Below are 71,384 nucleotides of genomic sequence, written 5' to 3'. Positions count from 1 at the left end.
TCCTGTGGCTCTGGATAACTTGAATTTCTGGCATAGGAATGTGATGGATCCAATGATAATTGATGTGATTCTTGTTCACCAGGGGTCTAATTCCCCATCTTTGGCAGTAGGGGGATCCGTTGAGACAGTTATAGAGAGGTGGGTTGTTCAGTATGAATATCCACGAGTTGTAGCTGCTCAAACTGGTGAAAGTTCTGCTATTTACAAGAAAGCATATAAGAAGTCGATAATTCTTTTACGGGCTCTTTATTCACAAATGAGGCTACTCCCAGCATATAGGATCTTTCGGCAGCTAAGTACATCAAGTCGGACTTATAATTTTGATATCATTTACAAGGTGTCTTCATTTAGTGATCCATTCTCAAGGGCGGAGGAAGGAATGATGGAGGAACACAGTTTCCCTGCTGTAGAGGCCTACCCTGGCCGCCTTTGCATATCTGTGACATACCGCACAACGCTATCTGATTTCAACCTTGAGCCCTCAACCTCAATGACACCAAAGATTATTACAGATTATGTTGGTAGCCCCAACACTGACCCTTTAAGGTCGTTTCCCTCCTCAGGGAAGGGTGTTAGTGCTACCTCCTTTCCGTTGAGAGGAGTACAAGCTCCAGCTCCTGTGCCATTACAACGTCCACACAGCTGGACAAGTGGCTTCCACAGAGCAGCTTTTTCTGCACAGAATCAACCCTTTGTTGGATCTCCACCTGCATATTACCCATCTCCCATGCCATATGATTATCCTTCTCCACCTGCATATTATCCATCTTCCATGCCATATGATTATCCTACTCCACCTACTGATATTCATGGCAATAGAGTTCAACATTATAGAGTGCCAACCCATCAAAAGGCTATCAGTAATGATGATCATCAACTTTCACCTCCATTCTCGCCATCTCCATCCCCGTCTTCCCCATCATACATTTCTAATGCTTATCCTATGCAGACGCGTGTACGCTCAGAAACTGCCCCTGTAAGTATACCACTTCCAATGACGAGCAGAAGTTTTAGATACCTTTCTCCCAATTCTTCTGATCCAAATAGAAGTTCTCTTCCACCTTTATCTCCCAGAAGCAGAAAGACTGATCCTTCATCACAGGAGTCTCCATCTGGAATCACATACTTTAGGAAAATAGAGTCTTTAAGGTCTGCCGAGATGCAGCCTGTGACAGCAAATCATTATACTGGTCAGAAGGTAGTCCCGATTTTCCAATCCTGATACTTTTATTTATACATCTCACTCCTGAAGTTTAGTAATATTTTTGTGGTTATCTGATAAGACAAATTATTATGTGTTTCATAGGTGACCAGAGATAGCAAAGATGATTCAGGGCGGTTCTCAGGATTGTTATCTTCCAGTGGTTCACCACGTATTGGATTTTCTAGAAGCTCCAGCAGATTATCTTTCCAGGATGAATTGGATGATATTGACTTTTCATATCCCTTTGATGTTGATGATGTTGATACAGCGGATTTTCATGCCAGGTACTTCAGTTTACCTCATAACTATAGTTATACAAGTCATAAACCATCTTCTGCTTAGTATCAATGTTTTTAGGCCAGTATTCGTACTTTTCAGAGGTTTTATTTAATTTCCCCAGCCATCTTCCCTGCACCCTTCTTAATAGTTCTCCTACTGTTGGTTATAACTTATAGGATTGCAGCTTCTTGAGCTGCTTGGTTACTAGATTTTGAGGAATAATCACTCTGGAAAAAGGGTTTTGAAATTGAAGTTTGTTTGATTTTAATGGTCTGAATATAACAAATAAATTATATCACAATCTTGATTTGCATTTTATGATGGAAAGGAAATGGCTCGGTTGCATTGAGTCTGATCATCATTCACTAAGAGCAGTTATGCTTGGGTGTCTGTCTTCTCTTTTTTGTCTTAGTTGAGGATTCTATTTGGACTAGGGAAGCCTGTATTACCATCTTTAGCATGTTTCATGCTAAAGAACTTAAGTAATGGGAAGAAGGAAGGAAGAGGAAAGGGGGAAGAAGGAAGTACAAATATAGGCAAGCTTAAAGCTTACCTGATGGTTGCAATGGTGGTCTTTAACTGGTTCATAATGTTAGTGTTATCATTACATGAAATCAGAAATAAACAAGTTGAGAGAGAGAAATACCCAGCCAACACTCTTGGACCTGTTAGGTAATGTAAAGAGAAAATTGTTTTTCAAAAACCTGTGATGCAGGAGCATAACCAAAAGTTATTTCAATATCATTTTAGATTTTCAGTGGACAATTTCATATTGTAATGTAGTTATTTGCTTAGTTTGGATTAGTATCTGAGTTTGGTTAGGACTAGTTGTTTATCATTAGCATTTGTTTAGGATTATCGGATTAGTATTTGAGATTGTTTAGGATTATAGATTAGCATTTGAAATTGTTCAGGATTTGTTTAGTAGAGTTTATCCTTATCATTGTAATTCCTGGAAGCTGCATATAAAGCTTCAGATGATTTCTTTTGTATTTTCAGACTATGATTATTATTATTTAGATTATTTGCAAAATTTGCTTTGCGTTTGTTTGGTGGTGAATCCAAACGCCTTAGGTAGGAAGCCTAAGGTCAACTGTAGGACTAATCTAGGTGGGAAGCCTAGGTTGTCCTGCATCAACCTATTTTTAAGAATAAAAATTCAAAACCATTTTGTGTTGGTTTTTAATGAAAACACACCTGGAAAGTTGTAATTAAAAAATAAAAAAATTCTAAAAGAAAAACACAAAAAACACGTTTGGATGGGCAATGAAACAATCTGTTCTCTCTATTTCTTTTCTATTATGTATATCTCCATTTCTCTTTCTCTTCTCAGTTTCATCATTTATTAACATTTCTCTCTCTCTGCAGTATTATTTTGAACTTGGTTTGTTACATGTCCATTAATGTGTTGCATACAAGAATCCAGGTCTAGTTTCATTTGGTTTACTTCTGCAACATAATTATGTTCTAACTTCAGACTACCTTTTATTTGTCAAACAATGTTCAAATCGCCCTCTCTTCTTAATTTACTGTTTCCTTCCTGATATTTATTCTGGTATACCTTCGATACTTTTTTACATTGGCAACTAGCAACATCAAAAGCTTTAGTTCTTCTAAATGGACACAGTGCTATGCTCTCTCTTGTTGGATTTTGACTAAGAAGCTTTGCATTGTTAAGACACTTTCAAAAGAGATGTTGATCTTTCTTGTATACCTGCCTGTGAACCCCCGGAAGGAGGCCTCTTGTCCTCCACTAAGCTGTGAAAAAGGCAGAAAGTATTCATAGCCGTAGTAATTTAAACAAGAATAATCATCCGAATCATTCATGAACATCTCAGCAAATATGATAAGAACATTTATAGCTCCCATAGCAATAACACATTGATCTACTTGTCACTGGCCTGATCTTGGGCCTTGACTCATCTTTTGTAGACGTGGAGACCCCATAATGTACACATTACACAAAGAGCTGGGCATGTTAAGTCTTTGTTGTAGTACAGTTGAGTGAGTTTGCTTTATCCTTAGGAACTTTAAGCACACCTTGTGATGCATATGGTTTACCAAACTTCTGTTTTCTTTATTATTGACAGGAATTCTTTTTGTAAGATCCTATGAATCGATTAAAACCTTAGTTTCACACTACAACTATAATGATTTAATTGTACCTATTTCTAGTCAAAGTTGCTTTGTGGAGGAGGCTATATTTGTTGGATGAGGTTTTTGGATGAATCTGGCTTTTTAGGACTTCCCCTACTCTTAAACACATAGCACACTAAAAGTCTGTGTAAAGCCCCTGATAAGTCCACTGGTTCCTGGCTTGTGTTACTTTACATCATGCACCTGCCAGTTGCATATCTGTTCTCTGTATATTGGATTCTCAATTTGGTCCCTTGCCAACCACAACCCAGAGATTTGACATTTCTCTTTCACTTGCCAAGTGCAGGCAACAGTTTCATATTTTATATGACCATCATGCGTCTCTCAGTTGCCTAAGTATTCTGGTCTTAGTGTTCATGGGGAATGGCATTGTGCTAGAAGTGCACGCTGCTAGCCTTCCTTGTTCAGGAAGATAAAGTAAATACATCCAAAGTTGTGGACTTTCGGTTCCCCATCACCCCCCCCCCCCTCTTTTTGTAACGGTAGTTACTGCTTGGTGATTTAATCTTTCCAAATATTTCCTCCCTATTTAGTATTGTAGGTCTAAGAATAAAAGAGGTCACGATTCTTGATGGGTGACGTATGAGCTCTAATTTATCAGCTTGAGAACACATCAAGAATATATTTTTCTGGAACTAACACTGTTGTATACTTATTTAAATTAATCCATTTCAGTCATTTGTTGCTTGTACATGAGTTTGTGGTTACACAATACTCTCTTCCGGCATTTGTTGCTTGTACATGAGTTTCTGCATTCACAATTATTGTATTTTGTCTTCTTGTAATATGTATGTAATTTACTGCTTTAGTATCATTTTGTATTTACTTTGTGTAAATATTTGGGTGTACAGTCAGAATCTCGAGGGGAAAAAAGCTTCTGAGTTTACTTCACAGTCATTGCCAATTGGTAGAAAATCACAAGATGCTGCTGTTGGTGAACTTGTTCGCATGCTGAGGACAGCACCTCCTCTGCGCCAAGATCCAAGTTGTTACTCATCCCACTCAATGAAGACTGAGCTTGAAGGAGGAGTTGCTACAGCTTCTGGATTCTTTATGCCTCGGAAGGCAGTTGATGCACTTGAAGAGCTCAGGAGTTACGGAGACATGAAAGACCTTCTACTCTCTAAGAGTGGGAGGGTGATTAGCAAAGAAGAAGCTTGAGCCAGTTGTTGCTTTGATGGTTTCATCTTTGTTTATAGAAAGAAGATGGAGTTGCTGCCATTGAATACGAACAGAAGCACCGTCACAATTCATGGTTCTTCTGTTTCTACAGAATGGAAACTTCAGGATTAACAGATTATGTAAATATCATAAATGAAAATTGTAACTGGATTTTCATGACAATTACTATGCTAAAATGTTTCATGACCATTAATATATTAATGCGTATAGATAAAATTTCCTGAGCTGGTTAGCTGCAGCTAGCATATTATATCTGATTTTTAAGACTTTAGGAAGAAAAATAAAGCCTACAGTAAGGTTTTCTAAGAAACACACAAGAAAAATGTAATGACGGTAAAAACTGCTGGAAGTTCTTTGCATTCTGACGCTCCAATATTGTACAGGCTGCATGGTATTTTCTGGAACTACTTAATAGGAAACTCAATGTGTATCAGTGTACAACAACCATAACAAGGTAGAGCCTGACTGATAAACAGGTTATTAGTAATGTACTATAAAAGGCCACGGCTAAATTTCATTCCATCAATTTAATGAAATTTCCAGATTTCCCTTGATTTGATATATATTTCCAAGAAAAAAAAGCGATGAGATATTGATTTGAAGGACCTATAAAATTACACTAGACACAACGATGAAGCTCACACATTGAAGCTGTAAACTGTATTTTTAAGTTTCTATGGTTCTTGAAGTTACTTTTATATAAACTTCTTGTAATCTGCATGATTTTTGTTGTTGGTGGTTGTTTTTTCCCCCCCTGATCAAGGCACAGGGTAATACTAATACTTGTACTATAAATAGTCTAATGTGAAAACCAAGTTCACAACATTTTTTATTTTTACAATTGTTGAGGTGACTAATATGATTGGTGTAAAGAAAAAAGTTATGAAATTTGTTATGTCTGTAGCGTGGTTGCTAATGCTAATACATACTAACACCATAGTGATGCATGGGACCAAGTCTCAGTCATAAAAATCCGGAGTCCAGACCCAGCCTTAACTGCGCATGGGACCAGATAGCACCAGAACAACCTTAACCGCACTCAGTCAGTGTCTCTGTTCAAATACTTTGGAGTTGTTGTCCAGTTCTACAACAATTTATTGGAAGGAAAGCATTTGCATATCCACAGCACTAACCACCAGGATATGTACAAAAAATTCTGGCTGACCTTAACTTGAGCAAGAAGTAAGAACTAAGAATTGCAAAGTACAAATGACAACTCACAAAAAATCAGACCCATTATCTTCCCAGTACACCATACATGAACGTTAAAATGGCTAATATAAAAACAGCACTGGCTAGGATAAACCTGTCATCCACATCAGCTGTTTGCATCAACAATTTCAATGCCAATGCAGAACTAAAATTACCAAAAACATCCTGCAAATTCACAGTAGCCCTAAAGAAACCCAATCACTCGAAGCATGCTCTTTCTGGGACAGGCAGACCTGTCCTTGTGACCGTGTCCCAGAAACATCAGAAGATTTATAGGGTGTTCTCAAAAAGAAATAATTCTTTGGGTTCTATTAAAGTGCTGAAAGATAAAAGATGCACGGCAGTATTGCATATAATTTGATTTTGAAGCAATAATAGTTTTGTATGACAATCCAGGAGGTGGTATGTATATTACATTTTTAGATAACAAATAAGTTAAAAGGAAAAAACATTTTTGTTCCTGGTACTTGTATATAATGAAAAACTGTAATTAATTTTCTTGGAGTACTTTTGAACCATCATAAGAGAACAGGTGCACTGCATTCTTGTAACTAATCTCTGCAAGTTCTTCCTTGGTCATATCAAGAAAAGATGCAACATAACTGAGTACCTGAAAAGGCAGGTAAGGAATTACAATATTTGAACCTTGAGATCTAATATTTATTTTGTGAGGATACGTTACAGAAAAAACAGTACAGAGATAGCCTAGGATCAGTACTCAAATGTAGAATTATGAAAAATATTCTAAATACCCTAACAAGAAATGAGAGCATTTCCTATTACCATGAATTGTGGGAGAACCCTTGTTACTTGCCCAAAGTAGTATCATGAACCCCAAAAATGTTATCTAATTTCAACTTCACCTTTAACCATGTTTAGCACTTGTCAAAGTCTTGTATGACTACAGTATATTAATATCTTCCAAAAATACTTAACAGGTAAGCATGTACTAGGTATTATATATGATTTTTATAGGTAAATACTACTCTTGTAACCAAATAAGATTGAACCCATGATCCTTCCCCTCCATCCCCTATATATTTAATATCAAAATAACTTCTAGTGATTTCATAGAACCAAAATGCTCTTACCACTCAACTAGTTGAGGATGGCTAGGCCAATTTCCTTTTGCTATAGCGTCAGTAATTTCAAGGGCCCTCATCATCAATCATTAAGAGAGAGAGAGAGGCAATTTGCAGTTTTATGCACAACCCCCCCCCCCCCCCCCCCCCCAAAAAAAAAAACCATATCTATCCTATATCCCACAGTAAAGCAAGAGATTGCTTTCCACTCTTTCCCTCTACGTATTGGTTTTTAATTTCAAAAGTTCTTTTTATTTTTATTTTACCCTTTTAATATGCATGTATCTTCCCATCAAATTCTGGGAACAGGCCAGACCTACGCGACTCTCCATTCCACTAATTGTCAAAAAGTTTTGTAATTTTTTCTCATATGGCACTTAGTCTCTTTGAACTGCCTTTTTACACCCTTATTTATCATTCACCCTAGTTCTACCTGAGTCAAGGTGGAAAAGAGCATGCCAAAAACTAAAAATTGATTTGCTCTACTGCAAAGGAAAGGTAATTAATCAGTCAAAGATGGCATAAAGACAGATATACAAAATAAGCTAATGCATTTAATAGGAAAAAATGGGTGTGAAAGCAAGAGGCGCGCACATTCTGAATGTTTGCTGGATGATTAAATGTCTCTTTTGGCAGTGTTGATGCATCTTTTTCATCACGGGTCAGATCACTTGAAGTGCTTAATTTTCCCCCTTGCCGTTGGAGCTCTTCAGGGATGGAAGGATCTCCATCAATCAGAAACAGTGAACCTAGTTCTGACTTTGGTAGTGCATCAGGTGCATCTGTCTCCAATAAAATCCTTTCAGAAGGTACCTACAAAAGGAATTGGAATCACTAAAATTTTCTGCATTTGCCAAAAAATAAAATCAAAGCCATATAGTAATAGCAGTCAACGATATATTTGTTAACCATAGCTTTTCTTTTGATAGGTAAAAAAAGAATAGATCAACTAACCGCCTTTAACATTTTCTTTGCTTTCCGAGCTTCTAAGGACATAAGAAATCCAGAGAATGAAAAGTAAGCACCAAGCTTGGCAAATTCTGGTACCATTTCACCTGAGCCCAAGTACGAATGAAGAATAAAGCCAGCAGGAAAAGGTCCCATAGATCTGAAGATACAACAATATATAGATAGAGAGCAAGTACTTGTTAGAAGTAGAGATGTACAAGCCACAGATAGATCAAAAAATAAACGGCTTGAAGCCAGACTTTATCTGCATATGTTATGATATGATTTTGAAATTATCATGGGAGAGATGCAAAAAGAAACAATAGACCATAAAGAATCAATAAGCAGTCTTGTCAATGGGTTGGATTAAAGTCTAAATTTGATCTAATTAAATCAGATCTAATACCAATTAATCCCAAGGTCAAGATCAGATCCAAAATTGATTATAAACAGATTGAACTCGATTTTATGAGGAATCAAGTTTAATTAGGATACATAATATATATATATATATATATATATATATATAAAGAAAGAAAGAACGAAAATTTGATATATATAGAAGTAGAACTTACACACTTGTTTGAGAGATGACTTACTGTTAGCCTGTTAGAAATGTCTCTCTTTTATTTAGAAGAATTAAGCATTATACAAGCAAGGAGGATGCTATAGATAAAAATTATTTTGAAAAAAATATTCATATAGAAGATGTGGCATTTCCATATAATAAATTCAATAACTTTTTGGGTGCTTGCTTCTTTTTAATCTAGGATGCTTGTTAATGTTTATTTTTATATAACTTAATATTTAGTTTCTTTTATACGCAAAAAAAATTTGATTTTTCACTTCTCTTTAGTAAAGTACACTCTGAAGATAGAACCTACGACTTCTCAGCACCACCATGGGTGGAGTGCCATTTGGGCTACAGCTAGTTGTAACTTATTATTTAGTTTTTTAAATTTGTTTTTGAGAGTGTCTTTATATTTTTCTAAAAGTGTTTCTTTAAACATAGTACTGATAGTTGAGTTTAAGAATAAATAACAAGACATTTCTATTCAAATTCAGACTGAGGTCCAAAAATAAATAACAAAAACACTAGTTATCCAAGTTTTGAAAGTCATACCGTAATATAACACATTTGAGAAAAAGGGTGAAAAACAGGGAGTGATGCTAGTATTAAGGATACCAAACTTGAGGACTTGAGGAAAGCTAATGCACAAGACTCTGTCCAAGAAATATATAAAAGAGCCCTCTAAAGTCTAGATATATGCCTTAATTGAAAATTTGGACCTATGTCCAATGGATCCCACCTAACAAGAAAAAGTATTTTGTTTTGGCTTGACCTAATCATATATGTGATAGCGGACGGTATAAATTTAGTAACATATATGAAGGAGTGCAGTTCGTTCGATAAATTCCTACCTTTCTATCCATCTCTGAGATGTTTGATCATTCGGACCTTTCAATTTATAGATGTGGATCTCGGAATCCCTTAGATACGATGCAAATTGGATCTTGTTCTATCGTTGATCAGATATTTCTTTATGAATAATACAAATCGGAGTTCGAAGAAGAAGGGGAATGACAAGGAGTCTTCGACCCGCAACAGATAGCCTTTTACCCATTAATATTTTAGAAGATTTCACAAAACCCCTATCACTTAGTTTTCGATTTTTCAGAAATATATTAGCTGATGAATTAGTAGTTGAATAGTTGAGTGAATCAAAAATACAAAGGGGGTTCATGGCCAAGGGGAAACATCAAATGTGTTGGTTTCAAAAGAGGGAATGTCTAATGTTTTTTCACCCGGAGAATTGATTGAATTGTTGCGGGTGGAAAGAATAGGGCGCGCTTTGGAAGAAGTGATTTGTTACCAAGCTATCTTATTGGGAATAACGAAAGAGTATGCATTAGGTAGTGTAAATATTAGAGAGCAAACATCAAAATGTAAGATAGCAGCACATCATGATATTCTGCAAATAACTAAAACAAGGAGGCAAGAAATTTATCTCCCAAATCAAGCAAAATATCCAAAGGCACCATAACATATTTCATGATTTTTTCCATGCAAATATGCCTAATTGTAGCTAATATGGTTCAGTTATTTCTTCTATTCCTTCCTCATCTGAAGTTATGCAAGCATAAGAAGCGAGAAAAGATAAGATGACTGTTAACTCATTGCTATATTTGCACAAAATACAGATGAGGGAAAACAAGGCCTTGGCAAAGCTTTGGATTTTTGTATCAACTTGGCTAAGAAGGTGGGGATTAGTAGAAACATATATTGTTTCACTTAAAGGTCCAATCCTCTCACTAGAAGACAAAAAGGATAAGTATGCATCATAAAGAAGTGAGATATGAAAGCTCATGAATTTCAGCTTTTTTTTTATTCACAACTAAAAACTGAGTTTTCAGAGAGGCATGAAGGAGAATCAATATGAAGATTAGAAACAAATATTATTTCCCTTGAAGCTCCAATCCTCTCATTGGAAGAAAAATAGGAGAAGTAAGCATCATAAAGAAGCGAGATATGAAAGCTCATGAATTTCAGCTTTTTTTGATTCACAACTAAAAACTGAGTTTTCAGAGAGACATGAAGGAGAATCAATATGAAGATCAGAAACAAATATTATTTCCCTTGAAGCTCCAATCCTCTCATTGGAAGACAAATAGGAGAAGTAAGCATCATAAAGAAGCGAGATATGAAAGCTCATGAATTTTAGCTTCTTTTGATTCACAACTATATTTTAAGTTTCCGGAGAGACATGAAGGAGAATCGATATGAAGATTAGCAATAAAGCATGGGGGCAACAAACAAAGGATGAAAAAGTACAGAGAACAAAAAATAAAAATAAAAGTAAAAATTGAAAGGCAATGTCTAGATAAAAAATTTGAATGAAAATGCCTAGAAAATACAAATTTGCAAATGCAATATCCAAACCACAAATAAAAACAAATAAGAGAGCTCAGCATGAACACCCATTTCCATTCAAGAAATCACTGCGAGGCAACTAAAATGCATATTCTATTTGTATTTTAGAGATCTGACCCTGCCGTCAAGGACCGCAGAGTCTCATTAAGGCCATTAGTTAACACCATATTACTTTTCCAGTTATCCTCCCTATAATTTCTAAGTACAAAATTCAAATTATTACAAATAACATTAAGAAGCATACTTCATTATCTGAAGAAGATCGCCAAATGCACGAACGCAATGAATGGATGCTGGCCTTTTCAACTCTTTTGCAAGCTCAAGTTGTTGCCGGAACACTTCAATCTGGAATAAATAATTATGACTATAATACAGTCCAACAAGCACCTCTAAAATCAAATGTGTATCCATTAAACAGTTACGGAAAAGGGGAAAAAAATAAAAGAAAGAAGAAACAATAGCTTCTGTCAGACAACAGAGTTTGAAAAAAAAAAGGAACTGCAGACATCTCCTTGTCAGTATAACACAACATAAATGAGCATGTCTAATAACACGAGTCTGTTATATTTATGCTTGTTGCAATTCTTTTTACAGCTACGGATGGTAATAACTAATCTGTAAAGACAACAAAAAGTCAATGAAAGGCCAGAAGGGGAAGTACTTTCCCTTTTGTTTTGTTTATCATTTTGTGGTTACAGAAAGATTGGCATTTGGCATAAAATAAACTAATATTTACGTGTACTTGGGAATTTTCAAAAGGGGCACGGTTAAATGCAAATAATTTCAAGAACTTCCACAAGCAATTCTGTCCTTTGTTGATTAAAATTATAGCACTAAACATAAATACCATGAATTACAGTAAAAGTTCAATTTTTTCCAATACTAATACAAGTTTGAGCCAATAACAAAGAAAAAAAATGTCTGCTGGGAAAAGGATATTAGACATTATTCAATGGGCATCAAATAACATATCTCAAAAACCACTCTATGTACAGCATTTTTGTGAATTTTTCATGAAGGAGACTTGTAACAAATACACATGGAGAGTTCCCTATAACACCAAGTCAAAAAAGAGTACCGGACTAAACAAAACTAAATCTGCATTCCACGCGTTTAATTGACATAAGCTATAAATCTAACATGGCTTCCACTAAAAAAATTTGGATTAATTTGTCAATTATAAATGGACTGAGACTGGCCCTTTTGTTCTATTATGCCTAACATGAACACAACTCATGGAATGTGGCAAAGTGAAGAGGTCAGAAACAAACATCAGGACCCATGAAGAGAAAACAACTTACAAAATCATTAAGCAACAAAAATTTTGGGATAGCAAAACCTGAACCGTGAAATCAATCTGTTTTCCATGTGAACCTTTATCCAAACCAATCTGAAAGAAAAAAATAAAAAATAAAAAACAAATACATATTTAAAGTTAGATACTTTTACTTACACCCACAATGGTTAATGAAGAAAATTATACTTCACTACTATAAATGTATCTCCTTTTTGACCAAAAAGTTAAGAGCATTCGCTTCAGCCCATGCAAAAAATTCCATCTATTTTAGCATTAAACCTACTTTTTCTATTTTATATACTCACTTTTCAAAACACAATACATTAGATTATCTATTTTATGCTACATTACATTAAAATATCAATTTTTCTTTATTTTTTTTAATTGTTACTCTTTCCTCGCACAATAACCATCATCTACTCTCTTCCTTCAGCCTTGGGATACATAAAGAAAGAATGAAAAACTATATGCTAAGTGAATATTGCCGGTGTAAATTTACTCCGTAGCAACTTTGCAAATTTACACATTTTTAGCTTGAGTGATTTTGGGGGTTGAATATGTAAAATTGATATCTTTTTCTATTTTGCATTGATTAATGCAAATGCTCTAAGACAACAACACAACATAATCAATCAAGTAAACAACAAATTCACATGTACTAAGAAAATGGACCTCTCCAACAGCAGCAGAGGGAGTGGACTCAAGGCATTCCTTCAATGTGTTGAACCAGTTGGGAGTTCTCTCAGCAACAAACCTTCAAAAGTAGAGAAATTAACAACTTTCTTCGTTTGGGTCAAAAAAAGAAAAGAGCTTTAGCTTTGAAATGATAAAGAGATGAAGTTTTTACCATGGATGAAGCCCAAAGCATGGAATTACAGAAGGGTAGTTCTCACCCATCTGCTTCACCAAATGCCAATCTTTCTGCAACCACAATCACCATTCAGAAATGGCTAGAAAAGTTAAGGAAAGAAAGAAGGAAAAAAGGGTACCTCGGAGACTCCATTAACGGCAAAACGAACAACACCAGTGTCAAGAGCTGTAGCAATCAGCTCTGGTGCCTTGCTAATTATTCTTGGGTCTTGAAGGTGACAGTGTGCATCGAACAATTTCATCATCCTTCCAATTACGCTACTCTCTCTCTCTCTCTCTCTTTGACTCTGGGCACCAGGTACACTCTTTTTTCCTATCAAAAAAAAAAAAAAAAAAACTCTTTTTTGTATTCTCAGCACTCAGAGTTCAGACACGTGTTGTTTCTAAAAAAAGAAGAAGAGTTCTGACACGTGCATATCAAACACTGCCACATCACACGGGCCGTTCTTTTTTTTAATTTTATTTTTAAAGAATACTATTTAGATCCTAAATTTACTAAAAGCTTGTTTTTGGTCTCTAAAGACTTTTTATTTTTTTAATAATTTAAAGATAAAACAAATTTTTGATTAAGTTTAAGCACAAAAAGTATAATATTTTCAACTGTTCTAAGACAAAAAATGAGATTTTTAATAATTTAATAATAAAAAGAACTTTTTAATGTAAAATTTTTTTTATTATAAAATTTAACAATTAAAATAGTATTTTTTTTAAAAAAAAAAAGACTAATTAGATTGTAGGGACCTAGGGATTGATTAAGCAGTTTTTAAGGCCTTGTGAAATTCTGAATTCAAAACCTTTTGTCGCCGTCTTGAAGTTATCCTTAAAGAGATTATTTTTGTAATTCGATGTGTGTGGGATGGGAGATTGCATATACAAAATAGGGTTATCCACAAATCGGGTTTGGGGTCAAACTATCACTTAACTCGCTTAAGTCGAGTTAATAGATTTCTCTCCTGTTGTTAACCAAATGGTCAGTCGAAACCGTTTGTCTCGGTCCTTTGGTTTGGTGGGTTGGATTTGTTGAGTTATCGGTTTAAAGGAAAAGAACAAAAAGAGAGGGAAAATCAAGCAAAGAAAAGCTTGAAATGGAGAAAGAGAGAGAAATCAAACATAAAAGTAGCAAAAACCAAATATCTATGAGCTTGGAATGGAGAAAATGAGAGAAGATAAAGAGAGACCCAACCCATGGTAACAAACAGAAAGCGAAACTCGTCGATAAATAAGAAGTGAAACTTGTGGGCAATGGTGATGGAGGTAAAGAAGAGTCAAGCTACGGCTTGAATTTTAAAGAGAAATTCTGAGATGTGGACTAGGAATATGGGAGTCATTAATATTAGGGTCTGTTTGGATAAAACTTATTTTGCTGAAACTGAAAAGTAAAAATACTGTAGCAAAATAATTTTTAAATGTGTGAATAGTACTGTAGGACCCATTTTTAATGAAAAATTTGTTAAAAAGTGAAGTTTGTGGGTCCGTAAACAGTACACATACCCACAAACTGATGAAAAATGATTGAAAAGTTAGAAATATATGACTACTTATCATAAACAGTAGCCGTTAGTCCTCCTAAAATTGATTCAAACAATTTTTTTATAGTTAATTTTGTGGTGAATAGCTATATGAAAACTTTTTTTATAGTTAATTTGTGGTGAATAGTTACTGGCCACTGACTTGACAAAACACAAAAGCCTATTGCATCACAGAGAAACTTACCCGCAGATGATACAGTAGTTTCAGTCGGGTCGGTTACTATGGTTTTCAAACTTTTAAACCGTCAGTCGAATGAAACTTCAAGTTTTGTAGTAATTAGACCCGCATCCGACTGACTTGGGTATTTGGATTTTGGAACCGACCGTGGGGCTTCAGGTCAGGCGGGTCCTGAAGCCAAAATCTGAACAGCAAAAAAAAAAAAAAAAAAACAAAAAAAAACGGGGCCGAGGTCTGACTCTGAACAGCTAAACAAACCCAAAATCTGACAGGTGTGTTCGGAATCTATCTTCTCAGATTTTCTTGGGGCCCAGCCCACTTTTTTTGCTTTATTTTTTTCTATTACCCATAAAGAAAAAAAAGAAAAGAAAAGAAACCTATAATTCCAAGGCGCAGGGAGGAACACGTCTTCCAAGCTTGTGAGTTGGACCAATGCTGAAAGTTTTGTACTCCATGGATTTTTGTTAGCCACAAAAACAGTTGGCTTTGATCCCCAAAAAAAGCAAAGAAATTAGAAGATGACAGAACGAACAATAATAGTACACGTTACTGGGGGTAGCAGCCAACCACACGCAGAGGGCACCCGCGCCATTGAATCATAGAATCAACACTCAGCCAATCATAACACGCGTTGTGGATCTCCAACGACCCCCCATGCCCAATGGTACACGATAACGACCCTCATTCTCTCTGTATTCAAATATCATTAAGCGGCTCATATTTTCAGTTATAGTCGTTGTATCAGTATTAGGCCACCCAACCTGGCCGCTCCTTTTTCTTAGGTGCTGGCTGGGTTAGTTGGTTCTGAATTTTTTTTCTTTTTTGAAAATGGAAGTGAAGTCATGCTTTTTGTGTGAGCCCTTCACCACACCAACAACCACTTTGCCTGTAAAGAAATACTTACCACTCTTCACCGTTCGTTTCCGTCCAAATCAGAATCAAAATGCATCCGTTCACACACCAAAGAAATACCAGTTCCAACAGCTCATTCGAAACTACGGTTCCGAAATCATCATCACTGGTAGCACTACTAGCGAGCCTCCAAGTACCACAAAAAGAAGAACCATCACTCGCAAAAAAACCAAAACCAAGACCAAATCCAAAACAATCCTCGAATCACCCGCACCATTAGAGTTAGAAAATAGTGCTAAGCAAACGCAGCAACAGCGAGCAATTGCGCAGAAAGGGAAGAGCGTGCGTGGTTTGTACCAGAATGGAGATCCGCTGGGGCGAAGGGACCTTGGTAAGAGCGTAGTGAATTGGATAGGCCAAGGAATGAAAGCCATGGCGTCGGATTTCGCGTTGGCGGAGCTTCAAGGAGAGTTCATGGAGGTGAGGCAAAGAATGGAGCCTGGACTCACTTTCGTGATTCAAGCTCAGCCTTATCTCAACGCAATCCCTATGCCTGTTGGCCTCGAAGCCGTTTGCTTGAAAGCTAGCACTCACTATCCAACTCTATTCGACCATTTCCAGAGAGAGCTTCGCGATGTTCTCCAAGCGTCGCAGCGTAAATCGCTGCTGCAAAATTGGCGTGAGTCCGAGTCCTGGAAGCTTCTCAAGGAGCTTGCCAATTCAGGTGATTTGGAGTAAAAAGTTTCTCGTTTTAAATTGTTGTTGTGATTCAATTTTGGCTGAGATGTTGTGTGTGATTTTTGCAGCTCAGCATAAGGCGATAGCGAGGAAAACAGTGCAGGTGAAGAGTGTTCAAGGTGTGTTGGGGATGGAGATGGAGAAGGTTAAGGCTATACAGAGCAGGATTGATGAGTTCACGAGGCGAATGTCGGAACTACTTCGTATAGAAAGGGATTCTGAATTGGAGTTCACACAGGAGGAATTGGATGCTGTTCCTACACCGGATGATACTTTGGATTCTTCGAAGCCAATCGAGTTTTTGGTTACCCATGGCCAGGCTCAACAAGAACTCTGTGATACCCTCTGCAATTTGAGTGCAGTCAGCACATCCACAGGTCTGTTGTTATAGTTCCATATAGACACACTTCCATACACATATGTTATTTATGTATATACTTAATTGTAAGATTAAGTGATTAAATTCACTATTTTCTAATAGCTTAAGCTTTTTGAACAATCAGTCATTTATCAGTAACGAATAAAGACCCTTTTGTAATTGTGTTGAATTTTAGTCTATGATTAAATTCACTATTTTCTAATAGTTTAAGCTTTTGGAATAGTTAGTAATTTATCAGTAACGAATAAAGAGTCTATTGTAATTGGGACAATCAGTAAATTATTAAGTGTTAGTCCCACTTAATAAGACAGTTTAGGCCCACATGTGAAGATGGAGTATTATAGCTTAAACTTTTGAGAAAATCAGTAATTTATCAGTAATGAACGATGACCCTTTTGTAATTGTGTTGAATTTTAGTCTATGATTGTGAGTTTGTTATCTAAGGATGGAAATTGGGTTTTGTAAACAGGATTAGGTGGAATGCATTTGGTGTTGTTTAGGGTTGAGGGGAACCACCGGTTACCACCTACTACTCTCTCTCCTGGAGACATGGTTTGTGTGAGGGAATGTGATAGCAGGGGTGCAGGTGCAACTTCTTGTTTGCAAGGGTTTGTCAACAATCTTGGGGAGGATGGATGTAGCATCAGTGTAGCTTTAGAGTCTCGTCATGGTGATCCCACCTTCTCGAAGCTGTTTGGCAAGACTGTGCGCATTGATCGTATCCATGGATTGGCGGATACACTCACATATGAGGTACTTCACTAATGGCTCTTTTATAAATTCATCCTTTTCGTGTATTGTTGCTTATGGCATAAATCTTAAAAGCTAGCCCAAAAGCGATTTGTGTTGGAATACAAAAATTTGGCCTGAAATGGTATATGTTAGCACGAAAAATTTCACCTAGTTTTGAATTAAAAGTTCTCACTGCTTTTAGATGGCAGTGTTGAAAGTCTTGTGCAAAGTTTCCAATCTCTACTTTTAGCAGTGAAGGGAATGTTATTGAACTGGGAAGTAGTTGTCTCTTGAAGATCAGTGAAGCTATGCTTCTTGTTATGCTTGGATTCTTGAGATAATCTTTTCATTAGAACCTATCGGTAATGCTTAAATGGGAACTGAGAAAATGAAGCCTATTATGATTTAAACTTTTTTTTTTTGAAATATATGCAATAATAAACTCATTTTTCTTCCCATAAAAAATTTGTTAGTTTAAATCATTGTGCAGAAATTTCATATAATTGGCTCCTTTTTTTATACAATGTTTTCTTAGGGTAGCATTATTACTTTAAAGTGTGAGTGTGTGACAATTAGGGTTTAAATATATTAAAAATGTCACCTCAAACCTAGAAATAGTGAATGAAAAGATTCCTCTCAGGTTTTTGGTAAAACTCTCTTTCCAATGAAACAATTAGAAAAATCAACCAACATTTCATGACTTGGGGGGTATATCATTTATGTGGAATTAGATAAAGGCATAAGCATACTAAAGCAAGTGGTCTTTGACAGCTGCATCCATACCATCTACATAAACACATTGTCCAGATGGTCATCAGTATTCACAAGTGAAAAATCAACTTCTTCGTCCACCTGGAAGAAATGATAATTTCCTTGGGATCTTAGGTTACCATTTTCTTTGGTGCTTGTGCAGTCTACTTAAATATTTACTCCTTTGTTATACTATTTTTTTTGGTAGCGCAATTGTGAAGCCTTGATGCTGCTTCAAAAGAATGGTTTACAGAAGAGAAATCCTTCCATTGCTGTTGTGGCTACTCTATTTGGAGACAAGAAAGATGTTGCATGGCTGGAGGAGAATAATTTGGTAGATTGGGCTGAAGGATTGGATGAACAATCAAGGCCTGGAACTTTTGATGATTCCCAGCAAAGAACAATTGCCTTAGGTTTGAATAAGAAGCGCCCTTTATTGATAATCCAAGGCCCACCTGGTACTGGAAAGACAGGTTTGCTTAAAGAACTTATAGTACTTGCTGTTCAACAAGGTGAAAGGGTGTTTGTAACTGCACCTACAAATGCAGCTGTTGACAACATGGTTGAAAAACTATCAAATATTGGATTGGACATTGTGCGGGTTGGCAATCCAGCACGCATTTCTTCAACTGTGGCATCAAAGTCTTTGGGTGAACTTGTGAAATCTAAGCTTTCCAATTTTGTAATGGAGATTGAAAGAAAGAAGTCAGATCTAAGAAAAGACCTTAGACATTGTCTAAAGGATGATTCTTTAGCTGCTGGCATACGTCAGCTTTTAAAACAATTGGGAAAGACAGTGAAGAAGAAGGAAAAGGAGACTGTGAAGGAAGTACTATCTAGTGCTCAAGTAGTGCTTGCCACCAACACTGGAGCAGCTGATCCATTGATTAGAAGGCTGGATACCTTTGACCTGGTTGTTATAGATGAAGCTGGCCAGGCAATTGAACCATCTTGCTGGATCCCGGTGTTGCAGGGAAAGCGCTGTATTCTTGCTGGTGACCAGTGCCAGCTAGCTCCAGTGATTCTATCAAGAAAAGCCTTAGAAGGTGGTCTTGGAGTATCACTACTGGAGAGAGCTGCAACTTTGCATGATGGAGTTCTTACCACCAAGTTAACAACACAGTACCGTATGAATGATGCAATTGCCAGTTGGGCATCAAAAGAGATGTATGGTGGATCATTGAAGTCCTCCTCGACTGTCTTTTCTCATCTTCTTGTAGATTCTCCATTTGTTATGGTATCGTATTCATCTCTAATCTTTTACTTATATTTTTATATAACTCTAGGAGGTTTTTTGATTTCTGGGGTATAAGCTGCAAATTGAAATGCATCTTAAAGAAAAGAAAAAAAGGTTATTCTGTGCTTCTTCCAACTAGCCATTATTTGTTGTTGTTTTTGACCCCAGAACTGAGAGACAGGCCACAGCACTTAGGTTAAGCCATAATTCATGTTCTTTAATCTATTATGGTGCACATATTGGTTTCTCAAATGACGTACACTTTAATATTAATCATAGGTTAAGAAAGTATTATCAATAGCTTCTCTGGTAGAGACTTTGGTTTTTTCCTTGAGAATCCACCTTTCATTTATATGTTTTAGCAACCTTTGGATTTCACAACTTCTTTCTCCTTTTCTGTTAATTTTATTGATTACTGTGAAATATCTTCAGTGAACAAATTATATTAGTCTAATGGTTTTTCAATTACTTGACACCTATAATGAAATTAATAACAAAGGACATGTTAGTCAACATAAAGAATCACACATTAAATTTTCAAACCCATATCTGTCCAACTGGTTGAACCAGTAAGTAGCTTCTATATCTGATTTCTCTCTTGATTAGTGTAGATTATTGGGCTAGTCAGGCTTAAACCCACAACATTCCAGACTGAGCCTCACACTAGCCTGTTTTAAGCAATTCATACAGGTCAAAACAATCCTGGTGGCTTGAACCTCCTAGTTCTTCTTGGGATATATTAAATTGTGGATAACTGAAAATTGAACAAGACTAGATTTGTCCAGGAATGGGATATATGTGGTTACTCTTGGTTGGTCTCCCATCCCTTGAGTCCTGGACAAATACTAGTGCTTTCATCTTGTAGGAATTTTTATATATAATATACGTAATGTTTTAGATCACAATTATGATCCCATATGGACCATTATCTTCTTAAAGCCTTTGACTACATCATTGCCATAGTTATTTTTGATAGAAGGTTTTTATCTTGTCTGTTTTAGTATCATCCTTGTATCTTTTACTTTAAATGTGCCTAGAATAACTAACATTTTCTATACGTTTATGCAGCCCACCTGGATAACTCAATGTCCACTGCTGTTGCTTGATACAAGAATGCCGTATGGAAGTTTGTCAGTTGGTTGCGAAGAGCATTTAGATCCAGCTGGCACAGGCTCATTTTACAATGAAGGGGAAGCTGATATTGTTGTGCAACATGTATTTTCTTTGATTTATGCTGGTAAATATTCTTGTCAATTGGGATTAAGTGCTATATATTATTACTCTATTCTCTATGTTAACCTAAAACTCAGTTGTATGATGAACCATGCCTGTTAAAGATGAATATTTTACTGAAGCTTTGCATTTCATATGAGAATATTTTACTGAAGTGTTGCATTTCATACTAGAGTATTTTACTGAAGCTTTACTTTTCATATGAGAAGTACTCAAACTTTGCAAATTATCATTTGGAATGCACATATTATATGCATACCTTCTTATCTGATGGCTTAAAGAGAAATGAAACTAAGGCTGAAAAGGTAGGTTCAAAATTTGCTCAATTATTTGCACCATTTCAATGTGACCCTTGATGCTCATGGCTTTGGAATTTACAAGTCCTTACCTTAATTATGATCCATGTATACATTTCAATTTGACTGAGGACTCCTCTCTCTCTCTCTCTCTCTCTCTCTCTCATCCAACAATATCTGGAATCCTACTTTGAAAAAGGTGGGAGAACGGTCAGTGAGATGGAAAAAGCTTTACCTATCCAAAGGAGTAAGGGTGACCTTGATCAAGAGTACGCTATCTTCCATTCCGACCTATTTCATCTCTTTGGGTACAATGCCTACTCATATGGCCCATAAGTTGGAGAAACTGCAGAATGGTTTCCTAAGGGGAGGTATTGGTGATTCCAAAGTTTTATTTGGTGGATTGGATTGTGGTTTGCTCCCCCATCAAAGGGGAGGTTTAAGTATCAAAAAACTCAGTTCATTAATTCAATCACTTATTGGGAAGTGGTTATGGAAATTCAGACTAGAGCGGTACCATATTTGCAGGAGATTTATTTATGAAAAATATGGTGAAGGATGGGAAGGTTGCTCCACGGAGCAGATTTGGGGGTGCACATGTAGTTAGCCATTGGAAGGGTATACATGGGGGATGGGATTCTTTCTCCAAATACTTATGGTTTGAGATACGAGATGGATCTTAAGTCTGGTTCTAGACAACCATTCAGTGTGGGGACGGCTCTGTTAAGGACTTGTTCTAAACCTGTTTGCCTTGGCAGTATACAAGGAGGATTCAATCTCATTGTCCCTTGATAACCTACTTGAACAGGGGAAAAGGGGGAAGGGGGTCAACATTGGAATCTCCAATTCATCAGGCCTTGCCAAGATTGGGAGTTGAAATCGGTTGATATTTTTTTTTTTTTTTTAGATTCTTTATGCTAATTGCGTTCCTTGTTGGTCCTGATCGAGTCTTATGGTTATGGATGCCAGTAAAGAAGGAGTGTTTGAGGTTAGATCGTATAATAATAACTTTAGAGGTACTACGTGCCTTTTGTTTCCATGGAAGAGCATTTAGATGGCTAAGGTCCCATGGAAGGTGGCATTCTTTGTGTGGACTGCAACTCATGGTAAAATCGTGACAATTGATATCCTTTGTGAGAGGTATTTACTAATAGTTGATTGGTGTTGTAGGTGTAAAAGTAGCAGGAAATCTATTGATCATGTACTTCTCCATTGCTCTATGGCAACAGATATTTGGTCCTGTGTCCTCACTTTTTTTGAGTTAACTTGGGTGATACTTAAATTAGTGTTTGAATTGGTGCAGTGTTGGCAAGGTTATATTCAGCATCATAGAGCAGCTAAATTGTGACAAGCTTTGCTTTTATGTGTCATGTGGAGTTTATGGCTTGAGAGGAACTAGTGAGTCTTTGTTGGATTGGAGTGTCCTTCTTATGTAATCAAAGAGTGTGTTTTGCAGACTTTCTTTGATTGGATGCATTCCATAGGTGGTGTCCCTTCGATGTCTTTTGTTGAATTATTCTCTTTCTTTGTGAGTTCTAGTCTTTGAAAGGGCTTTGTACACATCCTTTTTTGTGTAATTCTCTTCTCCATTTTTTTGGTAATAAAATTTTCACTTAGACACACACACACACATATAGCTCACTGGTATTAAGTGCATATAGATCTATGGTGTGAAAACAAAAGATTTAATACATAAATTTTCATTGTTAACTCTAGTACTATAACCAACAACACCACTATTACCTCTACTTGATACCATGTAACCTGGTTGACTAGTCTGAAATGACACAACCAATGTACTTTAACTCATGATCATCATTCTTTGTAGAAATCTTCTATCCTGTTTGAGTATCCATCTACCATGCACTTGTAGCAGTTTACATCTGTAAGGAGCTTTCAAGTTGTTTCTGTTTTTGCCTCTTTTCAAATTTATGCCTTTCATAGCCCTATGTTCCTATCTTATTAGCTAAACTAACACCTGGATCTGCTGATACTGTTGTGGATCTCTGTATTTGTTTTGTGAAGTGTACCTAATCAAGCATTGTACTGGTTGAATCGTTTTTATGGCTCCCATATGTAATTTTTGAGTAAACAAGGACATTCATATTTATTTTAAATAATTTCTACAGGTGTTAGCCCAGCAGCTATTGCTGTTCAGTCTCCTTATGTAGCTCAGGTAAAACTCCTGAGGGACAGACTTGATGAGCTTCCGGGGGCTGCAGGTATTGAGGTGGCAACCATTGATAGCTTTCAAGGCCGGGAAGCTGATGCAGTAATTATATCAATGGTATGGTTCTTATTTTAGATCTTTAGTCACATTTATCTGCCAAATTGTTTAAACAAATGAACATTATTTTGATGCACCTTCCAGAAACCTTATACTGTATCTTCTATGAACAGATGCTGCTCAACCTGATTTTATATTTTGACTTATCATATACATAGATTGTATTGCCAAGTCAGTTTTCTGGTGTTTTAGATCGAGGAATGAATTTTAATGGTAGATAACTCCAAAGCACAATAAAACAATTGTATGTGCTCCAACAACTTATCTTCTCATTGTGCAATTTTTAGATCAACATTTAATTGTAAGAAACCCGCCCATGGAAAAACTAAAAATAGATTAAAATGCCACTAGATACTCCCTATGTCACTTTTTGTTGGTCTTGTTTGTAAAATCCAACTTTATGGAACATCATTTAATACATTGTCTTTTCAAAGTAAAACTATAAATTTCTAAAACTGCCTGTTTAATTTAAGCTAAAGCTAATGAAAAAAGGGTGTTGACTTTTCAAATAAAGTAATGAGTATGTTAGGAAAATTATCTTGATATGTTCCAGAATGTAATAGATGACCAACAAAAAGGGATAGAAGGAGTTAGGAGTATAAATAACAAGTTGGTACAATTAATCATATATCGGTTGAGAAGGTCAAGTGATTAGGGGAGTGGGCTGTAAGGTGGGTTCTTGCCCCTAACATACCTGAGTTGCAACTTGCATCTTGTTTTGGGGCTTGAATTATAGAAAGGACGGAGGCAATTTGCTGGACAGAAGTTTTTTGTATTTTTTTTGCTTGTTAAAAAGGCTGGCTTACTTGTATCAACTGGTTTTCATGGTTGAGTTTATAGAAAGGGATAAGCGTGGTGCGAAGAGGTTGCTTAAAAAGATCTCTAACTTGTATCCCATCTTCCTATATGGATAAGGCCTCATCTATAGCTTTGTATTTGGATACTTTGGATAGGACAATAAAACCACATGGTTCTTGTTTTTAAGGCTTGAGCATTGTGTAATTGAATTATATAAAGGATGGGGAGGCAAACATCTGTAAGATAGAATTCAATTTTCTCAAAGGATTCAGCTTATACTTATCAAAATGTTTTCACAGTTGGGTTTATAGGAAGGGAAAAGCGGTGGTTGGGTGCTGTTTTCAAGTAATATTGCATTTGCAATTTGTGATGGTAGTCAGGTCCACATGATATATGGTATGGATAGGTTGTTCACAATGATCTGTAACTTGTATCATATTGCTATGGATAAAGACTTCATCTATAGCTGTGTTTGGATACTTTGGGTAGGTTCAATTTATTAGAATCCTATGTTACTCGAAGCAATCCATGATTAGGAGCTAAAGCCAGCTGCTTCTCTTTCCTATATATTGTATCAACACCAGTGTACAGGTAGTGGAGGGGATAGAATGTGTTTTAGGTTGAGGTGAAATGGTTCGGTTGATGCCCCTTCTTATTAGGGTCTTGTGTGAGTCTTCTGATTGTATGGCAGGTTACAGCACCTTGAAAGTCACTTTTTTACTTTTTTTTTTTTTTTTTTTTTTTTTTTTTTTTTTTTTTTTTTTTTTTTTTTTTTCATTTTTGTTTGTTTGTTTGGACTGCAACCTTATGAATATTTTGATGGTTGGAATCTTATTAAGAGCAATATAATAACTGTGGATTGGTTTTGTTTGTTCTAAAACAGTAAGATAGTTGATCTCCCATTATGATATCATTCAATTACTAGAGATCTTTGGTCATTGGTGTTCTCTCTTTATGGATTGGTGAGGTCTCTCATGATGATAATGTCTAATGTCTTACTTTTCAAAAGGATATAATGTAAAAAGTGTATCATGTGACTTTAGTTTCATTTGATTTTTATACCATTTATAGTTTCCGATGATATTTAATTGGCATGTTTTAAAATAAGAAGAGGATAGGCATTGGCAGCATCATATACACTATGTTTAATCACAATCCATCTCATTATGTCATGCCCTTTATAATTTAGCAATATTTTGGTGACAGTAATTGCAATTCAATTGATCTACACTTGATTGTTAGATTTTTATTTAAATTATACATGGGTGTAATGGAATTTGAAAACTATGATGATAATGAATCATTGATGCATACATTAGATAACCAAGGGCCTTTAGCTGATTACTTTGATCAGTCTTCTCGTCATTAATCTTATGTAATGTGTCTTAATACCACGTGAAAGGCATGCTACGTTTCACCAATGCTCCTAAGTTGGGTCTGGTTTGTAATTGTGTAATCTCTTTATAACCTCACCTTTCAATACAATTCTCATGAACTGATGCATAGATGGTTTTACATTCAAATGACTTGCAGTTAGTGATGATCACTTCAATCTTTTAAAAGCATTGAATCTTAGTAGTACCAAAATCTATGACCAACTTTGGCTATTGAAATATTTTCATCTACTCATGTTTGTATTACCTAATGATGTATGATGCTTGTTTCCGTTCTGTATTAGGTGCGGTCAAACACTTTAGGAGCTGTTGGATTCCTTGGGGACAGTAGGCGAATGAATGTTGCCATAACTAGGGCACGCAAACATGTGGCAGTTGTGTGTGATAGCTCAACAATATGCCACAACCCCTTCCTGGCAAGGCTGTTGCGTCATATCCGCTATTTTGGTAGGGTGAAGCATGCAGAGCCTGATAGTTTTGGGGGATCTGGGCTTGGCATGAATCCAATGCTGCCCTCCATTAGTTAACACTGCACAGGAGGAACGACTACATATTTTTTCTTATTCCTTCAATTGATGATTATTTGGAAGCACAACTGTTATGAAGATGCTTGTTCTCTTTTCCTGTCAGCATCTGCTTCCACATAAATTCATGTACAGCAGGCCTTCTATTTGGTCAACAGCAAAAGCATTATAGTAATTGCATAAGTATCCTGTATCCATCGATTAGATTTGTATATAAACAACACACATTCAGAATTCCTAACTTGTATAAAATTTGAATGCATCAAAAATTAGTGAAGAGAATGGTTAGAGTCTTAAATTAATTTTTTACTCTGAAATTTGTACTGGCTCCAACAGATTACCTTGAGTGGTGGTTCTGTTGTACTAGGTTCTCCAATTGATGGCTGCTGCTGCTTCTGCCATGAGTTTTAATATTTGCCGATGATTTTTGCAATTGATTTTGTCTACTTTTTTGCTTCTGCTTTTGCCATGATTGTAATTTATGCTTCAGTTTTGGTAGTCTGTGGGTTGCTTTGTTCTTAATATTGATAGTGTATACTGTAGAGAATCATGTATTATGAATCGTGATGAGTTACACTGACATTGCTATTATAATATTACAAAAAATTCCTTTTAGTTTTTAATGAAAATGATTGAGAAGTTCAATATAGGAGATTTGATGTATGACCATGTCATCCGTGATAATAATAATAATAATACAAAGAGCAAAACATTGTAAGTTATGTGATGCTATTATTTCAACTAGTCAATGTCCCGTGCAATGTGCGGATACTTTATACTTTTATTTTGAAATAATTTATAACTATTTTTTATGGCCATATAACACTCATCTTATGATCATTTATATTATACATATCATTAAGAGGAAGAAAATAAAAAGAACCAAAATTATTATGAATATATATATTTAAGAATATGAATTCACAATTATTTAATTATTTTGGCTAATTAAAGTGTACAATATCTTTTACGTTTCTTGAAAGAGAGTGAACAACTGGGCATATAATTTGTTGAATTCAAGAGTCTTCTACATTAGAAATTAAATGAAAAAAGAAATTGAGGGGATTATTGTTTCTATCATATAAACCATTTATTTATTTATTTTTAATATATTCCACCATATAAAAGAAGATGGTGTAGAAATAATCCATTTTTGTGCAAAAATACTATTACCATAGGAAGAGGAAATAGCAAATTAACGTGGCACTTAATAATAAGAGTCTTATTAAGAAGATTGTAAAGAGAGTTTTTCAAAGTGTGTGTCCTATTTTATGATGCTAGTCCAAATTTTGGAGAATGTGGGAAAAAAGTTAAGTGGGAAAAAAGTTAAGTGGAAGGGTCACGCCTAGGTCATAATATGTAAGGTAATAAGTGGGCTTGAGCTTTTCATAAAGTTTGGTATGATTTTAATTTAATTTTAAAGTACAGCCCATCTTTTAGATAACAGTAAAAAAAAGAAGTTAATGTGATTTTTTGGATAACAATAAAAAAAATTTAATGATAAGAGATTAAAAATGCTAAATGAAATATTAGAGTGCCATATGATAAGAGCTCATGCACTCCGCATGAGGTCTTTACCTTTATATATACTAGCCGCGAACCTGCGTGTTATGCGTGATAATCATTTTTATGGTGGTTTTATTAATTTTTTTTTTTACAATTTAAACTAATTTAATAAAAAATAATTTATTTTATAATCATATTTTTATTTATTATAGAAACAATCATAAATGTATTATAAGAATAATCATAAATCATAAATATAAATTTTGTTGTACCAAAATGAAAACAACACAATTTTTCTTAGAAATTCAAAAGGCAAGTTAATGATTTTTTTTTTTTTAAATTTATAAAAGTTATTTATAACATTTTGTGAATCATTAAAAAGAATATAAAATTTGAAAATTATTCTTTTAGTTTTAAACAAACTTTCTCAAACTTTTTTTTTTTCTGACTACAGTCCAAAACACCAAAAAATGTAACTAAGAAAATTAATAAACTTAACAATGATTAATTGGACCAATTAGGAAAAACAATTTGTTGTTGATAATTTATTAAGGTTATTTTCTTTGTAGAAATTGTAATTTCATCCATTCAAAACATATTATCAAATAAACAATTATTAGCAAAATTTAAGAATTAAATTTCTATATAAGCATTGTTATAAAATAATAGTAAAAATTAAAGTAAAATTGCAAAAGCTAAAATTTGTCACTCATCTGATTATTTTAGTTTGGCTAACCTTTACTTCTAATACAATTATTAAGAGTACTTTGTCCACCACAAAGGATTAAAAAATAAACAAAAATTAATAAAGTCTCATAGTTTAACATTTAAATTGAGCACCATAAAAAATCATGATGTGTAATAGAATAAATATTAAATTACAATATTTTTATATGCTATATTTAATCCTTTATAACACAATAGGATAAAATTTAACAATCAAAGAGAACCAAAAAAATAAAAATAAATAATAAATACCAAATGTAGGTACTCAAGAATTCTTGGCTTTGACTTTGGCTTTTTGGCTTGATTGCCTTGCCTTGCCTTAAATTCTTTTGTCCCACGTTGGAAACACAACTTTCCTCTTTCTACCTTATAAGACATGAACCAATGAGAAAGAGTACCATTAGCAAGAAGAAGGCTTAATATTTTCATAAAATAAAATAAGGAAAATTCTTAAGTACACACTTTTTGCAAATGTGTAGAACATTGTATATATTTATTTAGTCTACAATGTAAGATTTATATTAACAATACAATGTAAATCTATAATTGCCAATAAAATAATTATAAAAGAAGAAAGAAGAAGATGATGATGATGAAGTAGGCAGTAAATTTTATGGTTGTGGATGATTATAATTTCCGGTGTTACATTTTATGCTTTGGTCAAAAACTTACCCTTGACCAAGTACCTCAAAGCACATTGATTCATACCCTGTTTCATGAAACCGGAGGCCTATACTATATGTGAAAAGTTACCCAAAACCTTAAAATTCTTTTAACAAACTTCCAAACTTGGTTTGAGTTGATATTGAATGTGAGATGTTCTTTGCAATTATGAAAAAAAATAAAATCTCAAGCTACCTAAACTGTCAAAGGTGTGAAAAATATCACAAGATTTTTTTTTTTTTTTTTTGCTAAATGAAAAATGTGGAATCTTGAAAGCAATACACTTTCCACGGTGATGAGTTAAATTTGCATTAAAAATGGCCTCGCCGACCCAGTACTAATGAATTAATTCAAAATTTAAACTTGATTGAGGAAGGAAGAGAATGTTGACATATCTTCTAAATACCACGCTTTTTCTCTACTATCAACATCATAAGGAAGAAAATTCCAGCAGTACCATCTAGGAGAAAAATATTTTCATAATTTCCAACAAATTTTTTTTTCTCTTTCTTGATTAGTGAACCACATGTTCGATTTAGAAAAGAATTTCAAGTTCTTCTCTTCTATCTTCTAATATTTTTAATGTGAACCAAACTTAGAGGAAGGCAGCTTAGTATGACGGCGGCTACGCTTCACCTCACCTAAAGTGATAAGCTCGGGTTTGACTCATTTGCCGTCTCTTTATATACGGTTGAGTTTGACTTCCCTTTGAGAAGAAGTGTAAACTAAAATAGTGTGAATATAGAGAAAATATATGCTATTTTATTGTCATTGCAACTGATGAATTTATTCCACTTCTTCCTATACCTAATGTCACATGTAAAATCATGACTTTTACAAGGGGAGAGAGAGAGAGAGAGAGACTAGTCGAATAAAAGGTAACGAACTTATAAATGAGATGCTCTATAACACTGTTTTCATCTATTCCTACCTGCAATCTCGCAAACCCGTTTCTGCCTCAGTTAATACTCTCACCTTGTTTCTCATTACCTTTTTGTCAAAACCATATTAATTTTCTATAAAAACAATGTTAACTTAGCTCTAACAAGGTCAGTTACACAACTTACAATGCAAAACTTGACATTTTCGACCCCCCAATTAGTGCATCGTTTGGGACAACTTTACCTTTTTGAGTCTTTGACTTTGTTCTTTCCTGTATTTTCAATCTCCAAAACCAAAACCAAGGTACCATATAAACCCAACTTTTCTTTTTCTTTAACTTATCACTCACTTTTTTTCTTACAGCAGTATATATATATATATATATATATATGCAAGCATAGCGCTGATAAGCGGTACTTATCAGGGTCAAATCTTTCCTCTCATGGCTTCTAAACACTTTGTGCTAATTCTTCTCTTGCTTATTTACCTTGTCCCCCACTTAGGAAATGGAGCAAAATATATAATCCATCGTTTAACCCACCACCACCACCACTACCACCACCATAAATGCCACAAGAACTGTCACCACCATCATGAATCTGCTCATCCCCCAAAATTTAGGTTCCCTCCCAAAAACCCCAAGCCAGTTCCACCTTCTGGACCATCAAGGCGACACAATGTATGAATATACGTTGAAGACTGATTTTTAAAGACAAACAACATGTAGAATACTAAAGTGAAGGTTCCAAGCTCAATATTGTTGGTATTGTTTCATTTCAGCTTAGTTAATTTTCTGATATTAATCATGCCAATCATGCCAAACAGACACTATTAGTATAGTGGGATACTATTATTACTATTTTTTTTTTAATAATTTGATAGTTGGAGGGGGGAAGATCTGAATGCTAGACGCGTTTCTATTAGAAACATATTTATTTATTTATTTATTTATAATAATCCTTTGGAAATATTTCAGTGCTACATCATTGTGCAAATATTTCAGTTTTTGTTTTTATAGAAGATGCAAATATTTCAGTTGATTGTATAGGAAAGGAAGAAATGAGTTTCATCTTACATTGTATTAATATATAGTTCAAACTTCAAATTTTCTTTGCCTTCGTATCTGAGTTGCACTATCAATGTACTAAAGTCCAGAGACGAAGCTATGTTAGGACTAAGGAAATTATTGTTTTGATGGACAACTATGAAGATAATTTTTCATGTTTTCCTATATTTGGTAATATAAAAAAAAAGGGTCAAAAAAATATATTTTTGGTCAATGTAAAACTCATGACTTATGTTTGAGATTGTTTTCCATTAAATTTTTTTTTTTCATAAAACAACTTTATCTCACACCATATGAAACAGAGGAGTAAAAATTCACGTTTTTAAGCTTATTTTTATGGTTGCAACCAAACATAGAAAAATGATATAATTTTTCAGAAATTTTTTTTATATAACTCATTTCTCATAAAAACATTAATGTCGAAACAAATGGAGCATAAAAACAAGTGAAAATTTTGTAATATTCAAAAAAGAGTAATAAAATTACAAGTAGCTTATACAAATTTTATAAAAACTCCACTTAAATTCATTATTTTTTTGTGGAATTAATCATGAAAAAATTTTAGTTGCTCTAATAAAATTAAATTTATGGCATCTGGCTAAATAAATTTCATTATAAATCATACAATAAAAAACCTACTTATTATGAGTACTAAAATATTGTCTAAGTAGCTTTTTGTTTTCTCAACCGAGTTTCAATAATGCATTTTTTTGTTTATGTGTTCAATTTGTTTTTTTTCCCATAATTTCTTAAGTAAAATATTTTTTTCCTTAAATTTATTGTTATTTTTTATTATTTTATAATATGTAATTTATTGATCTTTGGGATAAGAAAGAATAGTGAAATGTTACATGGCATATAAATTTAAAAGAAAATAGAGTATTTTGAGAGATTAATTAGAATGATAGTTGCCTGCAATGATTTTTTTTATATTGATGTATTACTTTTTAATTAGTGGGCCAATTTTTTTTTTTTAATATATTCGGCATCTAGTGTATTAAATAAAAATTCCAATGTTTAAGAAGTTAAAAGTTTTACTAAAACAAAAATGATCTCATAATACATGATTAAAACTAAAAATCTATACTATAAATGTCATATTAATATTCAATTTAAATCAAATTATATATATATATATATACACACACAAATAACTTTGAGAGAGAGAGAGAGAGAGATTTGAATTTTATTCAATTTCATCCTCAGAGAGGATCTCGAGCTCTGTCATCAATATTGAAGAAAAGATGTTTAAGTGACTTGGATTTGTGATTATGTATTTACATAAACTAGCTTGTAACCTCATGCATATGCATGGATACACTTAAAGATATACAATAAGATGCATAATATAATTTATATATATATATAATTTAAATATTATTGATAGTCATTTTTATATTTTGTTAACTCTTTAAAAAATTTTTGTAAGGATATTATTAGGTATAAAATGTAAATTGTTCATATTTAAAAAAAAAAAATTATTGTGATGCAATTTTTTTTTTTTTGGCGATTCATTTAATCTAGATTCTTTGGTTTTTGTACTTAATAACTCACTTGGATAAATATTTATGATATGGTCTCACATTTTATTCTAAAATTAAGAAATAAAACTCTTTAAGAATAAATAATTTAGAATACATGGCACAAAATTGAAACTCTAATTTGAGTTTCTCTCAGTTTCACCTATTATATATATATATATATATATAGATAAGATTTGACAATGGTGAGTGATCATAATTAATTTTAATAGACGAGGGAGATGAAAATATTAGTTCCATATTAGGATGATAATGTTGTTAGTGTGGATATCACATAAAAAATTTAGCGTCTATAAACAGAGTATTAAAAAGGCCTCACCAAGAACACTAGTGCCCCAACTATAGATACAACCCCACTTTTTCATAGGACAATCTTTCTAAAAAGGTCAAATATGTTCTCAAAGGCCATATATGTTAGTCATAAGTAAACCTGAGAAGTTGTCATCATCTTAAAAAGAGATTTATTGTGAAATGGTATAATGGTACACCACTGTAATAGTGCAATCATTTATGCTTACAAAAGAAAGGTACAATACCTTAATATCCAAAGACGGACCTATGTTAGGTAACATAGAATCCATTTGATTGGAAGGATGGAAAATATTGGGAGAACAAAAACTGAGAGGATAAAAATAAAATTTTAATTTTCACTATATTTGGTTAGGAGAATGGAAAAGTGAATCGATGGAAAACTAATGTAAATTTTTTTTTTTTTTTTTTTTTTTTTTTGAGAAGGTAAATTTTCTTTATTTGGTTGGGAAGAAAAATGAATATGGAAAATATAGATGGTACGAATTTACTCTCATGATGCTATTCAATAAATATTATAAATTTTTTATTTATATTATATAACCCACAAACATAATAAATACATTTATTTAATAATAAGCATATCAATCAAACATATATTTCAAATACAAATCCATACACGAATTAAAAAAGAAGGTTATTAAAAAAAAAAAAAAAAAACCATGATGCACATATAAATGGGCTTCATCATCAACCTGTACGTGTACAAATTCAGCGACTAAGGCAAAAGTAGAGGACATCGACAACAAGGTGAAGGTGATCGATGTCGGATTTTGTGAACAGTGAAATCGATAGGTGTGGGATTTTTTGGATGATGAAGTCTATGCGTCTATCATAGTTTGGGTATTCCTTTGACGCTTATGCTGACAACACGAATCCATGATTCCACTCTCCAGCACATAATAACTAGAGAAGGTGGAAAAGCATAGAATTGGCCAAAAAGGGACATCAAAAGGGATCCTTTTTAAGGTTTCAATGAAGCAAGATTAAAGTACAAAATTTGATTTTTTTTAAGAGAGAAAAAGGGAGTCACCACCCCATCCCAAGAGACTGATAAATAATTTTAGCAATGAAACCTGTCATTTGAAAGCTGTTGTTCAGATATAATAGGGACTCCTCAACAGGCATGAAGCAACATATGCAACAGTTTCATTTCATTACAACCAGGAAATCCATTAAAGGGAGTCTAGCTACCGACCAGGCTGCATTCACTTTTCAGCTGATGCTTCAGTGGGGGTTCTGGTAGTCATTTGGTCAACCGCGTGCACTGTGGTCTGAAGCTCCTCCCAAATGGCTTTGTACACCATCCTCTGCCTGTTAACAGCCGATTGTCCCTCAAAGGTTGAAGAGATGACATCAATGCTGCAAGCACGTCGCAGAGCAAATCAGTTTTGTAACTAATTAACCGCATGATCCAAAACGTCTGATATTCATGCAGATAGGGTTATTGTAACTTTCTTAGAGAAGATTTCTTAGCTTAATAGAATAATAAATGAAAACATCCCTTATAAGAGGTGGTACCTCCAAAACTAACAGAGTAAGCCTTTCACATTGATAAGCCCAAACTCACAAGCAATAGAAGGAAAAAGAAATTTCACCCGCATATTCCACATTTTTTTTGGGACTAGGTAAACACTCATGCATTGAAGGGGATTCAAATCCCCCAACCTCACCCACCACCCCATACTTATGGGGGGGTGGAGGGTAGAAGTGCCATTTGAACCAATGGCCATTCGCAAACATATTCCACAATTATCAGTTTATCACCAACCAAAACTCATTTGCTGCCTAGGAGACGAGCAGAAGTGTATTTTTCCCACCATATTCAAACATAGACATCTCTTCTACATACTCAAAGAAAATGTAAGACAATGCATCACTAAAGTTAATTTGTAAATGCATGATTAAAGGAAATAATAATGATTCACTATAAAAACAATAAGTAAAATAAAGAAAAAAAAAAAACTTGCACTAACTCTTTAAGGTGATACTTCAATCAAATTATATTGCAAAGGCATGGTCTTTCAAACCTATCAGGGTAGAACTTAAACATTTTGATTATACATGCATTGCTCCATGTTAAACGGTTGATAAGTAATACATTGTCATTGTCATTCTCCCAAGTGCATTGATGGACAATACAAAGTGAGTCACAGAAATGCAGATAGGATCAATCATCTTCAAGAGTTTGCATTTATGGAAACACAAGGTTTCCATGCAAAATTAGATCACTGATGTCAGGAATGGAAAGATGCTTGATATCTATCATGTATGCAGCTTTGAATATATATACAGCGGTTCTTTCTGATCTTTTTTGAGGAGACCAACACCTGGGCAATGGCCTTTAAAAAAATTCATCCAAATTCCTTTTTAAGGAGAAAATTATATCATGCTATGTGGAGAAAGCTGTTGTGCCAATAAGAACATGGAACCACTAGAACACCTAGAAAGTAAGACATTATCATTAACAACAGATTTATTTGGATAAGTACCTACATTTGTGTGTGTGTGTGTGTGTGTGTGTGTGTGTATCAATTAATACCGAGAACTTCCATTAATCATTCTACCAAGTAAATTCCATTAATATATTAAAAATAATAAATCAACTGACAAAAGCCCAAATACGTCAATTGAAGGTGGTTCACATGCATTTATTTATTTGGCTATAATCATAAGCCAGCAATAACATGATCTTACCTGACATGCCGACCATCACCATAAGCATCTCTCACAGTGACTGATTCTGCATTGAGATGTTCCTTGATCTGTTGAAGCAAATTGCAACATATTATTGGCAATGAGAGCTGGTAATATAGTTATTGAAAGAAAAAACTAATAGCCTATGAATGAAGGTGGATAAACAGAATCAACTCTAGAAAGAAATAGAAACAGAACCACCGCCCACCACCACCCCTCTCAAAAAAAAAAAAAAAAAACTTGCATCCTTCTTTATTGTTATCTTCCCTTCTTTTTTCTCTGTAGATTCATTTTTATAAACAATACGTTGAGATGAGAAAAGCATAAATTCACTGGAGGTGTACACAAGCTTTCCTTATAAAATGGCACAAAAACTTAATTTGTTTTTCAGTAGATGTTAACACTCAACATCAAATTACTAGTTTTTTCTGTGATTTTTTCACAGAGTGCCAGCGTTATATTTTCTCTGTAGATTCATTTTGATAAACAACACTTTGAGATGAGAAAAGCTTAAATACACTGGAGGTGTACACAAGCTTTCCTTAAAAAATGGCACAAAAACTTAATTTGTTTTTCAGTAGATGTTAACACTCAACATCGAATTATTCATTTTTTGTGTGACTTTTTCACAAAGTGCCACCATTATAATTCACATCAGTATCACCCTCCAACACAATTAGTACATAAATAAGGTAACCTTCCTCTCTATCCCACAAGTCCAACTCCATAGCAACTGATGTGGTAGTGAAATTTCTGCATTGTTCTTCTTTGATCTCTACCAGTGAACGGATTCATCACCTCTCTCTCTCTCTCTCTCATGCACACACAAAAAAATATGACAGATGTGAGAGTGGGAAAATGTGGTGTCATAACTTTTTCCTTGAGAAGTCATATTGAAGAATCCATTTAAAGCCTACAATTCCCCTAAGAATGGATCTCACTCACACACACATGCATGCACACATGTGTGCAGAATAAAAAATTACCCATTCCTCCATCTCCTGTTCCCCCCCAATATATGAGTGCAGTATCTTCTTCCTGCATCCTCCTGTTACATTTCTCTAAAACTTCCTCCACAATAAAGGATTGTGACAGTGCTGTATTCAGTAAAAGAACTTTGGTTGAGCTGGTAGGGGCAGTATGTGAAGATGGGACAGCAGGGGAATTTGGTTAGGGGTCCTATTGTGTCTCATGTGGTGTATTTAGTGTGAATGAAATGCAAGATGCTTTGAGGGACAGGAGCTCAGCATGACGAAGTTGAATTTTTTGTTTTTGAAGTCCTTATATGAGTGGACGACAACATGCTCAATTTCTTTTTCGATTGAGGTGTTCCTAGATTTACAGACTCCCTGAGCACTAAATAACAGTCATGTTTTTCTTGTTTGTTTTTCTCTTTAGCACTTTTTTCCTTATAATTCCTGTGTGCTTGATTTGAGTATCTTGTTTAATAAATTTATTTATTTATCAAAAAAATAAAATAAAATAAAGGATTGTGGAAGTGCCAATGAATTCTGACTCAAATTGCACTTCCTCCTCTCTTAAGGAAGGATGAAGGATGTGGTTGAAGGTCCAAGACCTACTGGGTGCTATGTAAATTGCCAAAAACAATACAATAATAAAGGATGGTGGTATTATTCAATAAGATGAAGCATGAAGCTAGGAGCTTATATATCAGAAATTTCATTCAGATGGGTAATCATGGCCTAAATGGCGATGCCTTTCCAACATAGTTATTGTTTTTTCTAGGCAAGACAATAGAGCCTTCACTTCAAGCTCTTGTTTAGGAACCTTGTTAGATCATTTTGGAAAACAATTTAGCAACTGCAATGTCAAGTTGATAATTCCATTTGAGTTCACAGTGGAGTATTTGCTTGACCCAGTATAATGAGATTCTACAGATAGATTCCAATGCATCCATATGGAACATCAAAAGCAATTTAACCCATTTCAAGACATATATAAAAAATTAAAAAATGGATGAAAACAAAACAAATTAAATTCTAATTCTTAAGAATTGGCATCAAATATCAAAGACCCAACAAAACAAAACAAAATTAAAACATAACCCCATCACTCTTAAACAATTCAACTATCATAGCAAAACAAAAATAAGCAAAGCTAGTTAATTTTTTTTTTCATTTCCCGGAATCAAAAACAATAAAAGCACAAAACCCAATAATCAAAATAAAAAATTTATATCATTTATCAGGAAGTTGCAAACCTTTTTCTCCATGGAGTGCATGAGAGGCGAGTCGATGGACCCAGCATCATTGACATTCGTGGCCCGTGTGCTGAACCTTCGACCACTCACCGGAACAAACCAGAACCCCAACGAATTCCCACAACTGTACTCTTCTCCAACACTGTTTTTACTATTACTATGAGATTGGAGCTTGGTACAACTGGTGCGTGCTCTGTTGAATAGCACAGCAGAGACAAAGGGTCTCGTTGGCTGAGCTTGACGGAGGAAGAGATTTCTGGCTGCTCGTGACGATGCTGCGAAAACGTACGGACGCACCATCAGCGTCTTGGCCATTGTAGTGATTTTGGGTTCCCAAAGATTGGAGCTTTTAGCTTTCTTCTGTGGCTGCTGAACAAGAACTGAAGAAGAAGAAGAAGGAGAGATGGGCCTGGGCTGAGTTTTGATGACAAGGCCCAAAAAAATAGTGTAGCGTATTATTGATGGGCCCAGTAACAAACCAGAAAGAAATATCATACTAGTAGAAATACTCAAGTATTAGGGTGTCGCCATCGAGGGCTTGGCTCAGCTGGCATGGTTCGTTCACTTCGCCTAACCAGTCTAGGTTCGATTCCCGCTATCAGCGGGCTCTTGTTGATGGGCATCCTCAATGGGGTTGACCCCCCACACGAGTCCCTCTCGTTGGGGCTCGGCGCCGTACTCGAGGGTATAATACAACCATAAGGGCCCTCATTTTGTTCTACCAAAAAAAAAAAAAAAAAAGTATTAGGGTGTCCATAAGTCGGGTTGAATAAGGTTTTATATAAACCCCTCATTTGAACCATTAGTTTGGGTTTCATGCATAAACTTGTTGTCGAACGAACGTTCGGTTGGCCATTCACAAGTTTACTATTCAATGTATACAAATTTTCAAAAAATGTACATAATTTTATATATTCAACATATACCATTTTTTTTCATAATTTTATATACTCGACACTCACATATAAACCTCCTAAAAATTAGAAGGATTGATATAATGTGATGTGTGATTTGATCAAAATTATGATTTTACAAACGTACACAATTTTTCAATGAATTTAAACAATTTTGTAAATTCAATGTACATAATATTTCAAAGAATGTGAACAATTTTATACATTCAACGTACACAATTTTTCAAGGAATGTACGTAAACAACTATGTAGATTCAACGCGCACAATTTTTCAATGAATATACACAAATAATACAATTTCGCATATTCCATGTACACAAATTTTCAAGGACAATACACAATTCTTTATATTCAACATATATAATATTTTCAAATTATGTAGATTTTTAATATGCACAAAATATCAAGTTCCGAACATTCAACATACACAATTCTTTTTTTGATGGGAACAACATACACAATTTTATATATTCAACGTACACAATAATATAAATTTAACATATACAATTTTTCATACACAACAAAGGTTCAAAACTTCAAATCCCTCCTTCCTATTAATGTATTTACAAAAAAGTTGTTAAAATATTTTGCATAAATGAAAAAAAAAAGTACTTATAAGTGAAAAACCGTTGAATGGAGTCACTTTATTGAAAGAAACAGAGAGATTTATGGATGGACTAGGAGAGAAGTTGCCACCAGCAAGAAGAGTTTATCCTCCACCATGAATCTCTTGTTTATTTTTATCGTCTTTTGACATATAATCAAATATGCACTATAGCATGTCATATGCTTTCCATGTGGAAACGAAGGAAGTACAAAAATCAAGTTTCATGTTACAGCCTCCAATAATATTGTGTCACATCATAATTTTACAAACAAGAGGTTAGATGTGGCTACACATGATCACACTTCGACGTCGCCCACAACATCTCTGGCAACGTGTACGGGTAACAGGAAGAAGGTTGCTTTGTGTTTTAATTTTTTTATTTTTACATTAGCTAACAGTGGAATGTGATTATGTGTGGCAGCATCTGATCTCTTGTTTTTAAAATTCTGATGTGGCACAATATCATTGTAGGGTGTAAAAGTGATCCTTTACCCTACATCCTTATTTTTATTGAATTTAATGTATACCTAAAACAAAGTGTACAGTGTTTTTTTTTTTACTTCAACCTTGATATGTATTGAAATCAAATGCAAGCTCGAAGGTTTAGCAATGGAGGAAGTGAAGAGAGAATGAACATTACATAGAGAATGAGCTTGAGAAAAATGATTCTGTATATATTAAAATCTGCTCTGTTTCTTATATATAGGAGCAGAGGAGTGGTAAGCTACAAGCTACATAACAGAAAAACTAACCTATCCAATCTAATCATGACAAGTGTCATTACTAATGTAACTAATAAACCTACTCTTATGTACAAACGACATGCCGTTCTGTACACCTAATACAAAATCATTTATTTACACGGTAAGTAGCTTAAGCAGCAGTAACTGAACAATAGCTGTAACTGAACAATTGCATTCTATGCTTCAAACCAGCTTTAATTTCTAATACTCCCCCTCAAGATGAACCATATATGTTGATTAAGTTCATCTTGGAAAGCAAGTGAGAGAACTGTTTCTGGCCTAAAGCTTTGGTAAAGAAATATGCAATCTGGTGCCGTGTAGGAACATGAAATGTTTTAATGACCCCATCTTCAATTTTTTCTCGAATTAAATGGCAGTCTATCTCAATATGCTTCGTTTGTTCATGATACACAGGATTGGCAGCAATATAAAGAGCTGCTTTACTATCACAATAGAGAAAAGCAGGTTGAGTGTGGTTTAAACCAAAGGTTTTGAACAAAGCAATAAGCCAAACCACCTCACTAGTGACTGTTGCCATTTATCTATACTCGGACTCAGCAGAGGATATTGACACTACTTGCTACTTTTTACTCTTCCAAGAGATTAGTGAATCTCCTAAAAACACACAAAACCTTGTGATTGACCTTCTGGTGTCAGGGCAGGCTGCCCAGTCAGCATCACAGTAGCACTTCAATTGCAATTTTGATCTTGCAGACAGGAACAACCCTTTACTTGGTGTGTGCTTCAAATATTTGAGAATTCTGTATGTAGCTTGAAGATGAGGTACTTTAGGTGAGCTCATGAACTGACTTAATTTGTGGACTGAATAGCAAATTTCAGGCCTAGTCAATGTCAAATAGAGAAGTCTCCCTATTAACCTTCTATACAATGAAGCATCAGGGACTGCATCACCAACTGAATTGCTGAACTTAGTTGATTGGTCCATAGGAATGCTTGTTGGCTTACAAGCTAATATACCAACATCAGACAGCAAATCAAGAGTATACTTTCTCTGACATAAGGAAATTCCATTTGAAGTTCTTGCTATCTCAAGACTTAGGAAATACTTCAAAGTCCCCAAATCTTTGAGCTTAAACTTGCTGTCTAGAAATTGCTTAAACACATTCACAGCATCCACATCATTACTAGCAATAAGAATATCATCAACATAAACAAGGATGATGATCATAGAACCTCCCTTAATCCTTGTAAAGACAGAGTAGTCTGCCTTGGATTGAACAAAACCTTGACCAACAATTGTAGAAGACAACTTTGCAAACCATTGTTTGTTTGCCTGTTTAAGCCTATAAAGAGACTTTGTAAGTCTACAAACCTCCCTTTTGCTGCCAAACCCAGGTGGAGGAAGCATGTAAACCTCCTCATGTAAGTCCCCATGTAAGAAGGCATTGTTGACATCCAATTGAGTGAGATGCCAACCATGAACAGCAGCAAGTGCCAAAAGAGTTCTGATAGTAACATACTTGACCACAGAAGAAAAAGTCTCATAAAAGTCTATACCCTCAGTTTGTGTAAAACCTTTAAATGAGCCTTATATCTCTCTACAGAACCATCAGCCTTTAACTTGATTTTATAAACCCATTTACATCCAATTGGCACCTTACCTAGAGGAAGCTTGCACATAACCCAAGTATGGTTGGCTTGAAGTGCATCAATTTCAGCCTTCATGGCTTCAAGCCATTTAGGATCAAGCAAAGCTTGAGCATAAGAATTAGGTTCCTTAACAATAGTTAAAGCAAGGGCAAAGGATTTATGGGAAGAAGAAAGTTTGGCATAAGACAAAGTTGAAGCAAGAGGATAAAGGATACCTGTATCACCAGAAGCAGCAGTGGAATCTGATTGAGGAAGTGAAACTGTGGTAGACACATGTGCAGAAGCCAAGTTGCAATAATAGTCTTGAAGATAACTAGGAGTTTTTCTAATTCTAGTAGACTGCCTAATAGGTTGAACAATAGGAGGAACATCACAAGATGGATTAGGAAAGTTAGAATCTTGGTGAACAAGGTCAGGAAACTCATCAAGAGGAACAACCAGATCTAATGTTAAAGAAGGAGTGAACTCTGCAATAGGAAAAGAAAGACTAGAATTTGGTATGACAGGTTGAGTAGGAAACATGGAAGGGCAGGAAGAAATAAAAATTGGTTTAGAATGGGACAACCAATGTTTAAAAGGAAAAATGGTTTCCTTGAAGACAACATCTCTAGAAATAAAACAAGTTTTAGTAGCCAAATCATAGACCTTATAACCCTTAGTACCAAAAGGATAACCAAGGAACATACAAGACTTAGCCCTGACATCAAACTTAGTCCTATCTCTAGATAGTGTTGAAACAAAACACAAACAACCAAAAATCCTTAGATGACCATAAGAAGGAGAATGTCCTAAAAGTTTCTCATAAGGAGTGATATTTTGGAGGAGTAGACTAGGTGTTCTATTTATCAAATAAGCGGCAGTGAGAACACAATCACCCCAAAACTTAAGAGGTAAATTGGCTTGAAACCTTAATGCTCTAGCCACAGTAAGGGGGTGTTGGTGTTTTCTCTCAACAACTGAATTTTGTTGAGGTGTTTCAACACAAGACAGTTGGTGCATAATCCCTTTAGATGCATAAAAGGAATTTAGAGCAAACTCAGGTCCATTGTCTGATCTAATGACCTTAATAGGAAGATTAAACTGAGTAAGAATGATATTATAAAAGGATTGAATCAGAGATGAAGCTTTTGACTTATATTTCATCAGAAAAACCCAAGTACACCTACTATAGTCATCTACCAAGGTGAAAAAATACCTAGAACCATTAAGGGATGGTGTGGAATAAGGACCCCAGATATCAACATGTATTAAATCAAAACATGCAGATGAGTGAGAAACAGAAGTAGGAAATGATAATCTTCTTTGCTTAGCTAATGGACAAATAGAACAATCAAAAGTTTTATTATTGCAAGAAATGATAGTTGGTACAACAGATTGCAACAAATCAAGTCTCTTGGCAGATGGATGACCTAATCTACAATGCCATAGACTAGTTGTATCAACAGAAGGCACATTACAAGAATTAAGAGTTGTTATAGATGGAAAAGAAGATGAAAGTTTGGAAAGAGTATCTGAAATATATGATGGCAAGCTGCTTTGCAATGTGTATAGTCCACCTTGATTTCTACCCAACCCGATCATCTTCCAGAGCTGTAAGTCCTGAATGAAACAGTATTGTGAAAGGAAAATGCAATAACAAGAAGGATGTTGGGTTAGTTTACTAATGGAAATCAGATTAAAAGAAAAGCTAGGTATGCAAAGCACATTATGAAGAATTAAGGTAGAGGATAATTGCACAGTTCCAATGTGTGTGACTTTAGCCATATCACCATTGGGAAGCCTAACAGAAATTTGTACTACAGAAGTAATTGAGGTGAAAAATGCAAAAGAATGAATCATATGATCAGTGGCTCCACTGTCAAGGATCCGATCAGTGGATTGAATATGAGAAGTATTGATGGATGAAGAAAAAACTAAGTAGCCAAGGGAAGGAGTAGACCAGATACTTGATATCTCATGCCCTTGAAGATCAAATGAAGGCTAAGTGATGATGTTTGCAACCTGATGAGTATTTGCAGCTCCCTCAGAAGGTCCTTGAGTGCCAAAATGACATTTGGAGTTCAACAAACCAAGTAACTACTAATATTCTAACTTAGTAAGGCTAACACCTTCACTTGCATCATCTTCAGAAGCAATAACATTGTTGGCAAATGGTGGTAAAGTAGTTGAAGCTTGACCTTTGGCAAACTTGAACTTGTAGCCTGGAGGGTATCCGTGCAACTTGTAGCACCTGTCAACCACATGACCCATAGCACCTCAGTGGGTACATTGTGGCCTACCTTTCTTAGCATTCTTAACATTCTTTGCTGCTAAAACTGAAGGTAAAGCAGCTGCAGTGTCAATCTGCATCTTCTTGGCAGCACCTACCTTCCTTTGCTTCTCATCTTGAAGTATAAGAGAGAAAACTTTGCTTAAGGGAGGCATAGGATCCATAAGAAGAATCTGTCCCCTAACAACAGCACAAGTCTCATTCAACTCCATCAAAAAAGACATTGTATAGTCCTCTACTTGATGACCATAGGTAAAGGTCCTAAAATTGGTGAATTCATCCCAAAGTCCCTTAAACTTAGTGTAATATGCATTGATGGATAAATTCTCTTTAGTCAATTCAGCTCAAAAATTCTTGGTTCATTGCCTTGCCCATACCTATACTGCAAGTCAATCCATACAACTTTAGCAGTCTTGAAATACACTATACTTAGTTGTAAATCCTTAGAGACAGAATTAAACAACCAAGCTAAGACTGTGTTGTTACACTTACACCAGGCTATGTAATAGGGATGATCAACAGATTGAGGCTTGGGAATAGAGCCATCAATGAACTCTAGTTTGATCTTGGCATCTAAAGAGATTAAAATAGCCCCACTCCAAGTGTTATAATTCTCCTCAGTAAGAGGTTGAACAACCAATGAAACACCAGGATTATCACCACTGGATAGGAAATATGGACTGGAGGAATTTTCCCAAGGCTGGGCAGTATGAGTAGTTGCACTAGATGTACTTTCAGTCATACTTGGTACAATAGTGAAGATACAGAATCCCAAACAAGAATTAATGAAAGGAAAAACCAGAATTGACTTTCCAGAGAGTTCTTCAAAGAACAAGCAATGAAAGCAACCAAAATCAAATCAAGATTCAATTTACAATCTTGATGAAATCACAACAGAGAACTACAAATTGGGAATTGAAATCCTAAAACTGGAAAGAAATCAAATCAAGATTCAATTTGCAATCTTGATGAACTCACTGCAAATTGGGAATTGAAACCCTAAGATTGGAAAGAAAACAAATTCCAATGATGAAGAAGAGAATCTAGATTTCAATGTGCCAAAGAAATCAAGATGATGAACTTAGTGCAAGAATTAATCAGAAACACAATGAAGAAAATTACTAATTGATCTAAAAGAAGCACCAAGAAATCGAAAGAAAGAAAGAAAGAAAAAAATTGAACTAGGAAGAGTCAAAGAATACCAGACGTGAATGATTCTCTGAACTAGTTCAGCTCTGATACCATATTGAAATCAAATGCAAGCTCGAAGGTTCAGTAATGGAGGAAGTGAAAAGAGAATGAACATTACAGAGAGAATGAGCTTGAGAAAAATGATTCCGTATATATTAAATATCTGCTCTGTTTCTTATATATAGGAGCAGAGGAGTGGTAAGCTACAAGCTACACAACAGAAAAACTAACCTATCCAATCTAATCATGACAAGTGTCATTACTAATGTAACTAATAAACCTACTCTTATGTACAAATGACATGCTATTCTGTACATCTAATACAAAATCATTTATTTACGCGGTAAGTAGCTTAAGTAGTAGTAATTGAACAATAGCTGTAACTGAACAATTGCATTTTGTGCTTCAAACTAGCTTTAGTTTCTAATAATATGGTTATTGAACTCCTTTTCCTCTCCCTTGTGTGTGTGTTTGTTTCTCAAAAAAAAAAAAAAAAAAAAACCCCTGATATGGTTATTACAAATTTCATTACACAAGCTTACAAATTTTTCTTTTAAAAAAAAAAAGAGTCTTACGAATGGTGTATTTTCGGTTGAAAACAAAACAAAAAAGTAATGTAAAAATCTATTACGAGTTTTTTTTAGAGAGAAAAGGATAGTAGACTTTATTCAATTAAATCACTTTGTACAGTGGGGAAGAAGAAAGAGGGGCATTCTTCTAACCAAACAATGGCCTCCTCATTCTCTTTTGCAGCACTAGCTAAAGCTAATGTAGCACGATTACATCGCAAAGGTATACTATGAAAAGATATAAAAGAAAAACTATCTCTAATTAAACTAATGTCTTTAATGATCCAAGCAGCTTCTAAACAATAGATTCTATTTGAATTCAAGAGGTCCATAAGTTCCGCAAAGTTGCATTCCATCATCACGTTATAGAAACTAGTATTTTGACAAAACAAAAGAGCCAATCTCATTACTGTAGCTGCTGTATAGAGGGAGTTTAGATTCTTCTATAGACGATGACATGATGCCACTAAAACTTCACCCTTATTGTTCCTTAAAAGAAAACCAAAACCCACAGAGGTGTTCTTCTTCGATTGGGAAATTGCTAGATTGAGTTTATGGATTGTAGGGGTGTGAAGAAAACCCACCAACCTGCCAAACCCGACCCGACCCGCCGGGTTGGGTCGGTTTTTAAGGCTTGGTGGGTTGGGTTGGGTTACGAAAAAAAAATTTTATGGCAGGTTGGGTTGGGTCTGGGTCATAAAATTACAAACCCGCCAAACCCAACCCGACCCACCCATATTTAATATATATTTAAAATATATTTTTATATTTAATATATTTTTTTAAATCAATTGTAGGGAACTTTTATATATATATATATATATATATTATATTTAATAATTTAAAAAAAAACAGTTGTAGAGTTGTATTTCCTCAGTTCCTCCTACTAATACTAATTTAATATATATATATATATATAATATTATATAATTAATAAATTTTTTTAAATAGCTAATTCTTCCTATCCTATATAAAAGCCAATTAGTTCACACAAATTCTAATAAATTACTATTGTTGTTTAGTCATTAGTGTTGTTTGCCTTTAAGGAGTTACATTGATACTAATCTTTAGGTTTTTTTTAATATTTTAATATTTTTTATACTTAATTTAATAATAATAATAAAAAAATTTCAAATTCATGGGTTCAACCCGACCCAACCCGACCCATGTGGGTTGGACTTATGTGATGGGTTGGGTTGGGTTGAGTTTTTTTTGACCCATCATGGTGGGTTGGGTCAAAAAATCCCCTCAACCTGACCCAACCCGACCCATGCACACCCCTAATGGATTGAATCAGAATTTGGTGGCTGCCACTTCATTTTCTGCACTTCAGTAACCTGGTTTTGTTTTTGCTGCACTTCCATGAATTCTAACTTGTAAAGTTCAGCCCGAGCCCATAAATCCTTAGATGAAGCAGTTTTATTCTCAAATATTAGCTTGTTTCTGCAGTTTCAAATCATCCAACATGCAATACAAAGAGTGTCAAAATCTGCAGAATTCAAGTTTTTTAAGGCAGCCTCCATTGCAGCAATAAAACTGATCAGTTGTGGTAGCTGAAGACCATTCCAGAACTGAGTTTGCAACCAAACAGATTGTGCATCAATAAGACTATATCCATTTATAGATATAGTATTTTTTTTTTCTTCTTATAATTGATTTTCTCCATTTAAACTGGAAACAACAATCACTCTTATTTATTTATTTATTAATTTCTAGAAAAGAGCACAATACACGCCGTAATGCATGATTTCGATCACTTTATCACATTAAGTGGATTTACATTTTACATGCTAGAGACAATACATTTGGACAATCCATCCAACTCCTTAACGAATATTTCCATAGCTGGAGCTGGCAAGCAAATTGGAACCACAATCCCATCCTTTCCCATACCGTTCTTAGAAGGAATAAACGGGCAAATCACACTAGGTATAGCCCTGATCCCACCTTTGGCTGCCCCACCATAAATTGGTTTGCCCACCCAAAACCTACCTCTATAAACCCAGCACGTGTCAAATCCGACATAAGGAAGGTCCTCACCACAGTGAAGTGGGGCCTACCACTAATGACTAACATATCAACCGATGACTGCATGTACTCCTCATCTTATTCTTCGCTTTCTTCACCAATTCCAAAGCATAACCCAATGGTTTCTTACATAATTTCTCTGTAGTTGTAACCCGCAGGCAATGCAAAGCTGTTACCGTAATAACTGATTGGTAATTCAGGGTTAAATTTTGCACATGCATTGATTGTGAAAATAATGCAGACCTCCTCGTCTGGGTCAAGTTGGATCGCTATGGTGTGACAATGCCAGAGATAGGCTGTGAGTAACTCAAATGTAGAGCATTGGCTTAAGTGGTGTGGCAAAAATCTTAGTGGGTTCGAAGAAGAAGGAGCGGTGGGACATGTTATCGAGTGGGATAATGATGCCTTTAGTGTCAGACACTTCGTCATACTCGCAATGTGTGTATGTCACACGCGGTGGGTCACACGCGTCAAGGAGATGTCTCTGCCATACCGGTTGAATGGATGGGGAACTTGCACCGCGCACTACCTCGCCTACGGCCATCATGAATTGGAGAAGTCCGACTCCGTCGCTTATGATGTGGTTAAGACCTATGGCTAAGATGAATCCACCGCACTTGAGACGCATAACCTCTTAGGGCAAATCAACACAATGTTATGGTATTGATGTATTTTTGTTTATACTTGTGCAGATATGAGATTGGTGGCAAAAAGACATTTTTTGTGGCACTACTTGAACTTAGTTTCATTTTTGTAATGTATGGAAGACATCATTTATCTATATATTGTTGTAATTACTTTGTGAACAACTAATTTCAATGATTTTAATAGTATAGTGGTTCTTTATTTGTTTTTTAGATTGTATGGATGTTTGTTTATGGATGTGGTTGGGAATGAATGGATGTGGTTGGAAATGAACAGGTTAATGTAATGGCAAGTAAATGTAAATAACACAAATAAAAAAAAAAGTGGTGACGAAAAGTTTTGTCACCAGTATCTAACTTTAAGCAAAAATTGGTGATGAAATAATTCGTCACCTAAACTATTGGAATTAATATATATATATATATATATATATATACACACACACACAATTGGTAATGGAATATTTCATCACCTTATATAGTCAAATAAAAAAATTACAAATTAAAAATCATTGATGACAAATTTGTTTCGTCTTTAAAAATCATATTTCGTGACAAAAATATTAGGTGACGAATTGTGACGAATACTATTTCATCACCATATATCTTCGGCGACAAAATAATGACATATTGTGACGATAAGTGTTGTCACCATAGCCCACTTTTGTTGTAGTGTAATTATTAGGACCAGTGAGAGTGTTCGAGGATCAGATCGTAGGATTGACACAAGGATAGTAGAACCTATAATTATAATTCATAATATATGTAAAAGAAACATTGAACTAAAGTAATTTTGACACAAATTAGTATAAAAAGTCAATTGTCAAGTTGTCCTGTCGTAGACAAGAAAGTAGGTTTTTTTTTTTAACAAGGTGAAAGTACTCAATTTTTTTTTTAATTTTTTTTATGAGAGTAAAAGTACTAATGGGCAATCATCCAAAAAATTGTTTTCTTGTTACAATCATCCAACAACTTAGATGTTGTATGAGTTCTTTAACCAAATATGCACCTGAATATGCAATAATGGGCAATTAAGGATCCCTCCAGAGTCAGGAACTTCAAAAAGGAGCTCCTCCCAGCATGGAAATGGCGGTCGTTGAGGTGCATCACCAAACTGTTCAAGTGTAACTTCAGCATCAGCCTCAATGAACATGATACTCTCACCAGTACATTCTACTACAAGCTTTCGGCCAGGTCCTTCCCTAATCCTACCAGCAAGTGTTTTTGCAAGTGCCTCTCTAATGACTCTCACAGGGTCTCTACCTTGCATTGACGGATCATATTTATAGAATTGTATGAATGGAATTTGAAATCAAAGGCTCTCTTGGTCATCAATATCAGAAAGTTGTTTGAATTCATGGGGCGTGGGTTTAGCTTGGGACAACTAGTTCTAGTTTGCACCTTCTTACTGTGAACACTAGAGAGGTGGCTGGTGGTGCCATATATGACAAGAAGAAAGGTGGTTTGATGAGAGTATATAAGAATAATAATAATAAAAAATTTTCAATGGTTGTTGTAGTAGTATGAGTTATGATGTTTTTCGAAGTCGAATTTATAGCAAGCAAGTGAAGGATAATTACAACGTACTTTCACCTTTTAATAGAGAGAAATAACAATTGTGTCTATCGGAGACTGATCGAGAGTGATCTACAGTCCAAAATGAACATGTGGATGTAAAGATAGAATTTCTGTTTGGGAATTGATCAATCACTGTTGAAGGTGAAAAATGATGAGAAAATACACCATACATCGGATGCATGTTTCCTTCTTCTCACATAGAGGCGAATTTCACGTGTGGTGTCCACCTACATGTGAGAGGGAGGAAACAAGAAGGTATTTGGTATTAAATGATACAATGTCAGCAGTATCAAGGAGAAAATGAGCATTTGCCCCTTTCGCTAAAACTTTTCAGCAAAATGCTCTATATCTAAAACTATTTAGGGAAATGCCCCTATTTTGAAACTCAATTTTCTAAAAATCGAGTTTCAATTTAAAACTTGACTTTTAGACAATTGAGTTATAGTGAACTAAAAATTTATTTATTTATTTTTTTCAAGAACTTGAGTTCATGTAACTGGAGTTCCACGTGAAGTACTTGAGTTCCATGAACTTGAGTTCCATGAACTTGAGTTCTATGTGAAGTACTTGAGTTCCTTGAAAAAATTCAAGTGGAACTTGAGTTCCATGAAATCAAGTACTTTACATGGAACTCGAGTTCCAAAAAAAAAAAAATTTTCAGTCCACGTTCGCTATAATTCAATGCTCCAAAAACGAGTTTTACATTTGAAACTCGATTTTTAGAAAATCGAGTTTCAAAACAGGGGTATTTTCCTAATTAGTTTTAAAAATTGGGCATTTTGCTGAAAAGTTTGTGAGAAAGGGGTAAAAGCCCATTTTGGCCGTAGTATCAAAGTCCAGTAAGTGAGAGACATGTTAGTAAAAAATAACTATTCCACTAATAAATGAAAGACATGTGTTAGTGAGTAGTTATTTTTACATATATATATATATCTATTATTTATTGAGTTTTGATACGGATGACATGGTATCATTTAATACAAAATACTTTTTTGGGAAGAATCATGAATCTGATGCATGGTGTACCACCTCGAAAATGACAAACAAAAGTACAAAGGGCAGGGAGCATGAGAGGATGGCATGCATTTTCACTTATATCCCATTCAACAGTTATTTATTATTGTATTTTTGTTTTATTTTTTAGTAGTCAAAATTTTACTTGGAATTCTCATTTAATTTTTTCTAGCTTGGATTGCACACTCCCCAAATTTTATGGTTTCCCTTGTGATCTGGTGGTGCAGAATATCCTAATAACATGACAACCATATATGCCAGTATCTATCATGAAGCAGTTTAAACTTGATGAAAAGTTCAATACCTTTTTTTTGGGGGGCGGGGGGTAAAATATATATATGCAGTAATGGCAGCATAAGATATAATACATGCATATTGCCTATATTTTCATTCATTCGTCGCATTTTTAGCTTCTCACATAGTCACTCTTAGCTCTGAATGTGCATATTGCCTATCTTCATTCAGTCATCGCACTGGGTATCTCATGCTCTTGCTCGCTGGTCACAACAGTCATTGGTAAATGACCTTTGTTAATGGATGTCTTTGTAAGCGTTTTGAAAACTTTAAAAGGGTCTAACCTTAATTAAGAAATACCAAAAACTAATAAAAATTTGAATTTCAAGTTGAAATTAACTCCACTCCTTATAAAAACTAGGGCGGTGTCACAATGTGTGCAAATACACATTGCCTAAATCAAAACAAACAAAGAGAAAGGTGCCTGGCCACTTGGTTTTTAGTAAATACAAATTATTTAATTTTTTATGCATCAATTGATTATGCTCTTAAATACAAGTAGTATTAAAATATAATTTATAATTTATTTCCTTTTGTATGGCCCATCACAACTTTATAAATTTTCAATTGTTACATTAATTTGATTGTCTAATTCTTTAAAAAAGAAAAAAGAAAAATACTGCGTCTAAATTAAGTTTGGATTAAATGAAACCGTTAAGGTTCATCCAAACTTCAAAAACCTTTGCACAATTTTATTTTAATCCAAATCTTAAAAAGCCAAAATGAAGCAAAAAAGAGTTTGTAGAAATAAAGTGTATTAGGGCCAAACTAAAAGGGGTAAGTTGTAATTACTTTTGAGTTCTGCTGTGTATATATATTTGAAGGGTCTAGTTATGGCATGCATTAGTATACTATTTTAATAATTTTTTTATAGAAATTTGAAAAAGTTGTCAAAAAAGTTAGTCATTTTTTTTTTTTTTTTCATTTTTTCATAAAATGGTGTACACATTTGCAGCAGTGGAGCTAAATAGCTATATAGCTATTTTAGCTCCACCAAAACACAAAAAACCACCATCCAGCAGTAGAGCTAAATCTATTTTTTTTTATAACTTTATTGTTACAATGCACATCTATAAATAGACGTGCATTGTAGCTGAGAGCTAAAAAAAAAAAAAAAAAAAAAATTATTCTAGTCGGGATTAAAATAATACAACTTGCTTCTTCTTTTTTTTTTTTTTTTTTTTTTTTTTTTTTTTTTTTTTTTTTTTTCGTTCTTTTATCACACTGTGCCTCTCTCTCTCTCTCTCATTCACTCTCATCTCATCTGAAGCTCATCTCTCTCAAGCTCACTCTCTCAATGTCACTCTCTCAGACCCACGCCGTCCCAAGTTGTTGTCTGCCTTAGACCCACGCCGTCCCAAGCTGCCGATCAACCTCAGACCCACGCCGCCGATTCTCCATTTGCCTCAGACCCACGGGTAGAGCGATGAGATCGAAGTTGAGAGACAGATGTAGCGTAATCAGAAACCAAAGCATCGACGAGGATGTTGACAACATGGGTAGCATCGACGTGTGGGTTTGTCTCCGATTTGTGTTGGGTTTGTCTCCGGTTGGTGATTTTGTTTGGTCTAGATTGAGGATTTGGGTTTATTTTTTTATTTTTGCTGTGGACTGGTGGTGGTGGTGGTGGGTGTTTGTGCAGTGTTGGGTGTGGGTTGCTATGTTTGGCTACCAAGAAACTCTAAGAAAATCTAGGGAGTTTGTGTGGATATATTATTTTATTGTAATAGATATATTATTTTATTGTGTTGAAAGCTAAAATAGATCTACTGTTGAAGCATGTGAGTAGGTAAAATAGATAAAGTAACTTTTTATGGTGCCAAATAGTTATATTTTTAACTTTACTGTTGTGGATGCTCTAATAATGTATACCCTAAGGCCATGCATTAGTAAAACCTATATTTGAAATAGAGTTCTGTTGTATTAAAGCTCCCTCGTTGTTCTTGTCACAAGCCCTCTTTAATTTCTGCACTTTTTGACCTTAGTTACATATCATTACATGAAGGCAATCATATTTGTTTGTCCGTACAAATACTGCCAGGCACAGGTTTAAAGGCAAAGAGTAAAAATGAAAATGTTTGTTCCTAAATTTCCGTTCGTGGTCGTGCTGCAAGAATCAAATGTAGTTAGTATAGAAAATGGAAAATGAGTCTTCACATAGCTCACAACAAATATTAAATAATGTAATATTTATCTCATATATATATATATATATATAGCGAAATGTTATGTCCACAATACTTTCACAACAAATTCTATATAACAGATTGTTATTGGTGAGATGAAAAAGTAATTTTAATGGTAGGTTCAAATTAGAAATAACAACAACTAACCATCTATAATTTGTTGTAAAAATATTATGGACGTAGTACTTTTCATATATATATATATATATAGGGGCAGTTCCACTTGAAATCCCGAGGGTTCAAATGAACCCCCTGAATTGGACCAAAAAAATATTTTTATAATATTTTTATCTTATTTTTCCTGTTTTGGCACTTAAAATAAAAACTTGAACACCATAACCTTAAGCCCAATTGAAATAAACTTAAATATGATCATCTTAATTCTTTACAATATCTTGACCTTTTTAAACACAAAGAAAAATCTCAATAACAGACCAAGTTGATCTAAAATTTAGGAAAAAAATTTAATTAGCCCAACAACAAAACTAGAATTTGCTAATCTTAAACCTTAGAAAAAGCTCATTTAGATCTTAACAAATTTTAAATAAATAAATCAAATGGGAAATTAGTGGATGAATGATTGTTTGACTATGTACATTGAAATATATGTAGCTAATAGGATTGATAATGAAGGTATCATGCAACAATTTCAAAATATGAAATATTGTAGAAGACAATTGTAAAACTTTTTGCATTTAGATTTTGTTTTTTTGTGATGTCGATATATATAATTTATCTTTTGTTTAAAATTTTGTATAATTTATGTTTCTTATTGAATCCCCTAGAAAATAATCCTGTAGCCACCACTATGTGTGTGTGTATATATAAAGATAGAGAGAGATGCAACTTTTTTAATAACCATTTATGTGTAACAGTATTATTCTAAAAAATATTTATGTAAAATAGTGTCTGGTGTTTAATAAATAATGAGTCATATAAATCAAAACTTGACACCTTAATTATATATTAAAAAAAAAGTCAAAATTTGATAAGGATTTGTTGTAAAATTCACTTTTACACCCTCCAATAATATTGTGTCATGCACATCATAATATTACAAACAAGAGGTTAGATGTGGCCACACATGATTACACTTCCGTTATTAGAAAATTAAAACCTAATCTAGGGATGGAGGGAGACTTGGACAAGTGGCGCAATGGCCCCCACTAATTTTTTTGTCAAAAAAAAAAATATTAATATATATAAGTACCAATTTTAGCAATCTTGTTCTATAAAATTACACTTTGCTCCTCTTAACAATATCGTTGATTCTTTTAAGTGTATTACTATAACTACAACCTTTTATACAATATTTTTACAAACTATTGAGGTAGTAAATTCTTATTAGTTTGTATTTGGACCCATCACTTACATCACATTTTTACTTACTAATAATCACTCACCACATTAACAATTTGTAAAAAAGTTTGTAACTTTAGCATTTTTCCCATTTTAAAGGTTAGATCTAAAATCTAAAACAAAATAAACAAGCCCAAAAAATAACCTAACAACAAAAATTACCAATAGTAAAGCTAAAAACAATTAAACTCAATCAACTAATTTTACCAAAAACAAACAATCTGACACTTAAAAAATACAAATAAATAAATAAACCATTAGCTGTTAAGTAACAGAGTCAAAGGCTAGAGTTGCCACACGCAACTAACAGCAAAATTGTCCCCTCGACCTTAAGTCCTGGCTCTGTCCCAGACCTAATCCAAACTTCTTCCTCTGCAAGCTATTGAAGATCAGCTGGGTCGAGAAGCTTCCACCGATGACGTTGGAGTCTATAAAAGACGCCGGAGCTGCCATGGACATGGTGGTTCTAAGCCGAATCTTGAAGTTTTGGTATTAACCCAACATCCTTGTCCAATATTCCAAAGGATTACTTTAGCAAAGAAGCAAGTCTTTATGTAGAAATTGAAAATCTAAGTCAATCCAACATCCTTTCCTCAAAACAAAAGGAACCAGTACGCGATAAGAGAGAATAAATTAATTTCCTCCTTTAGCAAAAGAAAAGAAAATAATGTTTAAGTTTCCCTCATATCCAAAGCTTATATTGGTTGACAATGGTCTTTTCTTAAAACATCAAGAAAACACATCCATGGTGACTTCGGCATATATTCTAGACTCCAACGTCGCCCACAGCATCTCTGGCAGCGTGTATGGGTAACAGGTTGAAGGTTACTTTGGGTTTTAATTTTATTATTATCATATTAGCTAACGGTGGAAGTGTGATTGTGTGTGTGGCAGTAATCTACCTAATCTCTTGTTTTTAAAATTCTTATGTGGCACAATATCATCGCAGGGTGTAAAAGTGGACTTTTACACTACGTCTTATTAAATTTAATCTCTAAAAAAATGTGTAAAACATTTTGTATCTTCGAATTTCATTACACAAGTCTCACGAATTCTTCTTTAAAAAACTCTTAATTTTTTCTCAATATAAAAAACCACTCTTATTTATTTATTAAGTTTTAGAAAATAACCCAACACACGCAGTAATGCATGCTTTCGTTCACTTGATTACAGTGAGTGGATTTACATTTACAAGCTAGAGACAATAAACTTGGACAACCCATCCAACTCCTTAACGAATATTTCCATAGCTGGAGCTGGCAAGCAAATCGGAACAACAATCCCATTCTTCCCCATACCATTCTTGACGGGAATAAACGTGCAAATCACACCAGGTATAGCCCCGACCCCACCTTTGGCTGGCCCACCATAAATCGGTTTGCCCCACCCAAAATCTACCTTTTGAAACCCGGCACGTGTCAAATCCGACACAACGAAGGTCCTCACCACAGTGAAGTGGGGCCTACCCCTAATGACCAACATATCAGCCAATGACCGCATGTACTCCTCATTTACTTTATTCTTCGCTTTCTTCACCAATTCCAAAGCATAACCCAATGGTTTCTTACACAGTTTCTCTGCAGTCGTAACTGCCGCAGGCAATGCAAAGCTGTTGCCGTAATAACCGGTTGGTAATGGAGGGTTGAGTTTTGCAGATGCATTGACTGCGAAAATAACGCGGACCTCCTCGTCTGGGTCAGGTTGGATCGCTATGGTGCGACAACGCCAGAGATAAGCTATGAGTAACTCAAATGTAGAGCATTGACTTAAGTGGTGTGGCACAAATTTACGGAGGGTAGAAATCTCAGTGGGTCCGAAGAAGAAGAAGCGGTGGGACATGTCATCTAGTGGGATAATGGTGCCCTTAGTGTCCACCACTTCGTCGTACTCAGGATGCGAGTATGTCACACGTGGTGGGTCACGTGCATCAAGGAGATGTCTCTGCCATACAGGTAGAATGGATGGGGAGCTTGCACCACGCACAACCTCGCCTACGGCCATCATGAATTGGACAAGTCCGATTCCGTCGCTTATGGCGTGGTTAAGACCTATGGCAAAGATGAATCCACCGCACTTGAGACGCGTCACCTGTTCGGTCAAATCAACACAATGACATTATTGAAAAAGACATATCTACGATCAAGCGGCTATCAAAATTGAGATTTTACTAGGATCGGTGTGATCCTACATTTCAATTAAAAAAAATTAAAAAACCTATAATTATAATTCATAATATATTTTTAAAGAAACATTGAACAAAAGTAATTTTTACACAAATTAGTATAAAAAGCCAATTGTAAAGTTGTATTGTTGTAGACAAGAAAGTACTGAGAAAGTTGTTTCTTTTTTTTTTTTTACAAGGTGAAAGTACTCAAAAAAATTTTAATGAGAGTGAAAGTGATTAAGTAGAATTATAAAAAGAACAATACAAATGTGTGTGTATATATATATTTCTTTGTTAATCAAATGACAAAATTTGGCTACAAACTTAGTTGTAGCTAATTAATACAACTTCACTTAATATATTTTTATTTGACGTGAATTTTGACAAAGCCATCATTATATTATATTTTTTTTCTATATCCTTTATACTTGCAAAATTTCTATAAAAAAAAAAAAATCAATAGTTATGTCATTAATTAAATGTTTAAATTTTAAGTTTTTGTAATTTAAAATTATGAATAAATAATAATTTTATGGATCAAATAATAAACAACTTTCAATTGGCACGAACATAAAGAATATACAATCCAATGGTTGGATTTTTAAAATACGTAGCCATGTTGATTTTTTAGTGGAAATATGTAGGCATTAAGTACAACCAAGTTTGTAGCCAAATTTTATCTTTAACCAAATTAGTTGGTTTGTGGCTTTACACAACTATGTCCATTTCCATATTTTAAAAAATTAAATGTATATATATACACATTCACACACACACACATTGTAGTTGTTAACAAAAAATATTATTTATGAAAAAAAATCAAAAAACTATATAACTAAGTAATGGTAAATAAATTTATAATTAAAATTTATTTAAAGATATTAAAATATAATTTCATTAAAAGCTTTTAGTATTTGGTTGCTTATCCCAATAGATAGTGTATATTTTCAATTGTATTATGTTGCTTTATCCAATTCATTTAGTAATGTAATGAATACTCTATTACTCTACGCTTGAAGTTGTTTTGTTTCTAATTATTATAATTTTATAAATAGAGTTTCTTTTGGTTGTAACTATTTTTAAATTATAAACGTCTACTAAAAAATATATACCTGGATATGAAAAAAAAAAAAGTAAGAAGAATTAAAAGTTTGATCGAGTCTAAAAAAATTTCTCTGGATAAATTTGAATAAAAAAATTTAACTAGTAGTTTTGTGTCTAAAAATTGAAAAGAGTAGATTTGAAGTATGAAAAAAAAAATTATTTCAATATGTAAATATATTAAAGGGAAAATTACAACTTACCCGCATGCGGTTTGGTTAAAATTTAAGTTGTCTATCTATGGTTTAAAATTGGACACTTTACCTACCTAAGGTTGACCGAAATTTAAATTGCATACTTGTGATTTGAAATCCCATGATGCAAGTATTCCACTGGATTCTTTTTGATCTTATTTGATCTTGTACTTTTATGGTTTTTATGTTTTTGGAGGAAAGAGACATACAAATAGAGCAAAATTACATATTTAGTCTTGTTTTTAACAAAGATGGGATACAGAAATTTAACTGGATTAATCTCAGGTGGGTAAAGTATCAAATTTCAAACCACCGGTAGGTAACTTAAATTTCGACCAAACCACAGATAAGTAAGTTGTAATTTATTAAATGTCTCAATTTAATTTTTGCCTTCAACCCCAAAATGTGTGGAATTGCTCTGCATGACTAAAAGTTGCACCTAATAAAATAGTTATTTTAAATAGTTGTAACTAAGGAAATTCACTTTTAGCCAAAAAAAAAAAAAAAAAACTAAGAAAATTCACTAAGGGTACGTTTGGTACACTGAATGAAGATTACAACAGGAATTATAATATTTATTATTAAGAATAAAATGTGTTGTAATGTAATAACTAAACCTATTCATTAGTTTTGTTGTGAGTTGTAACATTAGAATGAAACTTAACATTTATTTTAGGAAATATTTTACTCATACAATTATATCTCCTTAAAAATTGTTATTTTTAAATTTAAGAGAGATATGTATTATTTTTTATGATTTTTTATTTTTATAATTATTAGATGTATATGGAAAGTTTTTTTATTTGGAAATATATTAAGTTTTGAAATTATTACACTCACTAAGGAACAACTAATACAACCTTTTACAGAAAAATATTTATTCCTCATTTTGAAGAATAGCTATTTATAAGAAATGATTATTTCTTGTAATAAAAACATAACCAAACTAAAGAATAACTAAACTATAAGAATAACTATTACATTACAACGCCTATTACAGTCTACCAAACATATCCTGACTAATAAATTTATGGTCTTTTTTCTTCTACTGACATGCTTTTTTTATACAACTTGTTGACTATGGATAGTGAATAATCACTTCCACATTGATCCATAACATTTTTTTTCAACATTCATATAGTTAATTGCTCCAACAAGTTACGACAGAAGTTGTATCTCTGACTTACTTTAAAAAGTTTCTTTTAAAATTGTCATGTGGTTTTTAGGCAAAAATGATATTCCCAATAATCGTGGGAAACTGTAACAGGCTGGGGAATTTGTTTTCTTGTTATAATCATCCAACGATTTAGATGTTATAGGAGTTCTTTAACCAAATATGTACCTGAATATGCAATAATGGGCAATTAAGGATCCCTCTAGAGCCAGGAACTTCAAAAAGGAGCTCCTCCCAGCATGGAAATGGTGGTTGAAGTGTATCACCAAACTGTTCAAGTGTAACATCAGCATCAGCCTCAATAAAGACGATACCCTCACCGGTACATTCTACTACAAGCTTTCGGCCAGGTCCTTCCCTAAGCCTACCAGCAAATGGGTAGTAAAACACAAGTGTCTTTGCAAGTGCCTCTCTAATGACTCTCACAGGGTCTCTACCTTTCATTGAGGGATCATATTTATAGAATTGTATGAATGGGATTTGAAATCGAAGGCCCTCTTGGTCATCAATATCAGAAAGTTGTTTGAATTCATGGGGTGTGGGCTTAGCTGGGACAACTAGTTCTGGCTTGCATCTTCTTACTATGAACACTAGAGAGGTGGCTTGTGGTGCCATGCCAAGAAGGGGGTTTGATGAGAGTATATAAGAATAATGAGGAAGTTTTCGGTGGTTATTGTTGTAGTGTGAGTTATGATGTTTTTCGAAGTAGAATTTATAGCGAGCAAGTGAAGGATAAATTTTAGGGTCATGCTAACGAATACCCATAGGACAATGGTTAACAATCTATTTTAGGAAAGTTTTGACACTGCATTTATGAGAAATGAAAAAAAGTTGTCAAAATATTAATTACTTTTTTTCTTTTTCCCATAAAAACTTTCTTTAAATGGATTGTTAACTTATGTCCTAAAAGAATCATAACATTTCTCTAAATTTTAACAACAAAAAAATGAAGGATAATTGCAACATACTTTCACCTTTTAATAGAGGAGACAATAATTGTGATTTTTTCTATCGGAGACAGATCGAGAGAGATCTACGGAACATGTGGATGTAAAGATACAATTTGCTTATTGATCAATCAATGTTGAAGGTGGAAAAAGAGAGATCTACAGTCCGAAGGCAACTCTCATTTGTTATTCAACAACTTCCATCCATTCCTTTTTAAGTAATGGCAAACAAAAGTATAATGGCGATGGAACATGAATGGATGGCATTCATTATCACTTAAATCCCACACAACAAGATATTTCTTAGTGTACTTTTGTTTTATTTTTTTAATGGTCAAAATTTTACTTAGAATTCTCATTTAATGATTTTCTAGTACGTACTACGTGTACGTAGAACAACCTTAAGATTTTTGTTAAACTCACGAAATGATTATTATAACACGATTTTTTTTGGACCATATAGTAACCATTGTGCATTTAAAACTTTAAAGTTTAACCTCAAAACCATAGCAAATTAAAGAGTTTAATATATAATTAATTATTTCTAAATGTTTTTTCTTATACACTCATTTTATGAAAAATAATAAATAATTATATAAAATTTGAACTTTTAACACTTTTCAATGGTAACATTATTTTTGTATTTTTTTTTTCTCGAATTATTATTTTTATATTTATATTTCTTTTATAATTTTTAATATAAAATTTCTTGATAAAATATTTTTTTCAATGAAGTTTGATGCATAAAAGATGTATATAAACAAAATATAGTTAAAATATAAGGATATATATATATATATATATATATAGGGTCTAAAGAGACTATTACTACTATAAACGAATTCACAATTTTTGTCACAATTCTCATTATGTAGTAGTCTATGATTGCTTATTTGTTATTTTCATATAAACTAGGATAGAGCCAGAAATCCAAGTTAGGGACTGAAGTATAAAAAGAAACTTACTATGAAACTCCAATTAGTATTACTAAATTCAGGAAGTCAATAGTATCCAAGGCTATTTCAATTGGCCAAGAAACAAAACATTTTTAGTACCAATTCAAACCATGTACTATTTCGAAGTTACTGCTACTTTATATATATATATATATATATATATAATCCCGTATAATCCCAATATATTAACCGAATATATAGTAATATAAAAATATATTATACTATGATTATATTATCTTTTAGTTATTATGGACCAATTTACATAATTATTTTTCACTTATATCTTACCATAATCCCAACCAGGCCCCATATGGATCCCACCCACCTAGAGCCACTTTTGTCTTGATATCATATGTTTTAACCGCCTCCATCCATTCCTTATCTTCCAGAGATAATTCACGTGGGAGTATGTTTCACGTTTTCTGCTAACAAACAACGCTAATATAAGAAAAACCAAAAAAAAAAGAAAAAAAGAAAAAAAAGACCGACACACACTTTTTTTTTTTTTTTGATAAACTGACAGACACACACAATTCAACCAATTCCGCTCGAAAAGTAACTATATATGGCCTTTCGGTACAAGCCAGTTTCGACAAACGGATCACGTGATTCAGGTTCTAAGACTTTCTTTTTGTTAATCCCAATCTAAACAAACAATGAGAAGGGGCCTCTCCATTTGGTTTTTAGTGAATACAAATTATTTAAGTTTTTATGAATCAATTAATTATGCTCTTAAATACTAGTATTAAAAATATACTATAATTTATAATTTTTTTTCCCTTTTGTATGGCCTCTCACAACTTTATAAATTTTCAATTGCTACATTCGATTGTCTGATTCTAAAAATACAGATTTAATTTTTTTTTTTTTTTATTTCCAAAGTTTGGATTAAATGAAACTGTTAGGGTTCATATATCCAAGCTTCAAAAACTTTTGCGCTATTTTATTTTAATCCAAATCTTAGGAAGTAAAAATGAAGCAAATAAAAAGTTTGTAGAAATAAAGTGTATTAGGGCCAAACTAAAACCAATAAGTTGTAATTACCATCTGAGTTTTGTAATGAGTGCTATGCATATGTGAGTAATTAATACTACAGACACAAAAAGTTTTATAAGCTGTTGTTGTGATAAATTTTTACTGTTTTTCATTTGGACCTAACATTAATATTATTTTTTTACTTACTAATAACTATTTATCATATCAACAATTTGTAAAATTGTTTGTGACTCTAGAGTTCTGCTGTATTAAAGCACTCTCGTTCTTCTCTTGTCACAAGCCCTCTTCAATTTCTGCAATTGTTGACCATAGTTACAGATCATTACATGAAGGCAATCATATTTTTTTTCCCATACAAATACTGCCAGTAGACACAGGTTTGAAGGCGCGCATGAGTAAAAACTTTCTAGCTTGGATTACACACTCTCCAAATTTTATGGTTTATCGCTTGTGATCTGGTGGTGCAGAATATCTCCTAATCACATGACATGATGACAATCATGCCAGTATCTATCACGATTCACGAAGCAGTTTAAACTTGATGAAAAGTTCGATACCTTTTTTTGGGTAAAATATATTTGCAGTAATGCATAAGATATAATACATGCGTATTTGCTATATTTTCATTCAGTCAATTGCATTTTTAGCTTCTCACACAGTCACGCTCAGCTCAGAACGTGCACATTGCCTATCTTCATTCAGTCATCGCACTGGGTATCTCACACTCTAGCATTCAAGTCACAACAGTCATTTGTAAACCAGTTTTGAGGACTTTAAAAGGGTCTAACCTTAATTAACAAATACCAAAAAACTAATAAAAATTTGAATTTAAAGTTGAAATTAACTACTTGTACTCCTTATAAAAACTAGGGCAGTGCTTATTACACCGTGTGTGCAAATACACACTGCCCAAATACACTAAAAATGTGACTTAAAGTTATGTTTTTAGTGTATTATTGCACTTTTATAGTGCAATAAATTTTTCCCTAAACACTAATCTACTACAATATAAAATTCAAACTCTACCAACTCTTGGTAAATTGGGCTCACAAGCTAGAGACAATAAACTTGGATTTCTTATCAGTAACTTGCTGGTCCTTCAACAAACAATCCAACTGCTTTACGAATCTTTCCATGGCTTGGACTGGCAGGGAAATTGGCACCATTATTCCATTCTCTCCTTTACTATTCTTACCAGGTATTTGAAAGCATGACACTCCGGGGATGGCCCCCACCTCACCCTTGGCTGGCCCACCATAAATCGATTTACCCCACCCATAGTCCACCCCTCCAAATCTGGCACGTGCCACACTCGACACAACGTATGACCCCACCCCATAGAAGTGGGGCCGACCCTTAATCACCATAAGATCAGAAACCGATTGCATGTACTCCTCTGTTACGTTGTCCTTCGCCTTCTTCACCAATTCCACAGCGTAACCCAATGGATTCTCACAAAGCTTCTCTGCAGTTGTGAGTGCCACAGAGAACGCAAAAACGTTGCCATAATAACCAGTGGGTAAAGGAGGGTTGAATTTATCACGTGCGTTGACAATACACAACACACGAACCACTTCATGGGGTTTTGTATGGAGAGCTATGGTTCGACAACGCCAGATGCAAGCGGTGAGCAACTCGAAGGTGGAGCATTGTTTCAAGTGATGTGGCATGAATCTCCTGAGTGCGGACACCTCAGTGGGGCCAAAGAAAATGGCACGGTGGGCCATGTTGTCAATAACTGGGATTGAAACAATGGTGTCCGCAACCATTTCGTCGTACTCTCGGTGTGTGCATGTCACATGAGGTGGATCCCTTGCTTGAAGGAGATGTCTCTGCCACACGGGTAAGATAGAGGGAGCACTTGCACCACGTGCCATCTCGCCCACTGCCATCATGAATTGCACCACTCCAGGGGCATCACTCATCGTGTGGTTGAGGCGAAGGGCGAAGATGAAACCATCACACTTGAGACGTGTCACCTGCCAATCATCACCGGGCAACATGATAATTGGTTTATGTAATTAATAAAGAATGATGCTAGAGATATATTATAATTGTACTACGTAACCTTTAAACGCATGTGCCACCAATTATAAAAGGGTAACTTTTTATATATCTTTCATTTGTCATGTTGTTTGACATCCATCAATCATATCTATTACTTGTAAAGGTTAACATTTTCCATCTTCAAGAGAACAAGGTACCAAAATACCAATAATTTTCCATCTATACGTATATATATGGACCTGAATGAGTAATAACGGGCAATGAATGATGCCCCTAGAGCCAGGAACATCGGCATTGGGAATGGAGGGTGAAGTGCATGACCAAACTGTTAGTAATATCAGCATTGGCCTCAATAAACATGACAGCCTCACCAATTTCTTTTCTACTACAAGCTTCCGGCCAAGCCCTTGCCTAAGCCTACCAGCAAATGGGTAGTAAAAAACTAGTGTTTGTGCAAGTGTCTAATGACTATCACAGGGTGATTAATATTAGAAAGTTGTTTGAATTTATGAGGTGTGGGCTTAGCTGGGACAACTAGTTTTGGTTTGCACCTTCTTATTGTGAACACTAGAGAGGTGGCTGGTGGTGCCATGCTGAGAAGAAAGGGGTTTAATGAGAGTATTAAAAATAATGAGGAAGTTTATGATGTTTTTCGAAGTAGAATTTATAATTTACCTAACCTGGATGAATAATTTCGCGTCTTTAGGATCAAAACAACATACGATGCCAACGACGTTTGTTTGTTTGTTTTTTTTGTTCAGCTTCTACTTTCTCACAAATTTAGTACTATAATGTATCATTAACGAATCAGTTAAAGTATAATAATTGCTTTTTGGTGTGTGGAGGAATGTGACAAACGGCATTGTTTTACATGAGGACAGTGACTACAAAAGCAAAACTTTGTCTTGATGGAATGCAAAGTCAGACCTAGCAGCAAAAAAAAAAACTTATAATAATAAAAAAAATTGTTCATACCCTAACGGACCCCTGTTTAAAGTCTCATTTTTGCTACTAAACATAATACTCTATATCTCTCTTTGCCTTGCACCAATATTTCACCTCTGCAGGGACGGACCTACAGTAGGGCAGGGGGGGGCCATTGCTCCCTCCCCCCCCCCCCCCCCCCCAAACAAAAAAAAAAAGCTAGTATATTCACCGTTGGATTATATTATTTTCGTATATTCTCCATACTTACAAATTAAAGATAATAAAAGATCAATAATCATGTCATGGTCAATCAATTGTTTAAATTCAAGTTTTTGTAATTTAAAATAATACATAAAATATGAGTTTATGGATCGAATGGTAAATAACATCCGATTGACATGAAAATTGACATGCATATTATGAACATATAAAACATGTAGCCCAATGGTGATTTTTTCAAAATATAAATTCAATAACAATTTATTTATTAGTGTAACATTGTTTAGAGTTAAACTAGATGTAATTTAAACTCATATATATATATATATATATATATAAAATAAGGTCTTAATAAAAATTAGGAATAGGTAAAAAAATAGGAAGACTAAGGTCAAATTCTTGTATAGTCATATTATTAGTTTCATTACCGAGGCTGATTCTTAGGCTACGGCAATTGGGCATCACCTAAGGCCCCTTATGAGAGAATGGCCCCAAAATTTTAGTTCGGCTGTACAACAAAATAAATTTAATCTTTTTTATAATTCAACAGTTGAATCATGATATTTAATTCTCTATGTAAAATATGTAAAATTAATCTTAATTTTGTTAGTATTAATTTATTGAATTACATGTTAAAGTCCTTTTTGTATGATAAGAGCATTGTAGCTCAATTAACAAAAAAGAGATATGTTTAAGTCTTTGTTTAGATATATTGACTGTATTGTGTAATTTTATTATTTATTGAAGTCATTATTGATTTTAATAAACTAGATTCTATTGTTCTACGCTTTAAGTTGAAGAGTCGTACTATCAATTTAAAAATAGATTTTAATAAAATTCAAATACATAAACTTAATTAGTAATCTTTCTTCTCAAACAGTAAGAAGAATAAATTTTAAATGTTAAATATATATAATATTTTTATTTTTAAAAAACACTACTTAAACTTTAAATTATATGTTGTTTTGATCCTAAACACGCAAAATTAATCATCCAGGTAAGGTAAATTATGACCCTACAATGATATATATGACTAGAATGAGCTGTATATGTACCTGAATAAGCAATAATGGGCAATTAAGGATCCCTACAGAGCCAGGAACATCAAAGAGGAGCTCCTCCCAACATGGAAATGGGGGTTGAAGTGAATCACCAAACTGTTCAAGTGTAACATCAGCATCAGCCTCAATAAAGATGATACCCTCACCAGTGCATTCTACTACAAGCTTTCGGCCAGTTCCTTCCCTAAGTCTACCAGCAAATGGGTAGTAAAACACAAGTGTTTTTGCAAGTGCCTCTCTAATGACTCTCACAGGGTCTCTACCTTTCATTAAGGGATCATATTTATAGAATTGTATGAGTGGGATTTGAAACCGAAGACCCTCTTGATCATCAATATCAGAAAGTTGTTTGAATTCGTGGGGTGTGGGCTTAGCAGGAGCAACCAGTTCTGGTTTACACCTTCGTACTTTGAACACTAGAGAGGTTGGTGTTGGTGCCATGCCAGCTAAGAAAGTTGTGGGGCTTAGACTTAGAGGTTGTACTGTGTATTGATTGATATTTCAAAGTAGAATTTATAGCAAGAGATGAAGAGAATTGCGATTTTCTTGCTCGTAGTGCTACCAATTACGTGCTCTTGAAATACCTATTATCTACTTCTTCAAAGAATAATGCACGGTCAACAGTTTTTTTTTTTATTTTTTTTTATTTTTATGGGACACGGTCAACGATTTAGTCAGGACTTTGTCAAACTATTTGGTGAAGACCCAACTAATCCAAATCCACACCGTTAACAACGGTTGTTTGCAATTGGCAATTTGCTACATTCAAGTCAAATTTTGTTCGCTCAATGATCCATCTCTGATTAATCCAAATTTCAATGTCGTCTCTTTTGACTATGTGACTTTTCCAAGTTCAGATGTTAGATTATTCCTTGACATATCTTCATTTTCTCTTTCGGTTTCCAAAAAATAAAAGTCTCTCATTTTCGCCAATTACAATGGGATTTTCAATTTTGAAGTGAGGGTTAAACATAAATCTGACCATTTTCATTACCGAGTTTTTTGAGAATCCCATTACTGAGTTTAATGGTGTCATGAGTAGTGGAGTAAATCTTTATCTCATTTAATATGTTAATCTCTAGTTAAAATTTCAACCGGGTAATATTAATAATAATAGGGTTTCAGATCTATTTCTTCTAGTATATAAAGGAAACCCTAAACCTGTTTTTAATAAGGCTTTTCAGAGAGAGAAGAGTGTACCTCCTTTATATCTAAGGTTTTGTACTTAAAAAACTCTCTTATATCTTCTACCGATGTTATTCCTTGAAGAATCTTAAGATTCGGTGTTGTAGAAGTTGCTACCTTATCTAGTCATCAAAGGTGCTGATGATCTAAACTTTCAAGGGTGGTCTTGAAGTCACAAAAATAAGAGTTTGTGTTGATAAACCTTTGAATGAGATCTCAAAGTCACAAGTGTGGGTGCTTGTATTGCAAAGGCCAAGAAAAGAAGTAGTCCGTGGACTCGGAGCTATCATGGGTTCGTGGTAATAAGTTCTACGTGTAGTAATAATAGGATGTTAGTGGTCTAAGTCTTATTGTAAACTTCAATTCTTTCTAGTAGATTTGCTTTTTACCTTGAGAATAGTTAGGTTAAATCCTCCCCAAGTTTTTTACCGGTTTGGTTTTCCTAGGTGATCATATCATTGTGTTCTTTATTTTTTTCGCTATTTTACATGATATGACTTTATTGTTTTAACCTAGATTTGAATAATAAACTTAAGTATTTACTTGATTAATTAATTAAGTTAAACAATCTAGTTTACAGGAATATAAAACATAATAAGTGGTCTCAGAGTGGATTAACCCTTTAGGTTATTGTACCTAGAGTTGATCCTTGATCCATGTTATCATGGATAATTTTAAATGTCTTACTATTTTTTATTGTGATGCTTTGAATAAAAAGGACACTATTGTCTCAATTGATCTTTTTGAGGCTTGTGAAAGGAATTTGCAAGATTTCAGTCTTTTTTAGAAGATTGGTCTAATCCCTCAAATACACTGCTTCTCATGGATTTTCACCTACAAAGCCGAAGACTCGTACTATATGGGTGAGAAAATATTCTCTAAGGTGAGTGTTGTTGACTTGTCCCTGATTTAATTCTTTCAATTATTTGTGGACATGTTTATTTTTAATTTTTGGTTGTTTTATTTTCTTAGGTTATTTTGATTATTCAAAAATCAAAAAACATTGAAAATTTTCAAAAAAACAAAAATATTTTATTTTGTGTCTTGTTTTATTTGTTTTGAGGATTACATGAGTTATAATATCTCTCTCTTGATTTAGAACGTGCTTAATATTGTGGAGAAACTTGAATAATATGTGTTATATAAGTGCTAAGCTAATTTTGATTTTGTGTGAGTATGTACTAGTTTGTACATGTACTCAAGCGTTAATAAAGAAATTGATATTCTTTGTTTGTGTACCCTCTATAGCTTAGTTAAGAATTGTCATGCATTACATTTGCATTTTTAATCATTTAACATAATGTGTGCTTTTAGTTTTGGTCATAATTTTTTTTTTTTGAAACCAAAAAGATTTTTATTTCTTTTGTATTACACATCATAAATGTGTAGTTGAGGTTGGCTTATAAAATTTACATTTCATGGTTGTGTATCTTATTTAACTTTGATAAGCTTATTTTTCTGCACTTTACTAGTTTTAGTTATGTAGTGCATGTTTGTGTGAGTGTTTATAGTTTTTTATCACATGTTCTTGATTTTATAGTCACATGCTTTTGATTTTAAAGAATAAAAAATCCTAAGAGAAAGACATAAATAACCATCTCACCACTGTTTACTAGCAAATCATGAACACCTTAGTGCATATTATAAGATTTTGTACTCGAGAAAGTGTAACACATGCATAAAAAGAAAATAAGATGTAACCTTAAATATATATATATATATATATATATATATATATTTATATATATATGCATTCGATAAGACACACATATATATATATATATGCATGATTGTAAGCTTGTTTTCTAAGAGATGTTGGAGTTATATGATGTAATTCTTTAGGTGATAGTCACTCTCAAATTTATGTGATGAATAATGTAGAAATTGTGCTTGATTACTATCTACAAATAACTCCACATGTATCTCGTGCTTTTACTAGTTGCACACACTTCACAAGTTATTCTTTACTAAGCATTGTAAATGAAATTGTGTGTGAATCTAGTTTGGCCATTCAAGATTATATATTTTATGATTTTGATACAAAATATGTTCAAGGGTTGAAAATTTTGGGGTAGGAGTTTGAAAATCTTTGTTTTGAAGTTCTAGGTTGAAAACTCATGTTTTTGAAAAACATTTAAACTCATTCTCATGCATTTCATTCATGAAATTCCTTGGTTTGACTAGTTTCTGCATAATCTTTTGCAGTTTTTCAAAAATTCAAATTTCTAGAATTTCGATCAATCGAATGTGATTTTTGACCGATCGAAAATCCCTTGATTTTTAATCATTGCTCTCGGCCTAGCTTGATTGCTATTCGATTAGTATCTGATTAATCAAATCTATTTTTTTAAGTTTTGGATCGATCGAATCTGTTTTTCGATCAATCGAAAATTTCCACCTTTTTGAAGCTTGCTTTTGCTTGACTCGATTGGTATTCGATCGTTGCTCGACCGATCGAAACTGAAAAATTTTCAATTTCTAAGTTTTTGACCAAATTGTTTTTCATGCATCAATTATGTTTAGGATTCACATGCATTGCATTGTTTTCTGTATCCATCTTACAGTTTTGCAGTTATATCTTTCATTGTTTTCATACATAACATGCAAATACTTTGCTAAGTTAGGTACTCAACTTGATTTAAAAATTGATTGATTAATTTTTGAGTTATGTACTTTTTAGTAGATGCTATTTTTATGTGTGAACTGTAGAAAATATTTTTCTTAAAAGATATGATATATAATCAATGTGCAAATATTTTTTCTCAAACACATTGCATGCATATATTTATGAGTCACATAGTATCAAGTTTGCATTTATTGAAAGAGACAATATTTTTTTTTTAAGTGTATCCTCAACTTATGTTTCTTTTAGTTTTTCCCCCTTTCTAAATTTTCCCCTAAACTATTTTTCCCAAAACATGTTTTGTTTTTCCTATTTTTATAGGGAGAGAAATTTTTTTTTTTAACCTTTGTTGTTCTTAGAAGGAGTTGTTACTCTTCATAGGGGGAGTTGCCTCTATTCTTTGTAGAGCTGGATTCATTTGTTTCCTTGATTCTCTATTTTTCCTTGACTTTTGTTGCGTATGTTTTCTGTTCACTCTTTGTTTGAGTTGTCTTTGTCAATACGTGATAGAAAGAGAGAGAAATAGATGAAATGTGGGAATCCTGTTTAAAAAGGTTTTTAAAATGTTTTGTTTAGGGGGAAATAAATATTTTTTTGAAAGGAGGAGAATATACAAACTTTTTGATGTATCTAACTTAGGGAGAGAGTTAGAATTTACTTTTTTTTTTTTTTTATATATTGTGTTTCATATTATTGTTTATATGTCTTTCTTTTCACACATGCAGTGATGTGTTCTTTTGAGTGTTTTAGGAAAGACAGGTACTATCTAATCAAGACCTTTTACCTCTTCTTACAACTTCTAGGTTAGGAGTCTTAGATTGGGATTTGTGATGTATTTGGGCATTTTATTATATTGGGTTGTTCTTGTATTTGAGCATTTCATTTTGTATGTAAGTTTTGTCACGAATTTTCAAATGGGGAGATTGTTAGGTTCTAAAAGTTTAGAATAATTGGCAAATCGTAAACACAAATTTGTTTAAATATAGATCCTAGAGTCTATAGGTATTATTAGACAATACTCATCCTACTGCTGTGCATATATGAGTAATTAATACTATATACACAAAAAGTTTTATAAACTGTTGTTGTGATAAATTTTTACTATTTTTCATTTGGACCAAC

General features: G+C 33.9%; 7 protein-coding genes and 1 pseudogene across 10 annotated transcripts in view; 2 read left to right on the top strand and 6 right to left on the bottom strand.

Annotated features, from left to right (window-relative positions):
- LOC115959991 (autophagy-related protein 13a) overlaps positions 1 to 5,054 on the top strand; it is a 5,931-nt gene extending 877 nt beyond the window's left edge. For all 3 annotated transcript variants that reach the window (XM_031078683.1, XM_031078681.1, XM_031078682.1), the window contains exons 2-4: positions 1 to 1,198; positions 1,307 to 1,488; positions 4,492 to 5,054. The exon at positions 1 to 1,198 is cut by the window's left edge. In XM_031078683.1, the coding sequence (XP_030934543.1) occupies positions 1 to 1,198; positions 1,307 to 1,488; positions 4,492 to 4,801 (1,690 nt within the window). In that variant the 3' untranslated portion in view covers positions 4,802 to 5,054. The remainder of the gene's footprint in view (positions 1,199 to 1,306; positions 1,489 to 4,491) is intronic.
- A 1,326-nt stretch (positions 5,055 to 6,380) lies between these two features.
- On the bottom strand, positions 6,381 to 15,025 carry LOC115960888 (uncharacterized metal-dependent hydrolase YabD). 2 transcript variants are annotated; one of them, XM_031079888.1, is made up of 9 exons: positions 14,877 to 15,025; positions 13,283 to 13,476; positions 13,141 to 13,214; positions 12,966 to 13,047; positions 12,298 to 12,386; positions 11,241 to 11,360; positions 8,071 to 8,224; positions 7,711 to 7,929; positions 6,381 to 6,644 (listed from the first exon to the last, which is right to left on the bottom strand). In XM_031079888.1, exons 2-9 carry the CDS (start codon positions 13,406 to 13,408, stop codon positions 6,525 to 6,527), a joined length of 984 nt encoding a protein of 327 aa, XP_030935748.1. In that variant the 5' UTR covers positions 13,409 to 13,476; positions 14,877 to 15,025; the 3' UTR covers positions 6,381 to 6,524. The 2 variants fall into 2 exon arrangements, with proteins under 2 accessions (XP_030935748.1, XP_030935749.1); XM_031079889.1 differs by having other exon boundaries at positions 11,241 to 11,341; positions 12,336 to 12,386; positions 14,877 to 15,018.
- A 393-nt stretch (positions 15,026 to 15,418) lies between these two features.
- Positions 15,419 to 26,409, top strand: LOC115960759 (DNA-binding protein SMUBP-2). The gene is made up of 7 exons (XM_031079749.1): positions 15,419 to 16,446; positions 16,529 to 16,837; positions 17,309 to 17,592; positions 18,530 to 19,558; positions 20,627 to 20,795; positions 23,217 to 23,374; positions 25,851 to 26,409. The coding sequence occupies exons 1-7, from the start codon at positions 15,699 to 15,701 to the stop codon at positions 26,091 to 26,093; spliced, it is 2,940 nt and encodes a 979-aa protein (XP_030935609.1). The 5' UTR covers positions 15,419 to 15,698; the 3' UTR covers positions 26,094 to 26,409.
- A 7,194-nt stretch (positions 26,410 to 33,603) lies between these two features.
- On the bottom strand, positions 33,604 to 38,079 carry LOC115958834 (protein BOLA4, chloroplastic/mitochondrial). The gene is made up of 3 exons (XM_031077078.1): positions 37,702 to 38,079; positions 35,481 to 35,548; positions 33,604 to 34,145 (listed from the first exon to the last, which is right to left on the bottom strand). Exons 1-3 carry the CDS (start codon positions 38,014 to 38,016, stop codon positions 33,992 to 33,994), a joined length of 537 nt encoding a protein of 178 aa, XP_030932938.1. The 5' UTR covers positions 38,017 to 38,079; the 3' UTR covers positions 33,604 to 33,991.
- A 5,753-nt stretch (positions 38,080 to 43,832) lies between these two features.
- Positions 43,833 to 44,587, bottom strand: LOC115961119. Its single transcript, XM_031080153.1, has 2 exons — positions 44,223 to 44,587; positions 43,833 to 44,106 (listed from the first exon to the last, which is right to left on the bottom strand). The coding sequence occupies exons 1-2, from the start codon at positions 44,585 to 44,587 to the stop codon at positions 43,833 to 43,835; spliced, it is 639 nt and encodes a 212-aa protein (XP_030936013.1).
- A 2,298-nt stretch (positions 44,588 to 46,885) lies between these two features.
- Positions 46,886 to 49,719, bottom strand: LOC115961118 (annotated as a pseudogene).
- Positions 49,720 to 55,795: 6,076 nt separating this feature from the next.
- Positions 55,796 to 60,041, bottom strand: LOC115959195 (benzyl alcohol O-benzoyltransferase-like). Its single transcript, XM_031077511.1, has 2 exons — positions 59,510 to 60,041; positions 55,796 to 56,796 (listed from the first exon to the last, which is right to left on the bottom strand). Exons 1-2 carry the CDS (start codon positions 59,954 to 59,956, stop codon positions 55,897 to 55,899), a joined length of 1,347 nt encoding a protein of 448 aa, XP_030933371.1. The 5' UTR covers positions 59,957 to 60,041; the 3' UTR covers positions 55,796 to 55,896.
- A 3,060-nt stretch (positions 60,042 to 63,101) lies between these two features.
- Positions 63,102 to 66,922, bottom strand: LOC115962116 (benzyl alcohol O-benzoyltransferase-like). Its single transcript, XM_031081000.1, has 2 exons — positions 66,449 to 66,922; positions 63,102 to 64,219 (listed from the first exon to the last, which is right to left on the bottom strand). The coding sequence occupies exons 1-2, from the start codon at positions 66,893 to 66,895 to the stop codon at positions 63,287 to 63,289; spliced, it is 1,380 nt and encodes a 459-aa protein (XP_030936860.1). The 5' UTR covers positions 66,896 to 66,922; the 3' UTR covers positions 63,102 to 63,286.
- Between the last annotated feature and the right edge of the window lie 4,462 nt (positions 66,923 to 71,384).

This window comes from Quercus lobata, chromosome 9, assembly GCF_001633185.2.
Source record: "Quercus lobata isolate SW786 chromosome 9, ValleyOak3.0 Primary Assembly, whole genome shotgun sequence".
Classification (NCBI taxonomy): domain Eukaryota; kingdom Viridiplantae; phylum Streptophyta; class Magnoliopsida; order Fagales; family Fagaceae; genus Quercus; species Quercus lobata.
Note: the sequence above shows the minus strand (reverse complement) of the source record. Positions and strands in the feature narration are given on the sequence as shown.

Bases quoted from the DNA above. Each gene is read 5' to 3' on its own strand.
- LOC115960888 (XM_031079888.1), bottom strand. From the start codon at position 13,408: ATGATGAAATTGTTCGATGCACACTGTCACCTTCAAGACCCAAGAATA. The intron at 13,048-13,140 runs GTAAAAACTTCA...CTACTTTTGAAG, and splicing joins TGCTTTGGGCTTCATCCATG to GTTTGTTGCTGAGAGAACTC. The intron at 11,361-12,297 runs GTAAGTTGTTTT...ACTGTATTATAG, and splicing joins TTTTGTTGCTTAATGATTTT to TCATAATTATTTATTCCAGA.
- LOC115960759 (XM_031079749.1), top strand. From the start codon at position 15,699: ATGGAAGTGAAGTCATGCTTTTTGTGTGAGCCCTTCACCACACCAACA. The intron at 16,447-16,528 runs GTGATTTGGAGT...TGATTTTTGCAG, and splicing joins CAAGGAGCTTGCCAATTCAG to CTCAGCATAAGGCGATAGCG. The intron at 16,838-17,308 runs GTCTGTTGTTAT...TTTTGTAAACAG, and splicing joins TGCAGTCAGCACATCCACAG to GATTAGGTGGAATGCATTTG.
- LOC115958834 (XM_031077078.1), bottom strand. From the start codon at position 38,016: ATGGCCAAGACGCTGATGGTGCGTCCGTACGTTTTCGCAGCATCGTCA. The intron at 35,549-37,701 runs GTTTGCAACTTC...TTGCTTCAACAG, and splicing joins TGCACTCCATGGAGAAAAAG to ATCAAGGAACATCTCAATGC. The intron at 34,146-35,480 runs GTAAGATCATGT...ACGTGCTTGCAG, and splicing joins GGTGATGGTCGGCATGTCAG to CATTGATGTCATCTCTTCAA.
- LOC115961119 (XM_031080153.1), bottom strand. From the start codon at position 44,587: ATGACTGAAAGTACATCTAGTGCAACTACTCATACTGCCCAGCCTTGG. The intron at 44,107-44,222 runs GTATGGGCAAGG...CACCAATTTTAG, and splicing joins TGGATTGACTTGCAGTATAG to GACCTTTACCTATGGTCATC.
- LOC115959195 (XM_031077511.1), bottom strand. From the start codon at position 59,956: ATGGCACCACAAGCCACCTCTCTAGTGTTCATAGTAAGAAGATGCAAG. The intron at 56,797-59,509 runs GTACATATTTGG...TTGACCGAACAG, and splicing joins GCCCATTATTGCATATTCAG to GTGACGCGTCTCAAGTGCGG.
- LOC115962116 (XM_031081000.1), bottom strand. From the start codon at position 66,895: ATGGCACCAACACCAACCTCTCTAGTGTTCAAAGTACGAAGGTGTAAA. The intron at 64,220-66,448 runs GTACATATACAG...GATGATTGGCAG, and splicing joins GCCCATTATTGCTTATTCAG to GTGACACGTCTCAAGTGTGA.